The 67,373-nt window shown below is 39.2% G+C and overlaps 2 protein-coding genes across 5 annotated transcripts in view; one reads left to right on the forward strand and one right to left on the reverse strand.

Annotated features, from left to right (window-relative positions):
- Positions 1 to 274, reverse strand: part of AKT1 (AKT serine/threonine kinase 1) — a 114,432-nt gene extending 114,158 nt beyond the window's left edge. For both annotated transcript variants that reach the window (XM_034418586.3, XM_034418587.3), the window contains exon 1: positions 1 to 274. This exon is cut by the window's left edge. The gene's annotated coding sequence lies outside the window, so the exon portion shown is untranslated.
- Positions 275 to 37,231: 36,957 nt separating this feature from the next.
- Positions 37,232 to 45,755, forward strand: ZBTB42 (zinc finger and BTB domain containing 42). 3 transcript variants are annotated; one of them, XM_087871755.1, is made up of 3 exons: positions 37,469 to 37,680; positions 38,219 to 38,244; positions 39,469 to 45,755. In XM_087871755.1, the coding sequence occupies exon 3, from the start codon at positions 39,483 to 39,485 to the stop codon at positions 40,911 to 40,913; it is 1,431 nt and encodes a 476-aa protein (XP_087727881.1). In that variant the 5' UTR covers positions 37,469 to 37,680; positions 38,219 to 38,244; positions 39,469 to 39,482; the 3' UTR covers positions 40,914 to 45,755. The 3 variants fall into 3 exon arrangements, with proteins under 3 accessions (XP_034274476.1, XP_087727881.1, XP_087727877.1); XM_034418585.3 differs by lacking the exon at positions 38,219 to 38,244 and having other exon boundaries at positions 37,232 to 37,680; XM_087871751.1 differs by lacking the exons at positions 37,469 to 37,680; positions 38,219 to 38,244 and adding an exon at positions 38,401 to 38,815.
- Positions 45,756 to 67,373: the final 21,618 nt, after the last annotated feature.

Raw genomic sequence — 67,373 nt, forward strand, 5'->3', positions numbered from 1 at the left:
GCAATGAAAGCCGCTGGCCGGAGCCGAGGCCTAGGCGAGCTGTTGCAGGCGCCTCCGCCTTTTGCTGCTGGTACCGCTGGTCTCCCAGGGAATCAGCCCATGGAGCCCTCCGCCTGCATCGGTTATGAATGGAGGCCAGAAAGGTTGCCAGCGGCCGAGGGCGCCCGTGCTCGGGCTCCTGCTCTCTCTCTGTCCAGGCTCCCTTTGAAAGAGAGGAACGAGGCAGGCTGGGCGTTGTGGGTTTGGAGCGTAGCTGCTGCCGTTCCCAGTTCCTCCAGCTTCCCTTCCTTTCCCTTCTTTGACTCACTCGCGCACACACTCTCTCTCTCTCTGTCTCTTCCCCGGAACGCCCGCGGGGTCCTACCGCCCGGCATGCTCCTCTCCTTGTTTCCATTCAATTTTTTAAAATAAATAATAACAAACGGCGGCCTCCCGCGCCAACGTACAGACTCACAAAACATCCTTCAGGAAGCTCTCGCCCACTTTCCTCCCGCCTCCCAGTTTACCAACGCGCCCCCCTTTTTTTTCTTTCCTTCCTCGGTTCACCCGGCGCTGCTTTGGCGTTTGGAGGCTGCCGACCGACCTAGGTACGTTTACCTAGCCCTGAACTCCAAATGGGTCTTAACTCTGGAGGAGAGACACGGAGACTTGCCGTAATTACTGGGCTAGGTAGGCAGAGTGAGAGTAAATCGCAGATAATTCAATGTAAGGAGTTCCTCTATATTTTTAGATCGCTTCTCATTGTTAAAAACCTCAAAACGATTTGCATTAGATCAAAGGCAACATTTTTTTTTTTTAAAATAACATACAAAAAAAAAAAAAGACGGGAAAGGAGAAAAACAATTAATTCATTCAAAATTCATACACGATTTTAACATTAATAGGAATAAACTATTTTGCTAAGTTCATATAGTGTCTTAAACTTTTGTTTGGCTTGATTTTAGTGTGTTTTACAAACTCAGCCAAGTGCTATTTATCTGTATATCCTAGTTAAGCAAATTCATTTGGGATGTGTGAAACTAGTCAGTTTTTTAAAAAGAAATAAAAAATACAGTGTTGGAATAAAGTTTCACAGCCATGTTCAAAGTGACAGAAACATCAAAAGACCACACAGTATTGTAATATGTAATACCTGGAGGGCAGTCATACATAATGCTTAATATAGCAGTAATACTTAAAGGGGAAGGAACGAAAATATTATGAGATGAAATCTGGTAGCATCTTTTTTTAAAAAAATATTTTCATCTTAATCTTCCATTCTGTGACCAGCCACCATTTCCATTGAACACCAAAATTTGAAGCCAACTCTTAACTTCGTTTTTGTGCTTCGATTCATGCTAACCAGGCAGCCAGAGTGGCATCTTGATAAAAGCAGGGTTTTTCAAACTATGTTCCATGGAAGCTCAGGATTCTGCAACAATTAGATTCTGTGAGGAGTTCTGTGGGAGGCTAAGCCTAAGGGAAGAAAAAGTTGACTTGAACATAGCCAATTTTCTATCTTTAGAACTTGGCCTCATGCTTGGGGGGGGGGTTCGGCGATTTTTTTTAAAAAAATGGATTCCACAGAATTTGAAAACCCTTGTGTTATAGTGTTGGACAAAGAGTGGACAAATCTAGATTTAAATCAATTTCCAGCCATAGAATCTGGTTTCTTGAGGGACTGCCTATTTTCATAACATCTGCCCTGTGGATTCGATTTAGCAGGTTGGCACAGTCTGAGTTCCTCAGATTAAGTAATGCCAGCTATTGGAATCCCAGAAATGTGCCCTCTCTGTGACGGTACCTGTCTTCTGGAATGAGGTTTCCCCTATTCAAATGCCCCCCATCCTGCTGCTGTTTTGAAGGGTGCTGAAGACACTTTGCAAGCATGACTGAAACCCTGTTCTTTTTCTTTGTTCCCATCTGGGTTTATCTCTGCAGTCTTTTTTTGTTTGTTTGTTTTGTTTTGTTTTCTTGTTTTAATGTTTTTCCAACAATCTGCATGCCATCCAGAGTCACTGGGAGCTGGGTTGTATATACTGTGAATCAATTAATTATAAACATCTTACTAGGTGACTTTGCGCCAATTAATTTCTTTCTGCCTGATCTACTCTACAGGACTGTTGTGGGAAGTGTTTGAGGAGGGAGTGATAATTATGCTGCCTGCACTGGCTAGAAATATGTCAGAATGTAAATCTAATGAGTGAAAAGCATCTTTACATTGATATTTATTTATTTATTTATTTATTTATTTATTTATTTATTTATTTATTATTTAAATTTCTATACCGCCCTTCTCCTTTCGGACTCAGGGCGGTGAACAGCCAAAAATAAAACATTTGTACACAAAAGTTAAAATGATTTTAAAATAATTAAATAAAGTTTGGCCCATAATTTAAAACATTTCAATTAAAATCAGTATCAATTTTAAAAACCAATATAAAATCAGGCCAGCTGGGCTAACTGAAAGAAATAGGTTTTAAGGGCCCAGAGAAAAGGTGGAATACACATCTCAAATGTATATTTTATATTTTATTATTAAGCCTCACTTGACTTGCCTTAAGTTCAATTTTGATTTATTGAATAGGCCACAATGGGTTGGGCTTACATATATCACTAAGCAATGGTTTATAAATGGCACTGGCTGGATTTGCTTCATAATAAACCACAAACAGACAAACAACATTATGTTTTAGCATGATGTATGAACCCAGTGTTTCCAAATTCTTGCTTAAGCTAAAATACTTTATCACCTTTGAAACTTAAAAAAATTAATAACTTCTAATATAAGACTATATAATTGACCCTCCCCACACATAATTATATTTATGGTAAAAAAAAAAAACCAAATAGCAAAGTGTACATATAATCTAAATGTTTGACATTAGATCAAACAATTTAACAAATAATATAAATGGATAAATATTATATAAAATGTTTAAAATTTGAAATTACTAATATGTTACTAAAGACCTGGCTTTTATAGCCATAGTTAAAAATTTGGCTGTTGCCAATGTAATTTTAGGATTTTTATCTGTGGGTAGATTTTTAACCTGTAAATGGCTTTCACGATTAATTCCTGTACTGAGTTTCCCCATAATCTTTGTTTAATATAATAAAACGCTGATATTATATCCCTGGAAAACAAATAACTAGGATCACAACCTAATCAATCTTTAGAGTCACCTCTTTAAACTTTGCATCTCTGTTAAGAATCATTTGAATCAACTATAGCAGTCCTTCCTTGTTTTTGAGAACATGTATTTGCAACCAAAATGTTAACAGTACATAGCCAAGTTTTTGTTTTCAAAGGGCATTGCCCAGTTTCCAGGAGAATAACAGAATTTGGATCACAATCTGGAACATTGACAAGTGTTCTCAAAAATATAGCTGGCACTTGGATTATGTTATTGTCAATTATATTATATTGTATAACATTTGAGATGCAATGTTTGCATTAAAAACCTGTATTTTAATCTCTCCCCTTTTGAATAAAAGTATTGAAGCAAGTCTGTCTTAACTGGCACATTTAGTTCTATTCTGAGGACATTATAAAAATTCTCAGGATCTATTAAAGGAAGACAGGGGAGTCAAGATGACAATTATAACTGTATGCTTGAACCCTTGTCCCTTTGTATATGCATGCGACGTTGAGGGGTGGCACTTCAATTACGTGGTTGCATTGGGCATCTTCACTATTGTTATGGGTATCTGCAGGATCTTGCTCCTTTTGTCAAAATGACAAGCAGCATTATGTTGTTATGCCATAAGCATTCTCCCATTCATACATGTGTGTGGTATCACAGTACACATAGAAAAGAAGTAGGCCTCCTGCTCCCCAGCTCCTGTCAAAGTCCCCATAATTTTTAATGCATCATGTTAAATGCAGTTTATTTGGCTTTCCTTTTAACATGCAGTTTGAATGTTATTTGTGGTTTAGAATATTGCTAGACAATTGTAATTTCTTTTAATACCTCATGTTTGAAACCATCTTCACAATGAAAACTTCTGCAGGGAAACTACTGTAAGTAAACAAATGGGAAACTATATATTTTCATCACACGCAAAAAACCCTAGAAAAATTTGCCACATTTTATTTCCTTTTACTTGTCTTCAAGAGATGGCTTTCTATGTTTTATGGGAAAAAATTGATTTGTCAAAGTCTGTTTACTTAGCACCTTCGAGTGCATATTAAAGCTAAGGTGGAAATTTGTATTTGTAGCAAGGATTTTTGAGAATCCTGATTATACAATCTTCTCCTTGATACCTTGACAGTATCTTGGAAAACTATCTTTGTAGAGGAGGTTTCGCCATTATTACGTTCTAACTCCTTTTCTTTGTTGAAATAGACTTTCCAAATGTTCTTTTTTTATTTATTTATTCTGAGATGCGAAGTGCTCTTATGTGCAAATTCAGCTGAAACTGGCTGGCTTTTCTTTGTTTTAACAAGCACAGTCAAGAAATATTTGGTGCCCTTTGTCTTATTAAAATAAGCTCTCCTGTACTGAATCCAAGCTCTCCATAGCAAAACTGTGCATGATCTTTAGAGGTTTGTTTTGCACAATGTATTTTTAGGGCACTGTCTGCATTCACAGATTGGGCTAAACCATAAAATGGGTTATTGAATTTTGGCTTGTCATATTGTGCAAACTCAGCCATTTTGATTTATAAACCATGGTTTAGAGCAAATGTACAAACCAGGACTACGCAAATGAATATCTCCACAAACTATGCTAAACCACAGTCATTAGTTAATGGGAAAAATCCATTAATGGGTACCTACATCACCATATTAATACCACCTAAATAACTCCTTTTATATGGTGTCTGAGATACCCTCTGAGCTTGGTGATTTGCTTGCAGATGTTTCATTACCCAATTAGGTAACATCTTCAGTGCTCCATATATGAGCTACATATATTCTCTTTTATTGTAACTCCCTATCTGTCCCAGGTGATTGGCTCAGACAAAGATTAGCAATCCGTGTGACTATAATTTCTCTGAATACAAACTGGAATTCAAAACCAGCAACCAAATTTTATTTTCAAATTGCATGGCTTTACATATCATGCAAACCACACGTTGGCCAGTAAAACATAGAAGACAGGAGGAAATACGTCAGTGAGCTCTAGTAATAAGAATGATACACCAATTTAAAGGAAGAGTTTTATTAATCTTTTTTTAATAAAAAAATATTCAGGAACATATTGTTTGGAGGATTGTGTTCCCTGCCAGATTAATCTACTGCATTCATCTCTGAGAACCACATTTGGAATGGAGGAAGTCAAGCAAAAATAAACAATTGTTGGCTTGTTTTTGTAAAAAAAAAAAAGTGTTTATTTCAGTCTTCATTTAGTTTATTTATTTATTTATATTTATTTAAAACATTTATATAGCCACCTATCTTATAACCAACTCTGGGCCATTCCCTGTCAAAAGTTAAAACAGCTGCTGAATTTTAAAGTTGCATTTTACCTAAAATTTAGAAACTTTAAACATATGTTTCAGGATAGTTGGCCTAAAGTGAAATTGTTCTTCTAACTTAATAATTTGGATATTGTTAGTTTTACAAAGCCTTTGTGTCATATATGCTGCCTTTAGGAATATGAATGCTTTGAAAAGCAGCGCAGAAGTCCTTGAAATAATTAAATGTGTGCGTGTGTGTGTGTATGCATCTATATATCTATATATATTCATCTTGTAATTTTGCTCACGTAAGTTACATTATTAGAACCATAATCAGGCTTCCAATAAATTAACACTTTCATTTTTAATAAACAAAAAGAATAACAAGAAAAAGACATAAAACATAGCTAACACAGTTATCATATAACATAATAAACTATCTTCTTAAATGGAGTGTTCATTAGTCCAGGAAACAGCTATGTCACAAATAATATTTGTAGTTTATGAGTGTGATCCAAGACACATCCTATAACACATCTTATTTTTTTATGAAAACAAGTTTTATTTTAACTTCAATTTCTGCCATGCAAGCACTGGGACAAGATTTATTTACAACATGATAAGCCAATTATTTTTCCTTCACACTCCTACAAAGGCTTGCCTCTGGAAGTTGTGGGTGCTCATCACTGGAAGTTTTCAAGAAGTATCAGAATAATAGAGTTGGAAGGGACCTTGGAAGTTTTTTAGTCCAACAGCCTGCTCAAGCAGGAAACCCTATACCAGTGATAGCTAACCTTTTTGCCATCGTGTGCCAAAAGCAGGGGGGGGAGTGTGGTGGGGTCACATGCACACGTGCCCACATCCATAATTCTATGCACCCTGCCCCCCCATGCTCCCCCCGCTTTTGGCACGCGATGGCACAGCGGGCCTCATAGGCCTGTTTTTCGCTCTCCCCAACTTCCAGAGCCTTTCTAGGAGCCTGAGGGCGGCGAAAACGGCCTTCCCCCCCCCCACAGAGGCCCTCCGGAGGCCAGAAACAGTGTGTTTCCTGACTTCTGGTGGGCCCAGAAGGCCCGAAAATCAGCTGGCCGGCGCACACATGCATGTGCTAAGCTCGCGTGCCCACCGATATGGCTCCACGTGCTACCTGTGGCACCCGTGCCATAGGTTCGCCATCACGGCCCTATACCATTTCAGATAAATGGTTGTCCAATCTTAAAAACCTCCAGGCAAGACATTCCAGTGGTTAATTGTTCTGTAAGGGAAATTCTCCTTAGTTCTAGATTGGTTCTCTCCTTGATTATAGTTTCCATCCATTGTTCCTTGTTGTCCTGACTCCAGGTGCTTTGGAGAATAGTTTGACCCCCCTCTACTTTGTGGCAGCCCCTGTGATATTGGAAGACTGCTATCATATCCTCCCAGTCCTTCTTTTCATTAAACAGTCCTTCTTTTCCATAAACATTTCTTAGTCTAGACAGTCATGAATGATATAGATCAGGGGTGTCAAACTCAATTTCATTGAGGGCCGCATCAGGGTTGTGTTTGACCTCAGTGGGCCAGGTGGGTGTCGCTGGGGTGGGTCCAGCTCAACGTCACTCGTGCTGGGGGCACCTGTGGTGGCCCAGGCAGGGCGGGGGGGGGGATCCATTGTCTCCAGTGGAGGAAGGTGAGACTAGGGAGAGCACCAAACCCTTGTCCTCCAGAGGAGCCTCACTTCCATCTCAGACCACATGGAGGATCCCTGGAAGGCAGCACAGGCTGTCCTGAGCCCTAGGCAGTGGAGGGCAAGTGAGTTTGTTTTGCTAGCACTCTGCCAGCAAAAACAGAGCTTGGGTGGGGGGCATTCTGTTTTCGCCTGCAACAGCTGCCTGCAGCACTTTGCCAATGAAAATGGCCACCACCAGGTTGTAGATCAGTGCCCAGTTGGCCTGGGCCAGGCCAAGGCCCGGCGGCCAGTCCTTTGCTGTTTCCAGGGTGGCCCTGTGGGCCAGATTTAAGCACCCCATGGGCCAAATCCGGCCCCTGAGCCTTGAGTTTGACACCCCTGATATAGAGTCTCTTGCCTGAACAGGGGTTAGAGTCACTAGAAGACCTCCAAGGTCCCTTCTAACAGGGTGAAATCCAGCAGATGCTGACAGGTTCTGAAGAACCAGTAGTGGAAATTTTGAGCAGTTCTGAGAACCGGCAGTGGAAATTTTGAATAGTTCAGAGAACTGGCAAATACCACCTCTGGCTGGCCCCAGAGTGGGATGGAAATGGAGATTTTGCAGTATCCTTCTCCTGCCATGTCCACCAAGCCACACCACACCCACCAAGCTATGCCCACAGAACCAGTAGTAAAAAAAATTGGATTTCACCACTGCTTCCAACCCTATTATTCTATGTTCAATGTTCTTTTTCCTGTTCCCATAAAACTTTGTTTTTAAATATTCATCTAGCTCAATCTTACCCTTTCCCTAGCCTATGGGAAAGACTGTGAGAAAATTATGAGAACCTACCTATCCTCTCTCTCCTATCAGCTACAAAGAGCAACATAAACAAATTCTCTAACTGGATGTTAGACAGCCTTGAATGACTGCAGAAAGCCAGAAAGTTTCTACAAGAAATGTTCTTCATTTCGGCAAAGGTTTTGCATTTTTCATTGAATGTTTTCAGATAATGTATTTAAAGTTAGGCTTTGTTTAGCAACTACCTTGTTAACAACTATATGACAGCTAATAGCTACAGCTTAGCACTGTAGTTATGAAGTAATGAAATAAGCTACTTTATGACCAAGCCTCACATTTATGACCTATGCAGGTTTGTAAAGGAAAGCTGAAGTTGATAAGCACAGCCACAGTTTCACTTAGCGACCGATCTGCTTAATGACTGAGGGGCTGGTCCCAATTGTGGTCACTAAATGAGGACTACCTGTATTACATTCCTTTCAGCCAGGCATTTCACGAGTTGTAGATGGCCAAACGATTTTCCTGTCTTTCATTTATGTAATGTTCAGCAATTATTAAATGTCTGACTTTGACCTAAACTGTGACTTACTTATGTTGGGTTATACCAGGGGCATCTGCAAATTGAACAATCTCTATAATAATTCAAATAAGTTGTTGTTATAATTCTGAATGTGCCACTGTCCCACGTGAAAGAACATAGAGGGGTAGTTTTAAAGGATTACATTTCTGAAAAGGCACATAAAAACTATAATCCTGTTTTAAAGACTCTGTGAAACTTATTCCACAAAAATATCTTTTGAAATGCAGTCTAAACATCATTCTTTGTATTTTGTCATTATTGAAATGTATGATTGTAAAGAAAACCATCTTGGCCAGGTACAGTCTTTGCTTGTAATAAGCAAGATGAAGCTGTTTCTCATCAGTAGAGCCTCTCCCAGCCTAGTATGCTTCAGAGTCAGACAGTCTGGGCTTTGGCTCCCATAACATTTCCAGCCAGATGGGTGGGAAACAGGTGACCTTCCAGAAGTTTTCATCAACTTTCAGCATCTCCCACCTTGGTTATGTTGACTGAGGCTCTGAGGAACTTTAGTTCAGCATCATCGTGACCACCAGAGGCTGCCCATTATTGTGTTCCTTTACATTCATACGACCTGTTTGTCATCTTCATGAAGGGCTGCTGTTAAAGGCAAGTGGTACAGATTGTTTATTTTTTTTTAAAAAAAGGTCAGGCCCACCAGATGTTTGGACTGGAATTCCAAAATTCTTAGCCTAAAAGAAAAGGCTGACGTTTTGTTCTATTATTCCAATATGTCTTTGACTTGTAGTATGGGCAACCACAACTTATTTTATGTTTGTTTTAATGATGAGATCTTCACTGTGACAACTATGTGTAGAATATGATCATGAACTTATTTGGCATCATCAGGACTCCTGATCTGCTCTCATTTTAATTTTTTTTAAAACATTATATTTTAAAGGAAAGGGGGGTATGCTAAAGAGCAAAGCACAAATCTCCAGAATTATCTTTTATTTCAAACATTTCCTTTAAAGTCATATAGGACCAAAAGAGAATTTATAGAGTTCTCTATAGAGAAAATAGAAATATTACATAGCTGGCTTGGTTAATGACTATCTGTTCAAAAGATAAAGAAAACCTCAGGCCGATAGAAAAACCTTGAGAAGGTTTCTCAGAGCGCAAATTTACCAGTTTGCTTTCCAGTGAACAGGTATTGAGTGACTGGTCAACCTGCAAAGCCACAACCCTAAAGGCAGCCATTGTGTCCCCAAGTTGAATAACAAGGTTTCAGGTTTGTTATTGTGCCCTTGGCTCAAAAAGACTTTAGGGACTTCTGGATTAAGATGACAACTTTTTGGGAGTGATGTCAAGAACATCATGCTGAAGCAGATTGTCTTAGGCAACAACGTGGCAGGGAAATCATGCAGAACATGGCTGCTGGAATCTTCTCCAATACTTTTACCAGCAGGGGTCATAGGAGGCATTTGTAATTTCTTCTGTGTAATGAAGTTTGTGTGTGTGTATGTGTGTGTGTGTATCTATTATACATGGATATGCTATCTCTGTCATGTATTGTATCTGTCTGAGAATCTAATCAGGCTAGGGCATATAAGGCGCTTCTAGGTGTGTTTATGTGTGAAATTTTATTCAGAATTGATGCATTGCTTTGGGGAGGGGGGAGCTCATCTCTCTCCTTTTATTATGTTACTACATTTTTGTCTGTAAGTATATACTGGGATTCACAGGGCAGGCAGCATACTGTGAACTCTGGGCCACACAATCAAGAGAAAAGAAACTTACACTACAGCAGCTGACAATATTCTGAGTCACTGTCCAGCCTCTTCTCCCTGAGGGAAGGTAATTTTTTCTAAATGCTTTTCTTCAAAGCCGTGGCAACATCTAATCCATTTTCGAACTTGAACTTTTTTTTGCTGGCTTCTCCCCCCACTGGTTATTTCAGGGGGTTATCCGACTGATAGACAGATAAGAGTCCAAACTCCTGTACGCATGCAGTTTGTTTCCAAAATTCCAATAGATTGCAAAGAATACAAATGGCTAAGTTTGGTTACAAATATTGCTCCATAATCACTCTTAGTCATCCAGAAGAAAATACAAACAATGAGGTAGGAAAAGGCCAAGTTGCTTCATTTATGTTTCAAACAATGCAAGAACTGGTTTTCTAAGCCACCCTAAACTATGTGACTTGCTTCGTTTTAGCTTAGCCTGTTGTGAAAACTCAACTGTTATAGTTTATAAACAATGGTCTATGAGTTAGCATATGTCAATACACCCATTTATAGCTTGTTCCAATATACAATCCAGGTTCCACCTTAGCTACATGTCTCTGTGCCAGCTGCAGCTGGCAACATCCTTATACTACTGTTTTTCTCTAGCAAAAACATTAAAAGGCTACTACTAGCTAAGTAATACAAGGTTATTCTCTATTCCCTCAACTCATCTTACATGCCATCATTTTCCCTAATCAATATATTCCCCTTGAAAATAATAAAGGTGCTCTAGGAATGCAGCTGTTTTCAGCAAATTGCAAAGCCAAGCTGGATTAAGATTTTGGATCACTGCTCACCCATTTGGCCAAATCATGATGGATTTCTTTATAGGGATGGCAACTGTAGAATAGCGGATCAGAACAAGTCTGTACTAATAAAAGCAAAAATTGCAACCTCCAAACTATTCCAGACAGAAACAAAGTATCTTCTACAAGATTCCAAAAGTATCTCCTCCATCAGTTGATAAATTGTAACCCTGGGTTCTGCTGAATTTGTCCTCTTGAAATATATCATTCTAGGGAAATTTCTGCTACCCTTCTCATATTATCTTTGAAAGTGAAACAGCATTCTAGTCTTTTTTTTTCTCCCAAGTGTTGAGAAAACCAAACCTCCCAAAGTGGTAACTCCATAATAAGTGATTTGCCTATCAGTAACTAACTAAAGCAGACCTAGGAAATTGTTTTTTTGAAGTATGTAAAATTTTTTAAAACAAACCAATCAAACTTCCAGGACAGTTATGCTGAAACATTGACACTGAATAGCTGTTGACATGGAAGTGCTATTTATTTTTTCTGGCAGAGAGTCTCTGGGTTGTCAGTAGCTGTATAATTATTTGCAATGCAGTATTCAGATGAAAGGTGGAATAAAATAAATAAAACAGAACTTTTCTTCATCACAGTAATTAAAACTGAATCAGTTGGGTTTTTCTGTCTGCTTGATAGCTAAAGAAGAAATATGTCATTTTATACATCTTTTCTTTAAAGATAATTTTTTGGAATTTTTCTAAGGAAGTTTCTTCTCTTCTTCCAAGGTTTCTAAAAGAATACAGGTGGTCCTTATTTTTATATCTATTTACCCAACAACCATTTGAAGTTATAACATTGAAAAAGTGGTTTAAAACCAGTCCTTGCATTTACAATCTTTGCAGCATTCCAAGGTCATGTGATCACCATTTGCACCTTCCCAGCTGGCTTTCAATAAACAAAATAAATGAAGGAAGCCAGATTCGCTTAACAACTGAGCAATTCACTTAACAACTGCAGTGGATCACTGCAAAAAAGATCATAAAATCAGGTGCAACACAGTTACTGTTTGCTTAGAAATTTTGATCCCCATTGTAGTTGTAAATCAAGGGCTACTTGTATGTGCATTCTTAAAAGCATATTGGTTGAACTCACATAACTGCTAAGTCATAATGGGCTTGGTTTCGGTTTACCATTCTGCTTTATAAAGCATGATTTATGGCTTAATGTGATGTGCAAATTGGCTGGGTTCACACATCAACCAATTTTATTTAAAAGTTACTGAATCATAATAGGCTGGATTACAACTCACTAAGCCAAAATCAAAGCAACCAACTGAAGTATAGGATATTGTTTGAATTCAAGTATAATTGTCATGAAATAATACAGTTTCCAGTCTCACCATAAGATGACAAAGGATATGAGTTACACACCTTAAAACTAGCGCTTCTAACTAAAATTAAGGTGTAGACCAATTTAACAGTGTTAATCTATTCTGCCTATTGTTTTCTGATTATTCACTAAATTCACTAAGATAATAAAATAGAATAGTCTAAACCAGTGGCCCCCAATCTTTTGGGCACCAGGGACTGGTTCCATGGAGAGAAGTTTTTCCGAAGACTGGAGAGGGCATGCTGCCTGCATCCCACTGATGGGGTTTCCCTTGTTTGCACGGCCTGGTTTTTCGCATGCTGTGGACCGGTGCCAATTCATGGACTGGGAGTTGGGAACCCCTGGTCTAAACAGTTTTTCCCCACAGTCGTTAACCTAAAGTAAATTAGTTAAAAGGCATTCAGAAGTTATTTTATATTCTAGAAGTAAAAAATTGCATAGTCATTTGTTAAACAGTTAACATTTTTGTAAAATTTCTGTAACTTTTTTTGCATTTCATGTTCTAAAATTTTTCATTCACACCTATGTAATCTAATTCTAGTCCAATAACTCATGCATGCAGCCAAAGTCTTGGAAAATGTCTTGGCTGTACTTTTAATAGCAGTTTGATCTATTGTAATTGCTAATGAATGAAACTGTGCACATTCCTTGAAGAAGGATACTGGGATCTCAGACTCACATGTGACCTTTGGAAGCCTGGGGTGTGTTCTCCTTGATGCTATTCCAAATTTATTGCTGTTATTTTTTAAAGTGGTAGAAGAAGCAAGTTATTATTATATTGGTTGATTTATGATTGTGAGCTGTCCAGGACTACTCTGTAGTAAAATGAGTGGCCAATAAATTTTATAAATAAATAAATAATAAATAAATAAATTATATGCAATAGGAGAGAGCAGATTTACCGTGATTAATTTCTTACATTTAGTTGTCCTGACACTATTTACTTTAAAGAGGACAGAACATTCCTCAAAAATTAAATGAAATTCTTAGTTTAAAAAAAGTGCATCCAACCATTACTTAGAATCAGTTGCCAAGCTGCAGCCTTAAACTGGGCTACCAGCTTTTTAGTAAGTCTGCTTTCACTGTTGGGATGACAAGTACTGTGAAGTCTCTTTCCCTGGAGCAAATGGTATCCAATAGGAAGCCAGAATAAAAACAGAAAGAGGATTCAAGATGGTCATAAAAGGATGGAGAACTAGATGAAAACCAATAGCATGAATAACAAAATAAATATAAACTTACATAATTTTTAGAGAAAACTATTGTATTTATTTAAAATATTAAATCTCCCAGTAGCTGAAGCTCTCCTGCAGTATATAACAACAACAACAACAACAACAATAATAAAAATAAAAATTTCCAGTTAGGCTCTGCCTTGATGGGGTAGTAGGGAGGATGAGAGCTATGCCAGAGATAAGAACTTTATTGTCATTTTTTTTTACTGCAAGCACACCGGCCCATCAGTGGTGGCTTCTACTTACCTTTATTACTGGTTCACAATGGAATCGCACACGCTTACGAACACCTGGCTTCTGCGCATGTGCAGATTGCCGACGACAACATCCGGGGTGGTGGGTGGGGCCTCCCACCGGTTTTACTACCGGTTCTTGTGAACCGGTCCAAACCGGGGGCAACCCACCACTGCGGCCCATATTAAAAATGAAATTCTGTTGCCTGCTCTCAAGAGAAAGTGTGTATCTACCCAAACACATACATAACATGAAACCAGAGAGTTCACAAGTTTGATGCTATATGGAACAAAATCTGTGACTAAATCTGAATGTTCTGCTTCGGATACCACGAAACCTCCTCCCAGAAGGTAACAAGGAAAACAGGTGGTAAAGAGGATGTGTAGTGTCACAGACAATCCTGCAGACTCTGTTCAAGCATCACTCACGTGCTATGTCATGGATAGAAGGAAGTGAACTATCAATGGTCTTTTCTGCCATCCTCACCACTCTTTGAACCACCTTCCTTTGTGAAGCAGAGGCTCAATCATACTAGATAGGTCTTATCAGAGGAGCCAAAAAGAGTGTTTCTCCTATATGGTGAGATATAATTTACAGAAACATATACTAGTTTGGTTGTGATCTGAGTCAACAAGGACCATACTACTCCTTGTTGTTGGAGGTGTTGGAGTTCCTGTACCTCTGGTGACAAATGGGCTACAAGCTCTGGACTGTTGGCTGAGCAACCAGGGCCAATAGGTACAGGACTATGGAAGAAAAGTTGTTTACCTATTGCAAACATACAAAGATTGGAAACAAAGAAATAATGAACTGCTATTTACAAATGAAGTCCAACATGAAAGCAATCTGAAAAGAAAGTTCTGGAAAGAACATCTAGAATCAGAAATAACAGAACAGAGAGTAGCAGATCAATGTCAATTTATAATACGAAGTAAAGTATTTATAGGAACAAAATTGGAAGAACTGCGAAGTTCTATCCAGGGCAAAGAAATTGGACTTGCCAGGAGTAGCTCAGACTCTAGAGGCAAAACAACTATACAGCAAGCCAGCATAGCTATTGGATCATTTTTATTCCCAAACTAGTTACCCATTCCTCTGCCTTCTCAGAGCCCTCTAATTAACAAAATAAAAATAAAATAAAATAAAAATGAGGGGGTGAATTGAAACAAAGAATAACTGAGTTTCTGGAACAGCACAAAAACAACAGAATAAAGTTGCCTACATTGAAGTTTCTTCAGCTAGCACTAGTATTAAGAAGCAGATAGCACTAGTATTAAAAGATACCAATACTGTATCAATCAAATATAAGCACCAATTCACCGCAAGAAACCAACCAACCAATGTACAGCAAGCCTGGAGTTATAACTGAATATCTTGCATGCAAAATCAACAAAGAAGAAAAAAAGTCAAGCAGTGCATCACCAAAATTGAAGGACAGGTTGGAAAATGAGATGACCATGCTAAGATCAGATACAAGCATGCTAGAATAAATGAAAGAAAAGAAGCAGAATAACAAGAAGACCAAAGAATACCTGATCAAGAAATATCACCTAAAAGAAAGGAAAATCAAGGAAGCACTGGAAATAATAATACAGCAAAAAAAAAAAAAAAGCAATATAGCCAAGAATATCAGCAGATATGAAGTATGAATTGCACACTATAGTCAGAATCTCTAATTTTAGTGGAATCAGAAATTTTCTACCAATCCATCAACAGAGGGACTGCAATGAACTAGTCAATGTCTCCCAAAGAAGAAATAGTGCAGTTCTGCTAGGTAAATCACTCCAAAATACAAGCAAAATGCAGTCTGGGTAAAGGAGGTAGATAAGAATAAAAAAGAAACTGAAATGAAAGAATTTGTAATAACAGCAAAAATAGTGGGGAAAAGGGCAAGGAAGATCAAGAATTGGACAGCACTAAGTGAAGACGAACCACATGGTTTTGGGTTGAAATATCTGACTGGTCATGATTCACTTGCTGTCAAACAGCTTAACAACATACTGCAAGAAGGGGAAATTGAAGATTGGTTAACCTCTGGCAAAACTTACCTCATAAAAGGCTAAATTACCTGCTTACCAACAACTTTCAAATTGCTAACTGATGTGGTAGCTGATTCAATCAACCACATCTAGTTAAAAATGAGCTCTTTCCATTTGAGTAGATGCAAATCACTCAAACAACAGAGGGACAAAAGATAACTGCCTAATTGACAAGGTGATTTTAGAAAATCGTAAGAAAATAAAACCCAATTTGAAGGTAGCTTGCATTGATTACAAGAAGGTATTCAACTTCCTACCATACAACTGGATAATAATCAAGTGCCTAGAAATAACAGAAGTCAGTAGAAACTTAGTTCAAAGGCACAATAGAAGACCATTGCTGGTCAATGTTGATAGACTGGGAGAGGTTAACATCAAGAGAAGAATCTTTGAAGGAGACTCACTATTACTACTACTTTTTGTCACTGCATTGATTTGTCTGACAATAGTACTGAATAAGTCAGGCCATGGCTATCAAACATCAAAAACATCTGCCACCCTTCAGTATCTCATCCCCTTTAAATGGGCGATTTGATGGTGTATAAACACCATCTGAAATGGAATTGCTGCTCAACACTGTCCAAATATTGCCAAAATATTGCAATGGAGTTTGGACTGGACAAATGTGCTACCCGTAACAACAACAGGAGAAAAATAATAAGAACAGAAGGCATCAAAGTGCCCTATAGAAATAATATCAAAAGTCTGGACGAAGCAGATCACTACAAATACCTGGGCACCCTTCAGATTGACAACATCCAGTACACTGAAGTCAAGAACGTTGCAGAATAGAGAATAACAGAGTTGGAAAAGGCCTTGGAGGTCTTCTGGTCCAATCCCCTGCTTAGGTTCCCTATAGGGGAGCCTATACTATTCCAGACAAATGGCTGTCCAATTTGTTCTTAAAAGTCTCCAGTGTTGGAGCACTCACAGCTTCTGGAGACAAGCTGTTTCTCTAGTTAAATGTTCTAGCTGTCAGGAAATTTATCCTTATTTCTAGGTTAGAGCTCTCCTTGATAAGTTTCCATCCTTTACTTCTTTTCCCACTCTCAAGTGCTTTGGAGAATAGGTTGACCCCTTCTTCGCTATGACATCCCCTCAAATATTGGAAGACTGCTGCCACTAGTTGTTCTCTAAGAACTTAAAATCCAAATTCATGAAGGAAATACTATCAAGGCAATGAACACATGGACAATTTTAAGTTAGATACACAGCTGGAATAGTTAGTGGACTCAAGCTGAAATAGAAACCTTGGATAGGAAGACTAGAAAAATAATGACAATGAATCATGCCCTTCATCCATGCAGCAGTGTTGAAAGATACTATTCACCAAGGAGCATAGATGGGCATGGAATTTTGCAAATACACCAGACATTTGAAGAAGAAAATCAGAAGAATATCTGAAGGACAAGGAAGAAGTTGTACTGAAGGCTTACCGAATACTGGAGACAACTTGGTTTGCCAAACTCACTTATAAGAAAGACCAAATGAATAGAAAAGAGACATGGCAAGGCAAAGTATTACATGACCAGTATGTAAAAAATAGCAGGCAAAGCAGGTAATAAGATCTGGCAATGGCGAAGAGCAGGAAAGTTGAAGAAAGAGACAGAGGGCTAATTCTGGCTGCCTGAAACCAATGAACAATTGCATTTAAAGTAAAAATTAAGAGGTCAATAACAGACAGTAAATGCCGCATTTACAAAGAAGCTAAAGAAACAGTGGACCATCTAGTCAGTTGCTGCAGGAAGATCACATAGGCATAATAAAGTAGTAAAGACTTTGAAATACCTGCAAGAAGTACCACTCAGGTGAAGTTTTAGTGCTCTAAAGAAGAAGAAGAAGAAGCCTAACTGCTCTAGGACTTCAGAGTTCAAACAGACAAACATCTGTTGGGGACAACACCACAGACTTAACAATAGTTGTTAAGAGAAAAAAGTATAGATAGTAGACACAGCAGAACCTGAAGACCACAGAATAGAAGAGACAGAACTGGAGAAAATCACCAAATGTATAGATCTGCAAATAGAACAACTGTGGGGAAAAAAAAGAAAAGATAGTGCCAATAGTAATAGGCCCCTTGGGTGCAATTCCAAAACATCTGGAGCATCACTTGAACAGCATCAGCACTGACAAAATCACCATCAGTCAATTGCAAAAGGCAGCTTTACTTGGAATAGTTTATATCCTGCAATGATACTTTTTAACATCCTCAAACAACAACATCTGCCTATCCTAATTCCTTGGGAAGAATTCAACAGGTGAATAAAAATGCCAAATCCAGCCTAAATATCTGCATGAATGTATGATCAACAATAATAGTAATAATAATTAAAATGTATATGCTGTCTCACTCTCAGTGGCTCTGTGCAGCATATTTAGGATAACAAATACATTACACTTAATTATATTAAACATTCCTTTTACTTCTTTTTCCCCAAACAGATGTTTCAGCTCAGTTCCACTGGAACAGAAATCATGTTATCAGACATTCTGCCAGATGTCTGCAGGGTTTATCACATAAATGAAAACCACTTTGAGTATGATGAAACTTTCTCTAAGTTTTTGCAGATAGGATCAAAGGTTGTTTTCTTCTTTGCCATTAAAGAATCGGAAGAACTTTTTATGCCCCAAAGCTGTATGTCCAATATCATTAACAAAAAACACCAGTTTTTTAAAAAGTAGAGATGTGGCAATTGCCATGCCAAAATTTGCTGAAAGTCATGGAGTGACACCACAGCAGTTCCAGAATAGATGGAGTGCCATGTTCCCACAGGCAGAAACATAGGATTCTGTCCATCTGGCTGTTGCATTCTCTGGAATATTGCCTTGATTCTCCAACAAGGTCACAACATGTGTCCATTCTGAAGTTAATTTTAATGTCCAATAAATCATTCAGTGACCTAAAACTACCTCCCTGAAGGTATTTGAGGATTTCTCATGAGCAACTTACCTACTTGTCTGCTAATACCAGTGCAGATACTTTTGCCATCTTGATGCTAAGAGTTTTCCTCAAGTATATTTTCAAATGTCTCTGAAAACAATGAGACAAGAATAGAAATTTTATCATCCAGGATAAATTTACATAATGTATGAAAGCCTAGGAGATATCTGTAAAGAAGCCATACTTTTATGAAATTTGGATATGATTTCTTGCTATAGTTTTGTCATATGAATTCAGATCTGGGTATTTTTTCTAAAAAGCCATTAAGAACAAGCTGTTTACATGCTAGAACAATGCCATAAGTGAAATGCCATATAAATGCAGCCATTGCTGGAAATCATTTACCATTTTCTCTCAGTTCTGCAATATTTTGCTGCATATAATTTTTGATTATACATGGGGAATGGTACACAACATAAATCCTGAAGACAAGATCACAGTCTCTGGAGTGAGCCTTCTCAACCATAGCATTATACTAATTTATTATAATTTCCATATGTGAGATCAGGTGGATAAGTATCAGACAGGGTATTCCTAGCAGTAGGCACCAAGACTATGACATTTGCTTGTATTTCCTCTTTGTCTGCCTTTATATGGGTAGTAACAAGCTCTTCATTCTAATCTACCTCTTAATGTGGTGTCAGATGAATGCTGAACCTGCTGGCCCAATCATATTCTTTGTTAGGAAACAAAAGATTAATGGCTCAGCATTGGCAGTCAATTATCAGAATATGAAAGTTATCAGATCTGAGAAAGGAACTCCAGAGTAAAGAGAGGGGCTTAATACTTGTTTTGTTATATCTCATATTTCCTCCAGCTCAAAATGGCATACATTGCTCTTCCTGTTCCAATTCTTCCTCTCAACAACAAACCTAGAAAGCAGGTTTGTCTGAGAGCATATGACTGGGAATGGATAGCCCATTTACCATGGTTGCTGAATTTATCCATGGCACATTACAGTTAAGCAGCCCAAAACCCATTGTTGCTAGCAACCCACCCAAGATAAGTCAGAAAGAGTTCTAGATACTCAGGGAAAACAACAAAAACACCCTAATTTCAGAACTATCAAGGAAGAAACCCCACCTCCACTAAGATTGACAGAGCAAGCTTCTATGTATAGGCATTCAGCAAACTTCATTCTCTCATGTACTGATGATGTTAGGTAGTAAAATGTCTGCAGCAAAAGAGCCAAGTTCAGAGAACACCACGAAACTAACAATCCAACCCTAACCTCCATATATTCTCTACTATTGGAATCACATATGGATGTCAAATGCTTCAGAAGGCAGGGGAGGAATTTGTATGCGGACAAATCTCCACTAAGGTACACAATTTATTTGTTTGTTTGTTTGTTTGTTTGTTTGTTTGTTTGTTTATTTATTTATTTATTTATTTATTTGTTCAATTTATATGCCGCCCTTCTCCGGAGACTCAGGGCGGCTTACAATGCATTAAGCAATACATAGAGAAAGTTAAGTCTGGAAGAACAAAGAAATCTACAAATCCCTAAACACAAACCTTAAATATAAAGTGGACAACCAAAATAAGAGAATGCTAAACAATCCAGCCAAGGAAGGACAAACTAGAAAAAGGAGGGACGATAGACAAAATGCTATGGAACTGTTCTCCCAAGCTTCTCTGAATGCCATAAAATGCACAAACCAATGTGCCATTGTGTTACTGTGGCAGAGATTTTGTGATACTTTATAATACTATTTTGTACTGATTAAATTATAGTTTATCAGTAAATCAGTGAACTATGGTCTAGTTACTAATGCAGCACCTAATATAGAAGACAAGCAAGTTTCCCCCCCTCCTTGTTTTTCTTTTTGCTTGGGATTGGAATTTTAGTTTGTTTTGGTTACTATTATTATTTTTTCTTTAAACTGAAAGATTGTGTTAATTGTGGACGTGAAAACGTAAAATAATAAAATAAATTAAGAGTGGATGAAGATAAACAAGAAAGTGAAATGATGATTTCATCTGATGCTACAACACTCTTCACATCCATAGATCCAGAACTAACTAAAGACTTCAGTGCAACATTACTATACAACACACAGCCTAACATAAAAAAATTGAGATATTCGGATTCATGGTACTTATTGACCCTTGCAGACATCTCTGATCCAGGATTTTATCTGGATGCCTCTTTCTTCTCTTAACCTTTTGATTTTGTATCATCAGCTGTTCCACAGCTGATATGGTACCTATTTCTTCTATACCAGTGTTTCTCAACCTTGGAAGCTTGAAGATAGGTGGACTTCAACTCCCAGAATCTCCCAGCCAGCGCTACTGGCTGGGGGATTCTGGGAGTTGAAGTCCACCCATCTTCAAGCTACCCAGGTTAAGAAACACTGCTCTATACTATGCTAATGATTTCTATTTTCAACCTTTTTTAAAAAAAAATTCGCCTGCACTTAGTTGCTGCAACTGGTGCTTTGAGAGAGCTACCACACCTGCAGTGAGGATTTGAGTCCTGACAGCACCTCAGCTTTTATCCATGATATATTTTTCTCTACAGGGGTCAAAAAATGACTTGAGACCTTACATCTTTTCTCCTGGCAGGGGCATTAGCTTCAAAGAAGTCAAGATGGCAGTTTTGACAGTGTAATTGAAGCCCTAACCCTGTTTCACATGCATTGTGCTGGTGACACACGTAAAAAGCGGGGTGCAGTTTGATCATGCAGTCGCACTTGCCATCTAACAATCCCATGGTCTCCCACTTCTGGCACTCCCAACTCCATGACCTCTGCAGTGATGTCATGGGCTGAGAGTCTGAAGGAATGGGTGAGGTTGGTATACTGTAGGCAGGGCCATTTATGCTCATACAGTAAATGAGGTTTGGATCTTCTTGAGAGTGAAGTGAGTTTTTCTTCGTTTTGCTTCTTTTTAACTACATCATGCATATTTTAAAGCTGAAGCTGTAATGTGTACGTACCTCACACTTCAAAGTGCTGGAAGGTCATGCTGCAGTTTGGGGAGCAACATGATAGAGAGGCTGAAAAAAACAGATTGGGGGCTATGTCCATCTTGATATCACAGGTTGCTCTTCTTGCATTAAGCCATAATGTGGTTTGTTTGAATTTGGCCTAGTATGAAGTGTGAATTTGACCACACAAACTGTAATTATGATTTTGCTTTATTCATTAACCTGGTCATTTCTACTTTATTCAATAATTGGGGACTTACAGCAAATTTAGAATCACGAAGAGTTGGAGTTGACTGAATGGATCATCATTATCATCATCTATATTATTTTGGAAGTACATTAAGGCTGTGCTGACAAACTCACTAACTCGATTTTAGCCTAGCATGATGTGTGAATTTAGCCTCTGTGCTCGGTTTATTGGCTAGTGCAGCGATGGTGAACCTTTTAGACACTGAGTGCCCAAACTGTGCACTCGCACATGCCCAAACTGAAAGGTACGTGTGAACATGCATGCACAGCAGTAGTGGGTTCCTCCCGGTTTGGTCCGGTTTGACCGAGCCGGTAGCGGTGACGATATGATGTCACCGAACCGGTTCTCCTCCCACTCCCCCACGTTATTCTTACCTTTTATTTGGTCCCACCCCCAATCTATTGCTGCCTCCTGAGTCCCAGCTGATGACTAGAGGGAAAAAAACTGTTTAAACTCTTGCCGCGGGGCTTCAAAGGGCCGTCCTACAGCTGATCAGTGTTAAAAGCAAACAAATGAGTCGGGTCGTAAGTGCGAGGACTGGTCGTAAGTGTGAGGACCTTCCAGAAATGATTCTGACCAGCTAGCCACGCCCACCTAGTCACATGACCTCCAAGCCACACCCACAAAATAAGCCACGCCCACAGAACCGGTAGTAAAAAAAATTAGAACCCACCCCTGATGTACAGACATGTATACATGCGCAGCAGAGACTCAAAGACCAACTGGCCGGTGGGAGGCGGGGCATCCCAACACTGGCAAGCACGGCAAGAGGTAAGATCTTTTTCTTTCATGAGCTTCTGTTTTGTCATTTGCAGGGAAACAGAAGCTCATGAAAGAAACACCATGGATGACCATGGGGTGATGGTATGCATGCCAGCAGAGAGAACTCTGCGTGCCACCTCTGGCACGCGTGGCATAGGTTCGCCATCACGGGGCTAGTGTGTTATGTGAATACTGCATCTGGCTTATTTATTTTTTTAGCATATTTAGTACCAGCCATCTCATTCTCAAAGTGACTGAATTGTTGAAATTTTCAGTTTTGTTGGCCATTTCATTGTTTAGCATGTTTTAAATTGTATTATTATTATTATTATTATTATTATTATTATTATTATTATTATTATTTTGTTATGTTATACTAAGTATTTATGCTTTTTTAGCATAAATGGGTGGCTATGTAAATGCATAAATAAACAAAGAAATAAAATTGCAGATGAGTCATCCGAATACCAACTAACTGAGATTACTTTCCTGCAATGGCAATGGCAATGGCATTACAACTAATGTTGTAAGCCGCCCAGAATCGCCTGTAGTGACATGGGTGGCAAATAAATTTAATAAATAAATGATTTATTGCTTGCAGACTATTGTTTCTTTTTTTAATAAAATTTGTTACCCACTTTTCATTACGATTATGACTGTTCTAAAGGAAGGAGTAAATAAAATAAAAATTACATCACTGTCAAACCATAGCATTATAACATTTTAGAATCAAATATTAATCTTATTTAGAGGTAAAAGCAAAATACATATTACACTAAAATATGGTTTGTTTAATAATATATTACCAAATTCATTATTTCATACTGGGGTGTGTATTTGTGTCTGCTATAAACAGAGCCAGTGTTTATCATGATGCTGCAAACGGTTTCAGCTTTGGTTTTTTTCCTTCTACCGGAGACAAAAACAGAGGAACGTTTATACAGACCGCTTTATCTCCTCCCCCACTGAATAACTGTCAGGTTGTCTTTAAAAACACAGATGCAAAGCCAAACAAAAAAGAAAAAGAAAAAAAATGTGATTGGTTCCTTGTTGTCAAAAGTTTGACCTTGGAAAATCTGATCCCTGCCTTTCTAACTAGTATTTACTTCTCTAAAGGGGTTGTGCTTTTTTAATCTTTGAAACTGAACAACTAAATAACAAAAACAAAGGCAGGGCAGTAGAGAAGATACCGTAACACCCAGTGAAAAAGCTCAACAAAACAGAACTTCATCACCAGCATAGTGAAAAACAAGGAAGAGAAGTTCAGTTCCTGGCAGATGGTTCTCAAGAGGAGGAACATTGTGTGACCACTCCTCTGTTTTTAATACTTTGAATACTTTATCCACAAAGGGAAGGGCTCTTGCTCGGTAATAAAACAGAGGCTTTGCATTCAGAAAGTCCCAAGTCCAATCCTTCACATTCCAGTTCTATGATGATTTTTAAGCATCAGACTAAAAGACCAAGATGTGGAAACTGGAGAAAACAATATGAAGATACCATGGACAGAGGGCAGGAATTCAATTTGGCTTTAGCTTAGTCTAATGTACGAAGCCAGTCATTGTGCCTTATTCAACAAATCATCATTTAGCATCATGTACATACCAAGCCAGTTGTTGCGCAATGTGATTAACAAGTGGGGATGCCCTGCAATTTTTAGCATCAGTGAGGCAACAGTAATCTTTTCAACCAAAGGTGAAAAAAACAGGCCTAAAACTTTTAGCCATTTTTTTGCCTAATCACATTATATCAGTGATCCTTGGATATCATATATTTTCTAAAAATGGATCTCCCCAAGGCTGAATTTATTCTATGATAACTTATGTGTGACATCTTAGTGGTGATCAGTTGGGTCATTCTGTTGGTGCCACCCTATTGAATGCTATTATATGTGTTTGTCTGGTACTATGGACAAACTAGGCCAAACTGATGCGCTGTCCAGTATCTTGCCCAGAAGGTGCTCTTCTTTAGCTTTTGGGTCTTATTGTTAGATTCATGGAAGAGCCCCCTAAGCAGGACTTCAATTCCAAGTCTTATGGACTGGGTCATGTGCAGTTTAGATCTTCATAGCCTCCAGGCAAACATGTTGTCTCGATTCTACTCATGTTGGTGGTCACATGCCAGATCTAGATTTGAACTAGAAGGAAACAGCACATGTTCACATACACTGAACATGAGAACATTGCCAGCAGTCCTTTGCCATGAGCAGGTCACTGCCTGTCCAAGCCCCCTCCCTCAAATGTCTGTGTTGATATCATGTTGAAGGAACATGGAGTCACAGCTTCTGCTTAACAAGTCAGTAAAATCATGATGAAGGGGCTTTTGTCCAGCCAAGGCTGGTAAAGGAGCTGCTTGTAGATTACTATATTCTCTATAAAGGACTTACAGAACTACTTTCTGGCATATTCCTCTGTATTATATTGCCAAAGAAAGTATTTTCCCAACAAGGTGCCCTGCAGATGCATTGGGATGCAATTTTCATTATCCCCAGCCAGCATGACTAAGCCAACTGAATTCAGTGAAATAGACATCTGTCAATGACACTGTAAATCTACCAAGTCACCTTGAAAACTAAATGATAGAGAGGCAGAAGAGAAATGTTTAAAAATTGTGTGCACAAATAATTTTCTCACTTCAAAATTCTGATAGGAAGAAAGAAGCTGTATTGCAGAAAAATGGTTTGTGGAGAAGCTGCATCAACAGAGAGATAGTATCAAGATCATGTGAAGTGTTGTACCATCCATTTTGGTTTGCAGGCCGTTATGTCTCCTGCATGGTATAGCACATGACACAGGTAAAGAATAGGAAATACCTGACTCAACTGAGAGGGATCTAGGTGTCCTAGAAGACCACCACTTAACTATGAGCTAGCAGTGTGCTGCAGCTGTCACAAAAGCTAATACAGACCTAGGTTGCGTCAAGGGAAAGTTTCAAGATCATGTGAAGTGATAGTACCACTTTATACTGCATTGGTAAGACCACACTTGGAATATTACATCCAGTTCCGGTCACCATGAAACAAAAAAGCTATTGAGAATTTTGAGACTCTACAAAAAGTCTAGAGAAGAGCAATAAAGATGATTAGGGAATTGGAGACTAAAGCATATGATGAACAGTTATGGGAACCTGATATGTCTACTCTAACAAAGACAAATACTAGGGGTGACATGATAGCAGTCTTCCAATATTTGAGGGATTGTCAGAGAGAAAAAGGGTCAACCCATTCTCTAAAGCACCTGAGAGCAGGACAAGAAGTAACAGATGGAAGCTTATCAAAGAGAGATCCATTGTAGAATTAAGGAGAAATTTCCTGACAGTGAGAACAATTAATCAGTGGAATGGCTTACCTCCAGAAGTTGTGAATGGTCTATCACTGGAGGTTTTTAAGAAGAGATTACATGGCCATTTGTCTAAAATGGTATAGGGTCTCCTGCTTGTGTCAACTAGAAGACTGCCATGGTCACTTCCAACTCAGTCTATATTCTGTGTTCTATAAGATCAAACTAATGACAAATACAGCATTTAGCCTTATAACTGGCAATGAAGACACTGAAGTGGTGGATAACTTCTATGTTTTAGGATTTATAACAGTAAAGGAGTCCAGAAACATGCCACAGACTAACATTTGGTAGGGTAGCAATGAAGACTGGAAAAGATATTCAGATGCTGGGATGTATCTAGACTCTGTAGCTAGTAAGATCAGAATTGTGCAGGCAATATTTTTCCCTGTGTCACTCTATGGAAGGAAAAGTTTAAAGAAGACTTTAAAGAAGCAAATGGGAAACAGTATTGGTGATTTTGAAGTTTGGTGTTGGAGAAGATCCTGAAAATCCATGGATAACCAAGATAACAAATGGATCATAGAACAAATAAATCCTGAATTTTCACTTTATACACAACAAAAGAACAAATTCTTCTATTTTATATAAAGCCCCAGCTCCTTTGAAATGTCTATAATACTGGGAAATATAGAAGGAAAAGAAGATGACCAACAGCAAGGTGGATGGATATGATTACAGCAGTGATATGTCCATCGTTGGAAGACATGAAAAGCTAGCTAGACTAAGGACTGATTATCCTGAAGGAGATCCATCTATTTAGTTACTAAGATTTAATACGGAGTTGAAATCACTAATCAAAACTATGGTTTAATGTGTCACCCTAGCAGTTTAGACATAGTTAGTCAGTAAAGTTAAACAGTAGGTTAGTATAATGTGTTGAATAAGACACATATCAAAGATGTTGATAAAATTATGCTGCAGTTATTATTGAAACTAATTTTGAGGTAGTCAATTTTTGACTACTGAGCTCTCAGATTGGTTGGAGTCCAAATATGTTGCTGTTTTGGTTGGTTGGATGGATGGTTTATCATAGCTCTCACAACAGATGTGCATTATTCGTTCATTTATGTTCAAGTTATTATATTTTATTATCTACTCATTAGCATGTTCCCTGATGTTTAAATTACTTTTATTTCTTTTTTAACTGTTTCTTTTTTAACCTAAGTTCCATGATGAAGGGTAAATAAACAAAAAATCAATTTCCAACCCGGTGGAGCTTAAAAACTGTTAGATTAATGGTATGTTAATGAATTTATAGAATATCCATTCCATAATTTTCAATGGCAATTATTAAGCTAATCCTGCGTACAATAACAAAGGGAAAAAACTGTAGGGAAAACAAATCAATTAATATACAGTACTGTTGACAATGGCTAAGTTTCTGAGATGAGAAAAATCCAAGTTATTGTGTGTGAGAGAGGAAGGTTCTATAGTCGCTTAGTTCAAACTCTGAAACAGGGCAGTTTCTTTTACCCTAAACCTTCATACTACTATAAAGTTATATCCTACTTGTTGAGAGGATACAATGCAAGAAAGAGGAATAAATTCCACATGCCACTCTGAGATATCCTAGCTTGGATATTACGAGTTCAGACTGCATTTATGCATCTTATTAAGGGTTGGTGTCAGTGGTGGGTTGCTACCAATTCACCCCGGATCGGGTGAACTGGTAGCAGCAGCAGTGGGAGGCTCCGCCCACCCGCCTGGATGCTTCTGCGCATGCAGACACGCCCACAAGCGAACCAGTAGCAACGGGATTTGAAATCTACTACTGGTTGCTGTGTTTAAAAATGGGTTCATAAATAAACCTCAAATGGCTGGATTCACAAACATAACAAGCAATTGACAAACAAATAACTTGGCTGAGTTTATTGTGACTTTGCTGGATGAACCCAGAAGAACTTGTGCAATTTGTGTGAGGCTAAAATAGGGTTTGGTTGTTTGCAGCTCAGGCTGTAATGCAAAAGAACCATTTTGGCTTAATTTATATAAATGGGAATAGGCTCCATGTAGGAGCATCCTGTACAGGCCATTGATTATCAGCACTTTTTCATGAGGATTTTTATTTAAAAATCCTCATGAAACCTCAAGGCAAAATCCAGAGCCGGAGTCCCGGAAGCAGTTTGTGACTGTGTACAATCACGTTCTGGTAACTCCTGCGACGCGGCTGGAACTAATCATATCGGCTTTGCCGTTCCATTGGACTATTTTGCCGTTCCATTGGACTATATCAGCAACGTGGAGAGGGGGGATCTGCTGCTTGGGTATCAGTCTATCCTCCATATTAATCTACCCAGGCCTTGTGCTCTGGAGAGGACACTCCAGCTTTGCATACAGCATTGAAACAACATGAGAAGTGGCAGTTACCGGTTATAAGTCTTTGCTTGATTGGCGTAGAGCATGACGCCAGGGGCCACTTTCGTTGGTGGGAGAGGTCATTGTACCTCATTGGGCAGCTACCGCCTGCCTTAAGCTGGGCAACCCCCAGCCAGTAAGGTGCTGCCCCGCCATGGTCTGTTAACCTCACAGGATGCCTCACAGGGTTTAGGGTCAAAGCCGACAAGCAGATCGATAACTTTGCACTATGCAACAAGCATAAGAAAACTTTAGCTCTAAAGTTGGGCACCTGGAATGTTCGGACAATGACCCCCGGCCTTTCTGACAATTTACAAGAGATAAATGACGTACGTAAGACAGCTGCCATTGACATGGAGTTGAGCGGACTGCAGATGGACATCATTGCCCTTCAAGAGACAAGACTGTTAGACTTGGGGTCTATTAAGGAGAAAAACTTCTCGTTCTTCTGGCAGGGAAAACCATCAAACAAGTCTAGGGAATATGGGGTTGGCTTCGCGGTCAGAAACACCCTACTAGGATCCATTACTCCACCTGCTGCAGGAAGTGAAAGAATTCTGTCCTTGCAGCTCCACTCATCAGCAGGGCTGGTTACTCTTATTAGCGCATATGCTCCGACATTATCATCTTCAGTAGAATCCAAAGACAAATTCTACGATGATCTGGCTGCTACTATCAAGAAAAACCCTGAGAAAGAACCACTGTTTATCCTTGGCAATTTTAATGCCAGAGTTGGAGCTGATTATAGTTCTTGGCCCACTTGTTTAGGTCAGTTCGGCATCGGAAAGATGAACAAAAATGGCCAACAACTGCTGGAGTTTTGCTGATACTATGGTCTTTGCGTTAGCAATACATACTTTAAAACAAAGCCTCAACACAGAGTCTCTTGGAGACATCCAAGATCGAAGCATTGGCACCAGCTCGACTTTAAAAGCCCATGCACACCATTCATGGCCGGATCTCGCAAGATTGCAACAGTGAGATCAACGGCCCCAGGCCTACCGGAAAAGCCAGGTCTTCACTGCTTTCCGGAAGGCCAATAGGGTGGGGGTAGTCCGGATCTCAGGAGGTAACTGGTTCCAGAGAGCTGGGGTAGCCTCAGAGAAGGCCCTCCCCCGCGGGCCTGCCAGCCGGCATTGTTTAGTTGACGGGACCCAGAGGAGACCAACTCTGTGGGATCTTACCGGTCGCTGGAAGCTATGCGGTAGAAGGCGGTCTCGAAGATGGCCTGGCCCTGAGCCATGTAGGGCTTTAAAGGTAATAACCAACACCTTGAATTGTGCCCGGAGACCAATAGGAAACCAGTGCAGCTCACGGAGAAATTGGTGTAATGTGGGTGTATCTAGGTGCACCCATGACAGCTTGCGCAGCTGCATTCTGGACCAACTGTAGTCTCTGAACACTCTTCAAGGGTAGCCCCATGTAGAGCGTGTTGCAATAATCTAACCATGAGGTGACAAGGGCATGAGTGACTGTGAGGAGAGCCTCCTGATCCAAGTAGGGTCGCAATTGGTGCACCAGGCGAACCTGTGCAAAGGTCCCCCTAGCCACAGCTGCCAGATGTTGCACTAATATCTAATCCAATATTACAATCACACGCAGCCATCAGGGTGCTGATTGCGATACAGACCACTCCTTGGTGTACAGCAGAATAAAACTGCAAACAAAGAGATTGCATCACTCGAAGAAGGAAGGAAGACCACGAATTGACATCAACAAGACCCGCAATCAGGGCAAAGTGGACGAATTTGCACAAGCACTCAAGGAAACTCCCAGGCCCAGCTAAAGTAAATGCATCTGAACGATGGGAATATTTCAAGGATGCTGTTTATAACACCATTGTCAGTATTTGGTAAGGAGATCAGAAAGACAGCAGATTGGTTTGAAGCCCATTCGGAGGAGTTGACGCCAGCCATTGAGGAAAAAATTCTAATTGCATATAAAGCCAGTGAGCGCAACCTACAGGTTCTGCGAGCTGCTCGTAGCAAAGTCCAACAGACCGCCAGGAGATGTGCTAACGATTATTGGCTGCAGCTTTGCTCTCGGATCCAGATAGCGGCTAACATAGGCAACATCAAGGGGATGTATGATGGCATCAAGCAGGCCTTAGGTCCAACACAGAAGAAATCTGCCCCTCTGAAGTCTGCTACAGGTGAGGTTATCCAGGACCAAGCACAGCAGATGGCACGCTGGGTGCAGCACTACTCTGAGTTATATTCCAGAGAAAATGTGGTAACTGAAGAAGCATTAAATAACATTGAGTGCCTGCCTGGACAGGGGACAGAATGTATCTGCCCTCAGTGTGGAAGGGATTGCCATTCTCGAATTGGCCTTTTTAGTCACACTAGATGCTGTTTTAGGACCTCTTTCCAGAGCATGATACCATAGTCTCTTGAGAGGATGCCAATGATTTTATTTAAAACCCATCAAAACATTATTAGTCAGACTCAGGTGGTCTCTAGCTCTACAATCTAGAGCTAGAATCTCTTATGTAGTGTCCAGGTTTTCAAGGCAGAAACATAATATATCCTACACATTAAGTTAGACCAGGAGTAAAATTATGATTTGGATGAGCAGTTTAACAAATGTTATCCATGGCTCCTGCACTGTCCAAATAAGTCATAATTAGCCAGGGGTAAACCATACATTGAACACAACCAAACAGAATATTTTATTGTCTTAAAGTTTTAATTTTGACCAAAATATGTTTTCAGTGCTGTGGACCTCTTAGTCGTCCCTCAGAAACCAGGTCTGCAGAGATGCCTTATGACCCAGCCATTTCTCTCTGGAGAGCTGCCAAAACATGAGCCTAAGTAGTTACAGCAGGACAGTGAGATTTTTATTTTATATATTTAATCTAGGATGAGATTTGGTAGTTGGAATAAAGCCAGCAGGCAGAGTAGGGTTTTAGCATCTGTTATGTTTTAATTCAGATTTTAATTAGGTACTTTACATTTTTAAAGAAATTGCTATTCAAGCAGGACTTTATTTTCTAACATTGGAGTAACATCAGCTCGCCACCAAAAAGATATCTCCAGCATGGTAGTTGAGTAAACCTCAATTTAATTGATTAGCAGAGGAAATGCTACCCATTAAAGCAAAATGTTGAATGGGATTTTATATAGGCATAAAGGATATAATATACGATAGATTTTGTCTGTTGTGTTATCAGTCTGTTAAACAAAGATCTATTAAATTTGATTGTTTACTCTGTAGGGGAATCTATTCTCTCTTTCTGAGTTGCCCATCAATATGCTTTCTAATAGAAAATTAGAGAATATACTTTGTCCACATTATTTGGAGCATGAGTTTTCTTATGAAATAAAGGCATCTGATAGCCCTACACCATAATGAAAACTTCAGAATGCTCCAAGGTGGTTTTTGCCCACTGTACCTCCAAAATCAAGGGTCGTAAAAACAAGCCAAATTATAATTAAGGGGTTCTGATCACCTCACAGTCCTTAATTATCTCAAGCCAATAACTTCATGCATTCGGCTACAAATCTTGGTTTGATTAAGTACAGAACAATTAATAACTTAGAATGGGCTAGATTCACACATTTTGCTAAGCCATAAATTATACATATGGTTGGATTAATAGAAGAAGCTAGGACAGAATGAAACAATCCTTATTAGTGCATGATGTGATGACCTGGAGCAAGGCACGGAGGCAACACAGCCAGCTGATAGTTCAAACTCTCCTTTATTGCTCCAACTTTCCCCCAAATGCTCCCACATTTATGGCAAGTCCCTGAGCAAAGTGCTCACACACACCTCCAGCGGCCTCTGGCTGTGAGTAGTTCAGCAAAATGCTGTTAGCACGGTGGCTTGAAGGCAATGAGTCCAATAAGGCTAAGGAACAAGAAGGCAAGAAGTCCAGCGAATTCCAGACGTATGCAACAGCACACAAAACTCCACAAATTCAGCACTTGTTTCCGACAAGCACCCTTCCCCAAGGCGTCTCCTTAAGTCTCAGACCCCAGGTGTCTCTTGTGAAGAGGGGCAGGGTGCTCTCCTACCAAGTTGTCGGGTTGGCCTGCGCTACTCCAGCCTTCTCTCCATCTGCGTACTCGGGGATCAGGAGGGGGTGGTCCTTGCTCGTTGCCTGAGCTCCGTTGCTCCTCATCTCCATTGCCTGCCCTGTCTTCCCCCCCTCTTGTTCATCCTGCCCCCGTTCTTCCCTGCTGGCAAGCCATCCCAGGCCTGAGGGACCCGGGGCTGCCTTCTCCTGCTCCTTCCAGCATTCCTCCAGAGCCAACAAGGCCACCATTTCAACCTCTGTTGGCCCCAGCTGCCGCTCATCCTCCTCCGCAGACTCAGGCTCCGACAGGGCCATGACACATGAATTCATTCAATCTATTACAAACTGTTGGTCCCAATCCCTATATAATTGTAGCTAAAATGTAAATATTGCATAGTTTGACTCTAGTTAAATATTTGACATCATCAAGAGATGTGGTGGCTCAATGGCTAAGATGCTGAGCTTGTCGATCAAAAGGTTGGCAGTTCAGCTGTTCAAATCCCTAGTGCTGCGTAACGGGGTGAGCTCCCGTTACTTGTCGCAGCTTCTGTCAACCTAGCAGTTTGAAAGCACGTAAAAAATGCAAGTAGAAAAATAGGGACCACTTTGGTGGGAAGGTAACAGCGTTCCGTGCGCCTTTGGCATTTAGTCATGCCGACCACATGACCATGGAGACATCTTAGGACAGCGCTGGCTCTTTGGCTTTGAAATGGAGATGAGCACCGCCCCCTAGATTCTAGCACATATGTGCGAGGGGAACTCTACCTTTACTGCTTGATACCAGTAAGCTGCAATTACTCATAAACACTATACAATATGAGCCCAGAAATGTTGAATAAAATAAAATTTGCAATGAAACTACAAATGCTATAATATGCCCCAAGTTCAAAATCAACCTAAAGGAGTTTTAACCTACTTATAGCTTTATGCTTACATTTTGCCCTAGGCAGAAACTGGTGAGCAAATTCTGTATGTATATATTTTGTATGTACAAATTCTGAATATTGCTTATTTGTACCCTATGACTATCATTGTTATACCTTATGATTCTTAACAAATGTTATCTTTTCTTTTTATGTACACCGAGAGCATATGCACCAAAGACAAATTCCTTGTGTGTCCAATCACACTTGGTTAATAAATAAATAATTCTAAAAAATTCTAAAAATTCTAAATATAGTTAATACATGGATTAAGAACAGTACTGGCACATGGGAATCTAATATAAAGCTACTTAAGTGACCAGGGTCTTGTTTAAATTGGAAACATAGGTCAGTGGTATAGCATATATTTTCCACTTAAAATATTTATCACCACCACCCCAGTACCATGAAGACACATTTGAGAAAACATCAAATATCCTGAAAAGGTAGAAAAATACAAGTCTTTTTTTGCCAGGGAAGCAAACACTTGAGAAATTATTGGACAGATGTCAACCTAGCATTGTTGGACTTGGGTGGTGCAGCACTTCATATTTGAAGCCCCAAAGTTGGGAGTATGCAGAGATTTACACACAGTATTACATCTGACTTCTCAGATTTAGGTTTTGGATTGGTCTGGCAACTTTTGGATTGTGCCACCCCACATGTACCCAAATAACTATATATAATGCATTATCCTCTCCCTGAAGCATGATATGGTGTAGAACTCTTATAAAAGTATCCTTCCCAATCTGGTGCCCTCCTGATCTGTTGCGGATTGATGACTCCTATCTTGGAAGTTCTGCTAGACAAAAACAAGTTTGCTGCATTTGAAAGGAAGCTCCCATTTTTTATTTCTGGTAAGGCAACTGCAGCTTTAAAAGTTGCAGGGGAGCTAGAAATTCAACAAATGCTGCTTTCCCCTAATATGGAGAAGTAATACTAGAAAAAAGAACCAGTTTGGTTCTTTTAAGGTATCAGATTGGAAACTGGGTGACTGTAAATTCTAGTTCTACTTTGAGCACAAAGCCAGCTGGGTGACCTTGGGCCAGCCACATACTTTCAGCTGCAGGAAAAGGCAGCAATGGCAAACCACTTCTGAAAAATCTTGCCAAAAGAAAACCCTGCAGGGACTTGTCCAGGCAGTTGCTAGGAGTCAACACTGACAAGAAAGAAAAGAAAAAAAATAGAAAGCTGAGCTTCACATGGCAGATTTTTTATTTTTCTTATTTCTAATCTATGCAAAAAGAAAGAACATTCACATCCAGGTGGTCAAATGTAGAAAGAGAGAGAAGATAGAAAACAAATATCTGTTTTGTAGCCGCAACTTTGTTCTTTGTTATTTAAAGAGATCTGGCAAGTTGCAGCATCAGAATGCTTACATACAGCAAGGCAAGAGGACATTTTCATCACCTACCCAAACTTGGGTAGCAATTGTTTTTTGTATTTCTACTATGCTGCTACTTTATTACTATTCCAAAATGGTTTGACAATAGAACAATTAAAATGCAAATAATATAAGCAGTGCTAAAAGTAATGTAAAATAAACATAAGCATTTTGAAATCAGGGTGAAGAGAAATCCAATATTAACCCTGCAAGCACTGCAGGAAAAAGCGGAATAAATAGGTAAATAGATGTCACCAGGCCTGAAAACCACAAGGTGTGGCTGAGCGATACATATTGGCTATCCGTTTGCTTTTGCAGAACTTTGGTGCTGCTTTCATGTGTTTTCTGCTGTTTCTTATGGTTTGTTGCAGCATCAAAACATTTTAATATTGTCAGAGTTTTTAATATGAGATGGGCTGCCATATAAGTGGAAATAAATAAGTATGCAAACAAACCAACGATCATACCCCACCAACATTCCCCCAACCCACAACTCTTTGGCCAGTTAAGCCTACTCGATGACAGTCTCATGGCGTAATGCCAGCCACGTGGTCCGGCTTGCAATCTCACGTACGCGCGTCTTTCCGGCAGAGGCGCCCTCAGTTTCCTCTGCTATACAGGACTGCAACGAAGACCAACTACCAAGACATTTGTAAGCGAGCATTTTGAAAGGAGCCAATAGTAGCGGTCGTTCGCCACTGGCTCCACCCTCCCGGGCAAACTGACCAAATTGGGCACGTGTAAAAGTTGTTGAGGGCGGGGAAGTTCAGAATCCTTCCAGTTTATCCGGTGCGCTGCGATTAGCGGAGTTTTGGGATTTTTAGAAACCTAAAACATTCTGTATGGTGGTGGTGGGAAAAAAAACCTTTAGGATGGGAGTAAAGCAAGTTATCCTGCTTGCTTTAAAGTTAAGCTGCCGGGTTATTAACATGCTGTTTTAAGAATTAGTTTTAATTTAATGTTTTAAGAATGAATGTGAGCAAGCATACCGCTAAGCGTCAACTCCAGACCCAATGTGATCAAGTAAAGGTGCAAGCGAACCCCCGCATTTTTAGGGAAAAGTCTCATCAAATGCTTCAAAATTTGAGCTCGTTCCTTCCCAGGTAAATTGATGTAGCCCTTGGCCGCGTAGGGAGGATTGCGTATTTACGTTGGCTTTAAGACCAGTTGTCAAACCGTAGACAATGCGAAGGCACAGTTGGTTTGCTTGAAATTCCTGTGGCAACTGCGCACTAGGATAATTTTGAATTTGAAGAAATCTGCTATTTTTTAAAACAACCCAGAATAAAACATCAAGCTATCCTAAACAATGATATTCTATGTGCTCAATTGCAGTCCATCAATTCTATGCTTATCTACTCAAATGTTACCCCTGTCAATCTGTGATTGCACTCAATATCGTTCCTTAGTTCCAAGCGATTCCTTTGCAAGGTGGCATTTCTGCCTATTGTACATAAAACACAGGTTGCATCGATCATGTATGACATCTCATCCTTGCAGCCGATTTGCAGTACATTATTGCAAACTGGGCTTGCTTTTCGGTAATCTTACAACACTGCAGCGCAGTAGCTCAATAAACATACCGGTACTTGGAACTGTTATCCAGTGTTCCCATTGATGATGATTATTAGGATATAGGATTACAGCCTTCCTCTGATTTCAATTGGATAAATGTCGCCGCGCTGTGTAATATTTCTGATGTTTCAAAACCCGTATTGGGACCCATAGCAAATAACGTTGGGCAATAGCGTTAGTCCGCGCACTTGTGAAGATTCAGAAAAAAAAAAAAATCAGTCCGCTCGATTTTGCACGTGTGTCAGTCAATGGGCTCTTGTGTAAAAAGCGCTCAGAAGAATCCCGTGTTATTGAACCCCACTACCGAGGCGGGTTTCGAACAGAAACACTGCACCGATCGGGAGTTTCAACAACTGCCAAGGGGGCAACGAACCGCTGCCAGTTGTCGAGAAAAGTACAGGGAAGCACAAGCCTGAATTCAACACACAGACTCCTGGAATTAAATTCGCTATTTTGCTTCTCATGTTTAGCGGCGGATTTCCTTACTTTGGGAGGGAGGGAGGGATGGGGGGGGCGGGCGAGGAGGAGGAAGAATTCATCTCTTCATCCTACACTTTCCCGTCTGAAAACAAACACAGGCTATTTTTTTCCCCCGAGGTCTTGACTGTGAACCATTATTACTGCGTACAAATACTTGCATTCCCCCCCCGCCCCCCATACACAGCCGTTCCTTTCTTTTTGTTTCCTAGTTGCTCAAAGCGGGTCCTTTTTGCAAAAGCTACACCCCTGGCCACGAACACCTCCCTCCTTGTAACCTTTTAAGCTGCCAGCGAGTTGGGACTGGGACGGAGGGGGGTTGAGTTAAGAGAGAAAAAAAAAAAAACCGAGCAGGATTTACAAATGCAAAGAAGCAGCTGAGGACCCACAGCAGCTGCTGCTGCCGCCGCTGCCCAGAACAGAAGCCCTGGCAGGCAGGCTGGCGGCGGAAGGGAGGAGGGACTTTTGTGTGTGTGTGTTTTTTTTTTTTTTTTAAGCTTGGGGTTGCCAGCAGCAGCAGCAGCAGCAGCAGTCAGACGACAGTGCACACAACCGGCCGCAGGCGCGTCAGGAGCAGCGCCCCGCCAGCAGCGCCTGGAGCTCGGCTGGGATCGCTATTGTGTGAGGACCGAGAAGCGAAAAGAAAGCCCGCGCGCACTCTCTCTCTTTACCCCCCCCCCTCTCCACCCCGGGCCCGGAAAGTATCGCGAGAGCGCCCTGGCTAACAACCTGCTTCGCAACACACACAGGAGCGCTGCCGCTGGGTTACCAGCAACAAGGAGCAGCTACACGGAGCAGCCGAGGGAGGAGGGGGAAGCACATCTGGGGAAGGCGTAGAGTTTGAGGCAGGGAAGTGGAGGAGAGAAAAGAAAAGAAAAAAAAAAAAAGACTCGAGCACATGCCGTGCTCCAGCGGCACCTCTGAGCAGCGCCTGGCCAGGCGGGTGAGTAGCCGAGCAGCGTATTTCCAAGCTGCAGGTTTTCCCCATCCCTCACCCGAGCCTTCGCCGAGGGGTTGGGGGGGTGGGTGCGGAGAGGCCTTTCGGGTTCCCCGGCAGAGATCCCATTCGCTGCCTCCGGAGTGTTCGGCTTCTGCGCTATTTTGGGCCGTTTGCTGGATGCGTTTGGCTCCGCCGGGCACCGAGCACAAAGGGGGAAGCTGAACGGATTGCCTTACAAAGTTAGAAAGAACTGGTGGTGTGACTCTGTGTGTGTGTGTGTGTGTGTGTGTGTGTGTGCTGTTGCTACTTTAGAGTATAAGAGAGAGCGGTCGTGGGGTAGATCACCCAAAGGCATCTTAGCCCTTAGAGGGCGATGTGCTTTTTAAAATGGGGGGGGGGAGGGAGGGAGAGAAGAGAAGAAGGATCCTTAAAAGTTTGCAAACTGCAAATCCCGAACTTTGTTTTTTTTTTTCCTCTCTCTCTCTCTTCCCTCCCTCCCTCCCTTCCTTCTGCTGCTGCTCTTTCGCGCACCTCTCCAAAGGTCAAGCTGTGTGTCCTCCATTAAGGGTAACTAGTAATAAGATTGTTATTTAAGCAACTTTCCTGGGCTGGTGTGGAAGGGTGGGGTGGGGGTGGGGAGGCGGCGACAGGATTTAGAATGAGGGAAGGACTCGGTTTAAGTTTGAGATTTAATAGATGGCTATAAATGGGGGGGGGGGTGTTGTTGCTGGAACTTTAAAAGGCAGCAAGCTGTGGTTGGCTGGTAGCTAGATTTGAAGTAACATATGGCATTAAAAGGGGCACAGCTGGAGGTAGCATTTCCATCGCAGTGAAGTCAGAGCAGCTGACTCTCCAGCTTGCGGTGTAATTAGCAAACGGAGCACTCCTCCCATCCCTCTCCTCCCTCCCAGACGCTCTTTCCTTTCTTTTTTTTCCCCTCTCCCCCCCCTCTTTTTTCACACACACACAAGCATTCTTCCGTTACTGGCTAGCGAAAGCCTCTTCTCTTCCCAAACATTTGGGTGATGGGGGGAGGGGAGACCCGAAGCAAAAAGCTTAGGCTGTTCTAGAACTTTTGGGAGGGGGATTCGTTTTCCTTCCTGTGAACCCTTCAGTCTGTATTCCCCGGCTATTCAAGGTAAGGTCCCTGAGATATTATGTCCTCCTCAGAGGAGCCTTAATTACAGGTAGCTGAGGAGGAACTGCAAAATATTGGGAGGGTTTTTTGTGTGTGCGTTTTTTTGCTTTGAATAACTTTTCAGAGTTGCATCTTAGTTTTAACTATGCCTTCTTATATAACTCTGATTTCTGTTTTGAAGGGCAAGTGATGGTTTAAAGGAACAAAGCCAATGTGGTTATGCTTTTTCTTGGATTAATAATATTTTAAGGGGGGGTGGGTGCAAAATACATTTTTTAAAAATCAAACAGTTATGGTGATCCCTTGGAGTTAAGATTTCCAGGAATGCATAAAACTCTGAAGTCAATCTCCTCCTCTCTCTCCCCCCCCTCCGTTTTAAAGCCTTGAGTGGCAAAGGTTGGAGGCGTTACTTCCTTAGAAGCCTTGGTTTACTTAAGAGTCAAGTTTTTCCTGTTTTTCAAGCAGGTGCTCTGATGTGGGGAGGCATTTTTGAAAATAAAAAAAATTAAGTAAAATTTGCAATCAGTTAACAGGTGAACTGTTATCCCCAAGGTTCCAGTTATCCCCTCCCCAGCCAATCTGTTTGTTTATTAATAGCTGGTTTGAAGCCCTGTGGTTTAGAGTAGCATTCAAGTTTTTCCTGTTTTGAACAGGTTATGAAGGAAGAATGGAGTTCCCAGACCATAGCCGGCAGTTGCTGCAGTGTCTGAGTCAGCAGCGTCACCAGGGCTTCCTGTGTGACTGTACTGTTTTAGTTGGAGACGCTCAGTTCCGAGCCCACAGAGCTGTTCTCGCTTCTTGCAGCATGTACTTCCATCTTTTCTACAGGGACCAGCTAGACAAAAGGGACATTGTGCATCTGAACAGTGACATTGTGACAGCCCCAGCCTTTGGCTTGCTGCTTGAATTCATGTACGAAGGCAAGCTGGAGTTCAACAGCCTCCCGGTTGAAGATGTGCTGGCTGCAGCCAGCTACCTTCACATGTACGACATTGTGAAAGTCTGCAAGGGCAAGCTGAAAGATAAGGAGTTGTGCGGGGATGAAAAGATGAACGGCAGTGGGATCTCTTTGGAAAGAGACATGCGGGTCCTTGATGAAGGAGTGCCCTTGGGGCGTGAGCTCAGCCCCGGGAACAAACAAAAATTGATTGCTTCAGAATATGAAAGATCAGCTGGAAAAGAAAAAGACAGTAGCTATCTGGGCTGGTCCTCTGAATTTGTAAGTATCAACTCTGCATTAGCAGAAGCAGAATTGGACACCGTGGCAGCTGAGAAAACAAGAGCTAATGTCTGTAATTCAGTGGGACCTTTGTCCCAAAGATCTCTTAACCACTCCTTGGCTTCATCTGGCATAGAATGCGCTTTAGACCTGTCTTTCAAGTCTGTGGCCGGGAAGGATTCCTTCCACCCCTCCTATGTCTTTGGACAGCTGGCTTCCAATGGTCAGCAGCAGAGTAGCAAACCCCTGATTAAGGATGAGCCAGAATCTTTATCAGATGGAGAAGAGAGTGAGGCAAGGTGCCTAGAAAATCAGCATTTGGGGAATTCTGCCAAGAGCCTGATGACAGGATTGGGAAATGTGTTTGCAGGGAATGGCAATTCCCAAGAGCCAGAGGAAGACTTGGATCACGAGCGGGAGGTGAGTGAAGATGACATGGATTCCTCTGACATTCCGTCCTTGGGGGTCTTAGTACCTCCAGGTCACATCTGTATTTGCCCGCTCTGCAGCAAAGTCTTTCCCAGCCCGCATGTCCTCCAGCTGCATCTCAGCTCTCATTTCCGTGATAAGGATGTTTCAAGAACCAGGCTTTCCCCTGATGGTTCGGTGCCTACTTGTACACTTTGTGGCAAAACTTTCTCCTGTATGTACACTTTGAAAAGACACGAGAGGACTCACTCGGGTGAGAAACCGTACACCTGCGGTCAGTGTGGGAAGAGCTTCCAGTATTCTCACAACCTGAGCCGCCATGCAGTGGTGCACACGAGGGAGAAGCCCCATGGCTGCAAGTGGTGCGAGAGACGATTCACTCAGTCAGGCGATTTATACAGACACATCCGTAAATTTCACTGTGGCCTTGTAAAGTCACTGGTGGTTTGAGAGAAGTTGCCAAAAGGCACCATTTATTGGACTTCTTTACTCTGTTGATTCACTTCGGGCAAATTATATTTTGAGGGGTTGGGAGAATGTAATTCTACATTTCATAGAGGGAAGGCTTCAATTGGGCATTTTCCCTATCTTTAGGCCTACTGTAGGCCTGCAATTACCCTTAATATTCTGTTCGTTTTGGAGTAACAAGTTGAATCTCAATCTGAGTTCTTGGATAGAAGCTGATTTAATCTCTTTGGTTTACTGTAATTGGTATGCTTCTGTCTTGGTGGATGTGCTTCTGATAAGTTGGAAATATGGTGAGGAAAATAGAAACCTTGATCAAAAGTGCTCCTTGGGTGAGATATACTAGATTTGCCTGCATAACAGCTCCTCCCTTCCTTCCAGTTTAGCACTCGTATCTGCAGTGCAGATGCCTCAAGTAGGCAATTTCAGAGTTCTAATGGCCCCAGTTCCTTTCCTGCTTTGGATGTAGCTTTTTTTTTTAGTCAGTGTTTTTAATCTGTTCCAGACAAGCAAAAATTCAAAGGGGGGAGGGATAGACTTTTTATTTATGAAGTGTGTGAGAGAAAAGAAATCTGAGTTCATGTGCCTCATGGGGACTGTCTAGAATTCTTATGATAATTTTCACTATAATTTGAAGAGGCCTTGAAATCAATGTAAGGTGAGGCTGAAAATTCCCCCTTTATCAGCAGGTGATAGTTTTATTCTTTTGAAACTCTTCCTGCCAAATCATCAGCCTCACTGGTGCTGCTACTCTTTTGCCTTTGCCAATACTTTGGAATTTCTCTCTGAATTTACATTTCTTGTGAATTGTAGTGAAATACTTGTTCTCCACCTTTGTTAGTATTGTTGCAGCTCTGATTCAAAGGTGGCCCTGATTGTGTGTCCTCTGATTCCTTCTTAGCTATCATGTATAGAATTGTGAACTTTGGATGTGAACTTTGGCTTTTGTATATGGAAAGCCAGAGTGGTTCCTCCATCCCCTAATATGAATTACCTGCTGTGAAATGAATCGGGTGGAATGAAAGGAGTTTACCTGTGCATTCATACCTGGATTAATGCTGAAGGAAACGTAGGAGAGAACCTTTCAAGATGAATCTTGAAATAGTGTAGGAGAGAATCAAGATGCAGGCATTATAACTCAGTGCAACACATTCATACTTCCTAGTGTAGTCCTCTAGTTTTGCTTCTAACAAAAGCACTTTTTTCAGGTAAATGATGGGGGGGGGAATTGGAATTTTAAAATTTAAAATGTTCTTTGGCTATTGAGGTTGTTGAGAGTTCCTAATTCCCAAAAGATCCCTTCCTTCTTTAAATTACTTGACAGGCATGGTTTTTAGGATGGGGGAGGGGTGGGATTTCACAGTCAACAAGGTACTGCAGATTATTCAGTGGTGGAAACATACTGTAATAGTTTTACTTTGACAATGAAAATAAGTGGTGGTATTTGAAGGCCCATTGCCTTTTTAGTCCTTATTTTGCTACATGTGAAACATCCAGCCCTCACTTACCATCAACTATAAAGTTATTTTTGGTCTTAGATTGCCAACTGTGATTAATCTTCCCCATACTGTTGTTTGATTGCAGTCATTAGGAAATGGTGATGCCTAGGCTGACTTCTGTATGTCAGAATTCTGCTAAAAGTGCAAGATCAGACTACACTATTCTCCCTCCCGCACTGAATAATTCAAACTGAGTCTCACAGGCCTGTTTTTATTTGAACTAGGCCAGTGAAGACATTTCTCTATGAAGCATTCATAGTTGCTGTGCCCATCCATCTGTTCATACATAAACAGATAATTTGTGTATTAAGGATGAATGTTCTTCCTTACGCATTCACACATGCTTTACTCCCATTAGCACAGACTTAGACCTATCTCTAAAACATCTGGCTGCTGCAGGAAGTCAATTGATTGGGGGGGGAGGGGATGCTATTTCTTGGAAACTGAAGAATCAGCCTTTGACTGACCCTTAAAGCACATTCGGCTGGAACAGTTGATGGACATAGACTTGGGTTTGAAGAAGAAAAATGGATTCAAATGAATGGGGCCTTGAAAAGTTATGAGAGAATCAGATGAGATGGCAGTCACATTAATGCATAATTTCCTTCTGAGGGGAAAAAAACTTGGTAATAATACGCACATGCCTTTTTTTTTTTAATCTTCAAAAAAATAGGTTTTTGAAAAGATCTCTTCTGCATTTCAAATTATGGGGGAATCTGTTGGTCTCCGGAAAACACACAACCATTTTGTGGCACTGAACCTTGTTAAGGCTAAATTAGTGTGAGTTATTCCATAGGACTGCAAGGGAGCAGGAACTGTTCTCTTGGAAGCAGATCTGCCAGCAAAGACATTCAGTTTACCTCTGAAGTCTCCCCATAGCTGCCTCTGCTGTAGAATACTTTGTGTTCTTATTGAAATATCAGTTCATTTTCATAGATCAAATCTTGTAAAATGCTACTGATTCATAGATGGGGAAGGCTTGATATTGGTTTGCATAATGAACTTATAAGCAAAGCATGGCTTTAAGTTGTGTGGTATTTTGGAGAATTTAAAACAGATTGAAATGTTGTGATACCTTTGGAACAAATTTGGGATGTTCACTTATTTCTACCTAATTCCAGTATTCTGTTGCCTGCCATGTTATTAAACATGCCTTCAGATATCCACAAAATATATTTTTGCATATGTGAAATATTTATATTAAAAAAAAGTATAAGTGATTAGATTTCTGAGAAGATGACGTTCAATGAATGGGACTAGAGAAGGATTGCCAAAACAAATTTACTGTCATTTTGGATGCACTGAAATGATTTTTTTTTTGAAAAGGTGAGTAATATTAATGTTGCAGAAAATATTATCCAGCACTTCCCTTTAATTATTAGAATTCCCCAAAAGGGAGGTTGCATACGTTGCCGCAGGGGATTGTTATATTGCTCAGCCAAAATTCTGATTGTGGGTGGTTGTTAGAATCTTTTTTTACAATAATATATCCCACTGCTGAAAAGGCATGTAAACAATAACATCTCCAGAGTTAATGTAAAGCAGTGTCTCAGTTTTAATTTTTTTCCTTCCTGATTTTATGCATTTCCCTTTGAATTGTAGCCAAAATATTTAGGAAACAGTGCTATGAAAAAGCATAACTGCTACATTAACAGCAATATAGCTGTTTTGGAGAGGGAGATGTTAGGATAAGTGACTCCTTTTTATTCAGATGAAAACTTATGGTGCAAGCTTTTTTAACACCTATTTTAAATGATAGTGGCCATAGTGTGTGAAATTTGACATTTATGGAATGCTTGGTTGTAGGTAATTGGTGACTGTATAAACATTCTTACTAACAAGGCACATGGTAGAGCACCATATTCCTAAGACACGTGACAACAGTACTGTGTCCTTTCTTCATATCTTTACCCCACCCCTTGGCCCAGATTGGAAATAGCACTGAACAAAACCTTCAAGTTAAGTTATTTCTTTTCTTTTTAAAATTTAAGTTATATATCTATATATATTTTCCTCCTGATGATACTTGATATAGTATTTATTAGATTTTTTTTTTAAATTAAGGAATGCTTGCTGTGGAGCTTTTTCAGAATAACAAGTGTGAAATTGGTGATTTTAATTTTATTTCTGTACATGTTTTACAAAGTGAATGTGTGAACATGTGAACCAGTACACAGAATGTAGTGCTCTTTATATGCTGATCCTATGCTGGGTGGAATGGCGGAAGAATACCCATCTCAATATGGAGCCTTGATTGTTTGCAAAGAGCTCTCCTTTCCTGACTGCAGGGGAGAACGATGAAAAGATGCTTTATCCCAGGCGCAATACAAGGGACACTACAAGGAAGGATTTAAGTACCTGGGTCCCTGAACCCATTTGCCTCTTATCTTGGTACTTGTTGAAGGATTTAAAATTAAGTGCCATAGGATACCAGTGGGTTGGATTTAAGGTTTTTGTTTTTTTAGCTAAGTTTAATTTTTTGGAGATGCTCTCTGCTGCAGTTAAAAAAGAACAGGTGGCAGATGCATCCAGCTAAGGGATTTGTTGAAGTGTTGTCTTTTTATTATTCTTTCCCAAAATTTCTGGGTTAATCACTTCTTTTTTTTAAAAAAAAAGATTGCACTTTTATTTAAGTATCTTTTTCATTCTTTGGATTTTTTAAAAAATTGTTGCAATAGTTCTGAGCATGTTTTGTTTGTTTTTTTTATGTTTCTTTACTCCACGGAAAATTACTAAGCACTGTATACTTAGGTTTGTTCCTTAATATTCAGCAGCTGCTCTGGTTTGCAGAGAGCATAACTGGAAATTTGGGGGCTCTGTTCTGATTTTATTCATTGGAGTCCGAATTTTATCATAGTACAGCTTTACCTAAAACACTGAATTTGTCTTCTACTTCAAACCAATACTGTGAAGTTAATGTTTGAAAGAAAAAAATCTGCTATTTTAAATTGCTTTTAATCTTGGTGCAGTTCAGATTCAAATATGTATATTTAAAGACACTAATTTTTGTGGGAGAGTTTTTATAGTGTATAGTATGTAGAAAAGCTATTGGATTGAACTATATTTTATTAAAAAAAAGTTCTTTCACTGTTTTATAGTGAATTATTGCCCTCACCCTCTCATTGTTGGTTCTATGCTGTATTTTAGGCTAGGTTCGACAATCGCATAAAAATGACTTTGACAAACTTTAATGTCTAGTTTCTGTGTGGTTTTGTTCCTTTTTTTAAAAAAAAATTGTGTGTTGGTATGTGCTTTTTTAAAAAAGGAAAAAACTGTGACAATCGTGATTAGAACTGTCTTTACTGAATAAAACACACTAGAGTTATAAGTGAAGTCTTTTATTTATTTCAAAACATTTATATTGTTCAGAATGAAACCTTCAAAAAGTGATGTTTCAAGAGAAATGATATAGAAGATTCAATACAAGAGGCAAGCAGAGGAAAACAATTTTGAGTCATCCATACTAAATAACATGTGCAAGTAAAGAAATAAATGTTCAAGGTTATTCTGAAAAGGCTAAATGTAGGTCAAGCTTACAAAAAAAATCCAATTGACAAAGTGTGGGGTTGTCACTAAAAAGTCCTGCATCTCATGGTCATGAAGGTAATTAGTTTTACCTGTGGATATATTAGCTAGAACTGAGTAGGAGATGGAGATTGAAGCTGCTTTCTAAATTGGATTGATCTCAAGCCACTTAGGACTTGAAAAGTTTACCTCAACAAACCCTTAGCCTCAGGTAGATAGGAAAGATAAGCCTTTCACACTTACACAGAAAGAAATATGAATTTGTCCTGCAATACACTCTACATGCTTCAGAAATCTGCAGTCAGTCACAGATGCCTGCTTGTTTACATGTACATGCTTATGAACATTCGCTTGAAATATGCTAAGAAAGAAAAATATGCTTTTATTCAGTGCACAGATATCAACAATTTTGAACATTGCTACTACTTATTATATGAGAATACCATGCACCTAAACTTTCCTGCTTCATGAATATTCATAGAATGCTCGTGGGAAAATTCTCTGCAAATGTACATGAAAACTTGCATGAATGTTGTCCAATTAATAATAGGCTTTGGCCACAATTGCCAGAATTGATGCAACACTTTCAAGGTACGATCCATGCTTTATAAATTGCACAACTGAGTCACATACAGGACTAAGTCATCTCTATTACGATTCACTGTAATGTATGAAAGTGATCCCCCTGTGATATGAAATTGGATCACATCCATCACAGGCTCTTTGGCTCTTGAATACTATCTATGTGATAAAAAGTTTTAAGAAATATGCCCCGGAAAATGATTAAAAGTGGTTTGCAGGAGGAGAGAAAAATGGATATACACAAAGATGGGAGGGTTAAACTTTATTCACTGCTAATTGTCCTCTGTGCTACAGGATTTGCCTTAGGAGAAAAACACGGTGTTCTGTTTTCCATGTGACTTGTAATCCAGTCCTCCCAAGCATTCCTGAATTAACAAGGCTGGGTAGGTCTCCATAGAAAAAAGCCACAAGAGAACTAAATAAAATGAGCATCTCCAAGGACTGGAATTAAGCTGTCTACTACCACCACCACTACAATTTCCAAGGGGGCAAACAAGGGGCGAGGTAGACGCATGGAATCAAGGAAACCATCAGAAAGTGCCTGGCAGAGTCGCAGTTGATTGGTTGAAATGGTGAGTATCTGTCCAGTCACCAGGGGTTGGAGGCAATTTGATGATATCTTGCTGAAGCAAGGTGGAATTCCTTGTCATAAATCAGGGCTGAGGAAAAAAGTGATCTATAAAACAGCATTTCTCAACTTTGGCAACTTTAAAATGTGTGGACTTCCGACCCCCAGAATTCCCCAGCCCATATGCTGAGTGAGAATTGAAGTCCACACGTCTTGTTAAGGTGGTGAAACACTCTTGTACGCATTCAATGTGCCTTTTTTTTTTTTTTTTTTACTGCAATGGCATTTTATCAAAAGCGATCTATGCAGAGGTAGGTATGTAAATTCAGACCTAAATCTCAAAAGTGTTGCCTGAATTGATTCAAATTCTGGAACCATAAAAATTGTTTTTACAGCGCAGAATGGCAGGACAGTCTGGCATTGCCCCTCAAATCCTGAGAACTCTGCCATTCTTGACACTGCAGTCAGACAAAGGTGTCCTCATGGCAAGTTCCTTTCATCTCATTAATTTTCTTTTTTTACTTACCTTGTTTTAATTGAGCTAATTTGTTTATTGTAACTCTACCCTACCCCCCCAAATCTTTTGGTTTTATACCACTTCTTCAGCACAGCTGCACACTTCAGTATACACATCTGGCACTTGTGTCCTTTCAGAATGATTTACCCTAGAAAATTAAGACTTGCCAACCTGGTTTGAACAAAATAACAAAGAAGTCCATTAATATTCTTGGCCATTTATGAGCTTCAAAGTGACAGCTTCTGCAGTATCTCTGTAAGAAAAGGCTGGCACAAGTTATAGTGGGAGGAAAATCTGATGTAGCAGCAGATTCCTAGCCAAAAACAATTTATGCTGGCCAGAACTGACAGCATTTCCAAAGGCTAAGGGGTCATTGGCGGAAAGCTGGCATTTAAGCCACCTGCTTGTATTCACGCTAAGTCTCCTGCTGTTGCCCTCTGCTGGGTGCCTCCTCCAGTAGTTTCCTCCAGTTCATCAACTTCAGTTCATGACACTGAACTGAAGTGAGTTCCTTTCCTCCAAGTCTTTCTCCTATTGATTTTCTGTTCTTTGCAAATGGTTGTTAAGGCTGTCAGATGATGATTCAGCTGAATCTCACTGTGCTGCCAAAATGCAGCAAGGTCATAGGAGCCAAGGAGCTTGTTTGCATGATGTCCAGGTTCCTTTACATTATTTCAACTTTCCTACCACTCTTGCAGGTGTTTGAACATATGACAAGTTTCGCATGTTGCATCAAGCCATAGTGTTGTACATTCGATTCAGAGTAAGATGCATGCCATGGTTTATTTTATTTTTATTTAACATAATATGTTCAGTTCTGCGTTATACTAAATTTTGTTCTGGTTTGTTTTAGCATGTTCTCTGCACTTGGATAAAAACCCAGATTATAACAAAGGTATTTTGCCTTGGCTATAATCTGTAACTGTGGGTTGCTTAGTTCAATTTAACTGTGTCTTTGCATATCAAGTTAACCCAGACTTAGAGCTAACATATGGTTAGGGAGACATAAATCCTCCCCCAAAACACACAGAATGCACATGTGGCCACAACACTCATCTCCTCCTGCAGCAATAGCTCCACTTCTCCCAGTGCTCCCATCCCAGCAAAGATGCTGAGTCAGGAATATAGTGAGAGTGGGAGAAGACTCAGCCTACCCTCTTCCCACCCAGGTCCTCCAACTCAATTGGAAATGTAAGCTTTTCTGTGATTTACAAAGTGTCCCCTCTTGCACCAACTTGATCCCATCAAAATTCCTGAGATACCAAGGAAGGAGACGCGGGGCTGGGCAGCCCACAGTCTGACATATGTTCTCTGAGTATGTAGTTGGATAATGATTCATGTCAATTGAATAGCCAAGGTCACACAACATAAAAAAAGAGCCATAATGTGGTTTGTTTGGATGTGGCATAGCATGAACCCTGTTACTAAAGACCTGTTGGTTATACATACACACATACACACATTCACATTTCACTCCTGCTATTTTAGAATAAGAGTATTGCATGAAGTACAGGAAAGGAATAAGACATAGTAACTAAAGAACTGAAAGAGAGAAAAGAAGAAATAAATCTACTTGACTTTGACTTCATTCCATTTCTCTCTTGCCTTTCTGTCTCTAATAACTACTCTTAGCTATGTTTGTAATTGCTTTCAATGTTGCCTTAGGTTCTTTAAATTCTCACCTCTGTCTTTTTCAGGAATTCATTTATTCCATCCATCAGTTTCTTAGTCTTAGTTTTTATCTCAACCCAATCCTTCCTTCATGTATTGTTTTTTTCAGTTTGATCCTCTATCTCAATGGCCCCTGATCTTTTTGGCAACAGGAACCGGTTTCGTGGAAGACAATTTTTTCATGGATTGAGGGTTTCAATTTTGCTCGCTCATCCCACCACTCACTTCCAGCTATGTGGCCCGGTTCCCAACAAGCCATGGAATGGTACCAGTCTGAGGCCTGGGGGTTGGGGACCCCTACTCTATCTGCCCAAAGCAGCACTTCCACCTATTTCTTTTCTACTGGATTCATTCTTTTGTACCATACCTTCATGATCTGACTTCTTCTAATTTTACCACATGCACTTCTCAAATCACTTCATTTCCACATGAGGGAGGGGGCAAAAGGGCTCTTATAGACAACCATTTGTACTTATTTTGACCTACCTTCCTCCTAACAGATCATGTGCTACCCATTTTCTACCAGAATTTTCATGTTGTAACATTTCTGCCTCTATTATCTTTAGGAAATATTTTACCAATATTCACACATTTTATCAACTTTCTATAGTTTTCTGTCTTCTACATTAACTTGCAATAATGCTATTTATTGAGCCATGGTGGAGCAGTGGTTAGAATGCAATATTGCAGGCTAATTATGCCAACTGCCAGCAGTTTGATTCTCACTGGCTCAAGGCTGACTCTGCCTTCCATCCTTCTGAGGTCAGTAAAATGAGGACCCAGATTGTTGGGGGCAATAAATATTCTGATTCTGTAAACTGCTTAGTGGAGGTCTGTAAAGCACCGTGAAGCAGTATATAAGTCTAAGTGCTATTGCTATTTAATTTTTCCTCTCCAACATAATTATCTTTGGTTTTGGTGCATTCATTTTCAGGTTTACACTTTATAGAAACATATAATCTTTTTAAAATTTCTTGCAAATCATTCAACTACTTAGCAACAAGATATCTGCATATAGAGGCACACCCCACATTTACATTGTCAACCAATAAACTTCTAGTACTAGTACAGTCATTTTATGTTTATCCCAAAAACAACTAAAGGAATGCCACTTATCCTTGTCTTATTTCCTGCTCAGTGTGGTTGCTAAGCATTCAGTTTATTCTCTGACATGCTTTACTTTCATCCTACATCTCTTGCAAATTCAATAACTAAGTTCTTTATTTGATCAATTCGATAATTCAAGGCTGTTCATTTTATGCCATAAATTCTGGAAATCAGCACAGTGCAGTGAACTTTATTTCTCAATTAATACATTATTGCTAAACAGGAAAAATCTGGTCTGCACATTCCTTATTTGGCATAAAGGTACACTGCACTTTTCAAAATTTGTTCACTCTCCCCTTTCAATCAAAATTATGCTAAACAGCTATCCAGTCCCATTTACAAATTTAATCTCCCTTTGTTGTTTTGCATTTAATGCTTTGCTTAAGAGAACAAGACTGGGGAATCCTTGCAAGCAAATCATATTTATACCTTAACATTGCTTCACCTAACATCACCTAACTGAAGCTTTACTTTTTTAAAATGATTCTTATAGCATTTATGAGGTCCATCATTATTTCCCCTTGGGCACTTACAGCGTTTGTTTTATTATATTCATAAACATAACACTATATATATATATATATATCTTTTTTCCCCATTTCCATTCCAACTCATTTAACATTTTTGTTTTTAATCAGCTTTACTTTTCGGAAGGTGCCTTATTTAACCTTTGTCATTCAGTTCCAAAACTATTTGTTTTTGTTTCCTTCAAAATTGCTTTGCATTTTTTTCTGTCTCTGTTAATTGCCATCATTCTTGATACTACCAAAAAATGATCTATACTGTATTGAAACCTCTCATCATCTTAATATATTTCACTAATTCTACCGCGTTTTTATCATAAACAATTTTTTTTTCAGATTTATATTTGTTCTTTTGTTACAGGCACATATAAAAAGATTTATTAATCATTGTAACTTTGAAAAAAGATCCACTTCTAAGCAAAAATTCACCAACTAATCTTCATTCTCATTCATTCTTACATCACCAAATCTCTTCTATGTTGTCCCCCAGCTTTCAAATTTTTTTCAAAGCAAATGGCTCATTTTTCTTTAACCACCAATCATTGGTGGTTATGAGCCTTGGTGAGCCATATGAGTCTTGGTGGCACAGCAGACTAAAGCACTGTTAAGTAACACCAGCTGCCTGCAATTACTGCAAGTTCAAATCTCACCAGGCTCAAGATTGACTCAGCCTTTCCCTCCTTAAAATGAGGACCTGGTTTGTGGGGGCAATAAGCTGACTTTGTATAAAAAGAACACCGCTTGGGGGGGGGGGCGAAAGCCCTACTAACATACAATATACTAATGTACATATACAAAAGTATGAAGGCTATTGCTTAACGCATTGTAAGCCGCCCTGAGTCTCCGAAAAAGGGCAGCATATAAATCAAACCAATAAATAAACAATAAATAAATAAATTGGTGGATTATGTGTAACTGTTTATCCCTAAACTGTAGATTTCTGCTTTCATTCATATTCACAATAAGGTTTTTCAATGACCTACACCAAGTCTGACACATTTTTCTTTTCCTAATGTCCACAATTTCCCTACTGTACTTATTTTCTTATCACAATTGTCATATTGCTTTTTAATCCTTGTTTTAGTTTGAGTTCCAGGCATTTTGACCAAGTTACAGAAAATGACAAAAGAAAACTGAAGTGTATGAAAGAACAATGGGACTTAGGAACAACAGGAAGATGGGAACTGTATTCAGATCTGCAGCTAGACAAAAAATAAAAGTTTACTGTGTAATTTGGATCACATTATTTCTTTTCTATTTATCTTTCAAGTTTGTTTTGAGGATCAGTGTTGGGGGAGGAGGGTAAGGGGGTTAACCAACATTGTTCTGAGCTGCTTTACAGAAAAGTATGTATTTTAAAAATATTCTGTTCCTATGTTCCCTATTTAATTCTACTCTACAGCAATGTATTCACCGGAGATAAATTTCTGGTTTGATACTTCTTAAATCATAGCCCAAAGCCAAGATGTTTCAGGAGTTCAATAATTATGTAGCTGGAGCATCGTTTAAAAGGGAGGGATGAAAAAGCTGAATGCTTCTGACCTATTTTGAAAACGCTCAGTAAGCTAAGTTGATATAAAGTCAACTGCTTTTGTGGGAATGCTGAGCAACAATTCACAAGCTTTAATATCTTAGATTAGAAAGCAGAGTTCAGAATTCTCCCACTGGGGGAGAAGAGAGAGGAAAAAGATTGAGGTGAAATAATGGAGGGAGGTTCCTTTTTAAATAGAAATGAAAAGTAAATTTCTGAAATGCACTTCAATCACATATAAAACATTTAAACTGAGTTTTTAGGGAATGTTTTTTTCAGATGAGCTTTTTTTGGGATTAACCTTGTTAATGAGACTACAGTATATTGTTTATTGTGCATCTCTTGCTGACATTCAAGTTACAGTCCTAAATTCTTACACTAATGTAATGGATCCTACCTTCTACAAGATTGCTTATCTATTCAATTTTGGCCTAGTTCATATATTAAAGCATAATACCTGCTACTATATGCTGCATTTACCCACATATATCTATTGGGGGGGGCGCTAAGTACAGGTTCAGCCATCTTAAATTGGGGCAGTGAGAATTAGTGCAGGTCATTCTTCTTCAACTTAACACTCTCCAGATGAGTTAAGACAGCAGCTCCTAAAATTCCCAGCCAGCACTGCAAACCTAACACATCTGGAGCTATCAAGCTATCAAAGGTTTCAGAAAAATAGGATAGTTAGTAAAGGAGAGGGTAATTCAGTCTGTCTGTGTAATTGGTTGACTTATATCCTGTTTTTTGTTCATTTTTTGTACATGAAATACCCCAAATTCTCTTCCTAACATTTTCAATTAAAATGGACTAGGTATCTTGTGATAGGAACAAACTGTCTTAAAGCTCTGAAGATCATTGCAAATCAAAGAAGCCAATGGTATGTTTGATAGACAAAACAGCTTGATATTGTATAAGGTATTTTTCTAGTTTCACTACCCATATGATCCTGCTGACTACCAAGGCAGCCTTAAGGATCCCCTGTGTTTTCCTACTTCTTCCTAACTCTCTCTTTAATGAATAAGCTCTTTAAGCTGCCGTATTCCTGTTTCCTAAGAAGTGCTGGCATCTGGACAGATTGCATTCCTTTGGACCCTGTGATGGAAAGAATGAGCTCAAAAACAAAGAGTCAAATGCTTAGATTTGTACCCAGAAATCTGATATTCTAAAAGGTTTTATAGGTTAGCTGGGTGCTTGGCATTAAATAGGGTAGAAGCTAAATAGGAACACACCACTAACTCATTTGTTTAAGCATCTGTAGGATGACCAAAGGTTTTGGCCACATTTGTTATTTTGATTAATTTAGTTAAAAATAGAAATCTGGATATTTTCCAATTTTATTGTTTATAAAAAACGTTGACAGTTTTGCCCAGGTTTCTAAATTATCTACATAGATAATCCTATTTAATCAGGGGTCAGTTATTAAATACAGTGACATCAGACATGGCTCACCAACTTTTAACTGAGCTGTAATGTCAGGAAGAACTGGAATATGTAAACCACAGATGTGTAGCAAATCAAAGGACGAGTTTTACTTTTGTAACATCTGCTAGAAAACTGACAATTTTGAATAATGCTGGAAATTTTCTGAGAACAGCACGTAGTTGTGGTATTTTAAATGCATAGTTCCTACCATGAAGATCTGTTACTAACAAAACTATTTAAACGTCTGAATAATAGTTAAGAAGAAATATATGCAATGTTAGTGGGAGATTCCATAAATAAGTTTAATGAACATTAAGCCTGGCTTAAGGGTGTAGTTAAAAAAAAGTTACAATTGGATTCTGAGAGGGCTGCTTTGTTGTTTCTTGGGCAGAGAATTCTATAGGTAGGAGGCATCCATTAAGATCAACTTTCTAGGTGCAAACTTCTTATACAAGAGAAGCCCACATATTTCATTAAGCTACAACATGCCTTGTTCAGCTTTATTATGCATTTGCTACATTTACATTCCATTTCATAAACTGAAATAATTTGTGAACTCAACTTTACATTGTGTTTACTTGGCACGCTGAACTGCAAACTAGGCATATTTAACCTCAAGTGTTGTGTGAACACAGCACGTATAGTTATCATGACTTAGTGCCATATGGACTCAGAAACCTGGGCTGAATTAATGAATCCCGGTCCGGTTAATTATGGGTAAGCTTATCACAGCTACTGTGGCTTACTCACTTACTAAACCATATCTAAAATAATGGCTGAGCATGATTTGTCAATCCAGTTTTTATTGGCTCTTAATTATATAAGAGATACATAGGAACATATACATTTACCCTGCCCAGATCTATCCATTTGGTTTTATATGGTAGCAATAACGTGAAACATTTATGTACAATCATTACATTGTGAATTGGGCCATAGAAACTGCATTTCTCTTCAATCTCTATGAAGCAAGAGATAGAAGTAGCTTCCGAGCAAATGCAAGGATGACAAACATATCCTGTAATGCATTTACTCATTTAGATTGTCCTGCTATTGTCTTCCTGGTCATCCAGCCTTACAATTGCAGATTTGCACTTCAAAAGGTTAGCAAACCTGTTCTATCAGAACTACAGTGGCAAAATATGGTGCTATGCACCATGGTGACTCTACCCTATTCGGCCCCTTTCATAAACTCTGCAGATCTCAGATTGGCATTGCCCCAACCATACCTATGTCTCCACAATGGGCACAATAGGGAACCCAAGAACTAATTAATTGACACCTCAGCATCTGTTCAGATGACAAGCCTACTGAACATGTTTCCAGCAGAATTTGAGGGCAGGTGATTTCCTATTAACAGGAATTCTACCCATTATTTCCCAGGTACTTAAAAGGATGAGTTTGTCACTCTCCCCTACAGTGGCCATTCCCCCAGTTTTTCTTCTTGTGAAAAGCAAACCTGGTAAAGAGGAATGTTGATAGCAGATGGAGTGCCTACTGGCTGCTGCTCTTTCAGCCCTCTTTGGCCAGCTGGAAGGAATACTGGTGATCCTTGAGACAAGAGTACGGTAGAATGACTCTGCTGCCAAATAGGAAAGGAGTGAAAATAGTGGCTGTGTAAGTGCCCTTAATTCCAGCCCTTGGAATAAATAATTAAATGCTTCAGTCAATGCATTAATCAAGAAGTTACCAAAGTTACCAGCTGTGTGTATGATTCAATTTAAACCAAGGAGAAGAGTGAAGAACATAGTTAGCCTCACTCCTTTTGTGAGCTATTTAAAAAGAAATAAGATAAAACAGAAAAATCACATGCTCGTTCAGCAGCTATGATTAATTTATTTATTCACATTTGTAATAGCCATTCAACTCCACTAGGCTCTGGATTTATAATGGTGAATAATAATATTTTTCCAATGATACTCCAAAATTGAACTGGGAAAGGACAAAGTGCATCAGGGAGTAAAAGAAAGTAATCTACAGACTGAATTATAACAATTTCTCATTCAATTCAAATTCACCTTTGGCCACAGAAAACAGTCAACCTTCTTCACAAGGTTGCTGTTATGGGGATCAAATGAAGGACATCACCATTAAGTCATCATAAACTCCTGGAGGAAAGTCAAGATACGAATCTAATAAAGTCAGTCATTCTGTCACGTACACAAAAATACATTACAATATGAAGCACAATCATGACAAACACAAAAATTGCATATCTTCTTTGTCATTCAGGATTCTGCTGGCTGAGTCTACTAGCCAACAGCGGTGTGGACTTGTTTAGATGTATGATACATTTGGAATGCCTGATTTATTTGGTAATAAAGGTGAATCAAGAATCATGCAGACTTCCTCTCTCTTGCAATTAATTGCCTGCTCTTTGTTGCTCCATGAAGAATCTTGATGCTATAAAGAGGGAGCAAGCAAGAGACTTTATTATTTTTTATGGCATCAGTGGAACAGTCTGGCAACCCCAGTTTTACTCCCCAGCCCTTCATTTACACACCTTTATTCTCTATTAACAAACAGCCACAAAGAACATGAGACAATGCATCATTGTGCCAACAATTCTTTCTCTTGCTACTATAAGGATTGGATTCTTCTATAATTTTCTATTATGGAAATGATCCAAGAAGCAGCAGCAATGAGTGAAAAAATTGCAGCAGCTCTTTTAAAAAGGAAAATATGGCCTAGTGTTGAGCTCTGCTCCCAGTGACAGACTTGCAAAGTTTTTGGCAAGAATATGGAAGATGTTTACCATTGCATCCTTCCAGAATGTTTTGATTTGGTTTGTCCTTCCAGACCAGCCAACTGCCCTGAAATTAACTGGTGGCCTCCTGTCCAAGTACTAAACAGGCCCAACCCTGATTCATTTCCCAGCTCAGGCCAAGCCAGGCCAGGCAGCTGCTACTACCATCTGGCTTCAGAGGGAATAAAAAAAATTGCAGTATTTCAATTTACATCATTCCTCACCATGGATTTTGTCTGCTAGAATTCATGAATTGGAGGAGCTTTGATGCAACACACCCAGGTAACTGTAGTGCTAATCATTATTAAGAGACTTAATCATAGATGTTGTGCCAGATGACCTGGCAGAATATTACCGGCAATCTTGGTAGTACTGACTGCGAGGCATTTTTGTTAAAGAAGAAAAAATGCAGGTTATCCTAATTAGAATCATAACCGTTTCATGCGGGGTAGGAGAGGCTAAACCAGGGGTGTGAAACTCACGTGCCATGGGCTCGATGCATCATGTGCTGGCCACGCCCACCCCTGGTTTAGGGAAGGGGAGAAAAGTCCTGATACGTCACATGATGATGTGATAACGTGAGTTTGACACCCCTGGGCTAAATCTTTCCTCAGTTGCCTCCCGTACCCCCAGTACCTGTAGGAGATATACTCATATACCCCTTTCTAATATACCTGGGTGATCTAGAAAGTGAAGCAAATTAACATTTAATACACATACTCTCCTTTTCACTTGACACGAGAAGCCATGATTTGGACAAAAATCCATAAGGCAGATCCTGGATTTAGATTATAATTAAAATTCTTCTCTCGCCTCACCATAGAACCATTACTCAATTTGGTTTGTCATAACAGTGTATATGCAGTATTCATGAAGCTCTGGAATAACTGGAAGACCATATATTGCACATCATTGATACAAATACTTGATCAAAAACTGATGCATGAGATAACACAAGGGCAAGTTGCATAAAATCCAGTGGGCTGCACTTGCCTTCAGAAAGCATAAATTTCATTTCCTTATACATAAACTGAATTCTTTTTCTTTTCTGCAGGTGGAGACCAAAGAGACTTCTTGAAGACCTGTTTATCCTTAAACAAAGTGACATCTGGGAGTAACATTGCTCTTTGTTTTCTTTGTATGGTGACCCCCCACCCTTTTTTTTTTACCTAAACTGCCATTGCATGCTATTTGACATTTAGCACTTAAAGCTATTCTTACTAAGACTTCTATTTATTTTTGTGGCTTCAAACCTCATTAGAAAATCAGTCAAAGTGGGCTAAGCCAAATGGTGTTGAGATAACGACAATTTTGACTGTAATTTTGCAGCAAGTTATGAGTTAACCACTAAAGAGTGCATGAGTATTGGGTAGCAGAAAAGTAAACTACAATACCTATAGGCTCTATGCAAAGGAAGCCTTTCCTTTATTCATGTGAATATCCCCATATAAATAATAATTTTCTTCTATCTTTTAAGAAAATGCTATTAAACAGCAACTTTTGTGGCACTAGTTGCATGCAGCTTTGGGATGCAAGTCCTTTTATTTTCTAGCTAGTGAGTTCTTGAAAACAAATTACGTATTATAAAAATAAAACATTTTGAATGTATCTTCATCTGGAAATGAAAATCAGACAATACACTTTGTAAGGCTTTCTACAATAGCACCATGATGAAATGAAAGCTTTTTTTTTTTTTTTTTGGCCAGGAATGATCTGCAAATGGAATGGATGATGATGTGGCTGAAATAATTCAATCAGACCATTGGTTTCATTTTTCTCTGTTAAGTACACTAGAAATGTCCTCTCCTCAAAGCCATGGACCCCAGGATTTCCCAGGATTCCCTAAGGAAATGATTAAGTTGTACAGAATATAATATTAACTGCATTAAATGAATTTGTAGTCAACTTTCGAGAATGTGTTCCCTTCCCCCACCTAGCATATTATTTAAAGGGCAACTGTTGCACTGATTCCAAAAAATGTTGTGCATCTTTTTTCTACAATTAGTGATAGAATTTTTTCCAGACCTTTCTGAATATGCCTGCAATTAAATTAAATGTGGAACGTTCTGCAGATAAATGGCAGATGCTGTACCACTGAACTTAAAAATAGTCTTGACTCTTATGAGAACAGAGCATTTGTATTGTCTTAATCTGACATTAGGATATATTGCATTGTATGAATTCAGCCATGCCATCGTCCTGATCTTAATTGTCCTCCAATTGTTCCTTTTTAAAAGAAAGACATTGACCAATATTCAGCCACAAACCTTCAGCACAACTCTTTGATCTTCATCCTTATATTAGGTGGATCCTTCACTCACGTTGACATAAGAAAAAGTATGAAGTCATTTAACCTTGAGTTATAACTATCAGTTAAAGCAATTAAATCCAAAGGGTGAGTTAATGGGCAGCATCAAACATCCTGAGAAACATCTGGTATAATAAAAGTCTGCATTTTCACTTAATGAATAATTGATTCACATTCTTTGAAGCAAGGTTAGCTCACAAGTGGAGATAGGATATTGGCATCCCTCCGAATATTGAGCATTCTTTCTCTCTGTTCTTTCCTACCTTCATAGCCCTCTGAAGGGAGACAAATTTAGGTTAAGTATAAAGTCAGAAGCAGGAAAAAAAAGCTGCCTTATTGCATTGGAATAAAATCTAAAAGTAAGTTGCTGATAATTGGTCAGTTCAGTTCAGTACTGTCAACATGGAGTCTTACAAAGACTTACAATAGAGTCTTTCCTGACCTGATTTAAAGGTTTCTATGGAGATTTTCAGGCATACAGGTCATGATTGTCCCAAAGATGCTTTTTTTCAAGAGGCAACTGGACTGTCTTTGTTTTTCCTTGAAGACATTTCGCTTCTTACCCAAGAAGCCTCAGAACTGAAGAAGCTTCTTGGATGATAAGTGAAACATCTTCAAGGAAAAACAAAGAAAGCCCAGTTGCCGCTTGAAAAAAGCACCTTTGGATTTAAAGGTGGTGAAAATTTGGACTAGAATTGTCTACACATATAGTCTATGCAGCAATGCTGAGCTACAGTCTTTACAAGAGCAAGTGCTGCCACTTCCATCTTTGTGTTTTAAAATACAGTCACCTACATGCATACTTGAAAGGCAAAACAACACGCCTGACTTTATTGAATGAGACTAGGTTCTGGTTTGATCCTAAATTTTTGAGGGTGTTTCAAGGTGGGAAGAAGACAATGACTATAGGTGAGATGCATACACAGTGGGAATATGTTTCTTCTACTTAGTTGGCAGTTAATTTGGACTGTGCACAAGGAATTTCTTTGTCCCACAATGCATAATCAACTCAAGAAAATCATAAATGTAGAATCAGCAGCATATGGCTTTAAAGAAAGGGTTTTAAAAAATTAAAAGCCATAGCATCCTATATGACTGATTAATGACTATATGGAACTGTCTTTTTCAAAGCAGATTTTTAGTCCATAACATTCACTGGATGGGTTTCTCAGGAGCATCTGTATGGCTAGGAGAGAGGATGCTACACTAGGTGCATCTCTGGTCCAGTAGAGTTTTCTCTGGTCCATGTTACTATACAGATTTCAGGGAGGAATGTGGATTGGTTGGCTTTGAAATCAGCAGAGGCAAAAGCCTCTGAACAGTGCTAGAAATGGCTACAATTTTATTTTAAGTAGAGTTGTTGATGCACTCTGGCTACTGAATGCCAGATCACGCTCATGACTCAAATCACGGAGCATAATGAACTGGGCAGAATCTTTGGCTGCCAGCCGTTGATGTGAATGAGGAGATTCTGTAATGCACTGAAAGGAAACTAGTAAATATTGACAGGAAGTGACTCAGGGATTCACTGAGACAATAAAGAAATAATTTGTCCAAGGTCTGGAAAAGCTGACAGCGAAGGCTAAGCTTAAACCGTTTGCTTTGTTTTAAAACAAATCTGTCCCATTATATCAGATGAGGCACTAACCTTGTCATCCCTAGGATGCCATGGGACTTGATAATCTGAGAGGCATACATGAGCATTCACACATGAGATTCTGATTTACTGTGATATAATTAGGCAGCATCCACACTGACTCGCTCTGCCCATTGAGAAAAATACAAAAACTAGATATGTTTCTAAGTTATCTTTACAGAAATCTTCATTTGCCAGAACGGTCTGTATGATTGTGACTAGAACAAGAATGAGCTCTCCCCCTTTACTTGACCAACTAAGATAGTTCTAAGAATGATGTACTGTATGTTCCCCAAAACATACTGGAAAAACTCTGAAGTGATGCATATTTTATCAATGGTCAGAATTGCCTCTCCCTCCTGTATTCTAAAGAGAGTGGTATAAATTATGCGACAAAAACAGCTACATTCATGCAAAGTACAAAGCTGGGAAAACCCTGGGTTTTGCAAAAATACAGATAGAATTAAGAAAATAAAAGTCTGGAGGGGGTGTAAGGTGTTTCCTAAAACTAATCTAACTGGATGTTAGCTATATATTATACGAGATCAAACAGAATGGTGTTGCATGTAATAGGACAGTTCCACACAGCAATATTTTGTTGCATGTTCCAACTGTGCTTTATAAGGTTCCTACATAGAGGTGGACAATGTGAAGCCCTCCATCCCAAAATCTTTATGACTCTTGGAGAATATTTTTGATCATGGCTGCTAAAGAATGAAAGAACCAATTTCTGCTCTTCTGAGGTAACAAACAAGTGAAAACTCTAGGATAAGCCTTGAAATTGATGTATCATAATAAAAACAAAAAACAGCTTTTCTACCAATCCAATTGCACCCATATTGTATGCCCATTTTGTGTCTCTTGGCTGCCTCAGAAATGTTGCTATTTGAAGGTTGAGCACTCCATTATCTCCTCAGTGAAGGCTTGTGTATAAGAAGTGTTTTTCATGATCAATCTACTATGTAGATAAGGAGAGAAATTACTTCCTTCACACTGTAAGTGTGGTGGAAAAGAAGGCACTTCTGCAGTTTGGACACCTTTTAAAGCAGTAATCAGTGTGTTTATTTGGGATTAGTGGTAGAAACGATCACTGTGGCAAAGATATGGTCTTCATTTTGAATTTCAGCAATTTAATATGACCTATTGCCTTTGCCTATCTGGCAAAGTGCCAGATCGGATGGATTAGCAATACCTTAGCAGCAATACTGGATTTCAGGCCCAGGTTTCAGAACATGAGTTGATCAGACTTTTGATCAATGCAGGGACTTCCAATGGTCAAGAGCCAAGTTTCAAGGAAAGTAAGAAAAAGGAGGAAAAGTACCAGACTCCAGATTAAGGGACTTTAAATATAATTTTTTAAAAATGTAAATTTTTCTACTCCATCATAAACATTATTAGACCAAGGTACTTAGTTACAGCTTTCTAAAGTATTGCCTAGTGCTATCATATCTGAACTGCACAATTCCAGATGAGCATTGCAACACAGAAAAAGAGTTACAGTTTTCTCTCTCTTGTTGCTGCCATTTGTGATAGCCTGGAATTTTAAGGCTAGATACACTAATTCTAGTCCTGTCATTCTGGTCTTAAGCAATGTCTATTATGCTGTAGGGACTTCTTGATAAGAAGACAACAGAGGATTCATATTGCTGATCTGGAAATCTATTGCTTTATCAGCAACTTTGCTGACTGCTGTAAAAACCAATTTGCTTGTACTCTTTCAAAGAAATTTTAAAAATGCAAAGATATCTGGTGCTCTCTCATTCAAAGGAAATTGAAGGCCACCACACATTTGAAAGTCGGCAATACTATGTCAGAACATCAAATATCACATTCACAAAGCCAAAAAAAGAGTCAGGGATACTAAATCCTCTATATGCACATCACTTATTCCACTAACTCTTCCTCAAATGTTGATAGTTCATTTCTGCCTACAAGCATGGCTTGAAGTCAGAAGGATCTAGAGTCAACTGATCCTCCGTCTTTTATGTGTTACATAAAAGTACAACATACTAAGGTAACAAGTGGATTGTTAGGGTTTAATGTGCTTTGTGAACTCAACTTCTGCCATTTGTAACCTATGGCGTATCATTTAGCATGATTTATACTGGAGTCAAATTTAATTAGTAAACCATGTTTTAATGTATTGTGCAAAAACAGCTTTAAAATATTTTATTTATGAGTGTGTGCCTCACCCATTTTAATCAAATATCATCAGTTTATATTTATTATTTATTCAATCTAAAAGTGTTTTTTCAACCTTCATTATGGTGGATTACAGAGTGGAAAGTACGTAAATAAACATACAAGTCAATATAACAACCATCAGTAACAACGAGGCTGAAAATAGCAAAACCATACAATTATAGGGAAGAACAGAATGAAGAAAGTGAATTTAAAATGTTGAAGCAGATCTTGACTTGTCACCCTAAAAATTTTAGTGTTAAATCTACTTTAGCTTTAGTGGAACACCAAAGAAAAGGTTCTTTCCTTTGATATGCATAATTTTAGACCTGTAGCTAATGCAACTTAAAAGGGGATTCATCTGAAGAATCTGTTTTCAGAAGGAAGGTACGGCCAAGGAATTACTTGAAGTATTTATTGATTTATAATGTTTAAAAATGAGCAACAGCACCTTGAGCTGGGCTGGCAGCCAAAATAATTCATGCAAGATCGGTGCAATGTGTTTCGATCTAATAAACACAGCTAAAAATCAATTGCCCAATTTTTACACTAGTTGAAATTTCTGTATCACTTACAAAAGCAGCTCCATGTGGACCCTATTACAATATTTCAACCAGCAGTTTACCAGCTCATGAATCTCTGCAGTGAAAAATCACTTTCAGAAACCATGGTCCAAATTCTAGCTAGTTCTTTTCTATAATTGGCAACAGGAGCAGCCGCTTCAGCAAGAGCTCATATCCATGTACACAAATTGTGCTTTTAATTGTTAAAGGACAAAATAGGTCACTTAAACACACACAAACACAAACTGAATTTTATGAAAGTCACAGAAATATACATATGAATATGCATATTCATTCTCCTTCTCCAATCTGACGCCCTCCAGATAAATTCCCAGACCAGGGAAGCTTAGTCTGCTGGGAATAATGGGAAGCTAATGAAAGTCAAGCAAGGAAAGAAACCTATTGAGGCCTACTTCTGAGGTGGTAGTGGTGATTCTCCAGAACGGTCCTCAGCATTCTGTCTGGAAATAACTTTTTTTCTTTTTAGGCTTTGAAGTTTTTTCTGTTACACATTTGACTATCCTTATAAGAACATGCTACAACACTAAGACTTTCCGGGTACAGAACTTTAAAAATGACTAAATTTAACACCACAGCTATAACACAGAGGAGCAGCAGCTGAGAGGCGAGATGGATTATCTCACATATTTATTTTTTATTTTATTTTATTTAGTTTGTCAAACATGTACAAGATAACAGGTATAAGTATAAACATAGACATGAGCACATGAAATGAGTACAAATAAATGAGGACAGTAGGACAGGGACAGTAGGCACACTAGTGTACTTATGCATGCCCCCTTACAAACCTCTTAGGAATGAGGTGAGGTCCACGGTAGACAGTTTAAAGTTAAAGCTATGGGGGGTTGAGGAACCCCCATAGCTTTGTCTTGTCACTAGATCAGTATCACCTGTCACTAGATCAGAATTATTTGCTACTACAGCTATATTTTTGCCTTTATTTATTTAATAAAACAGGTAAAATTGCAACAAAAATAACAAAAGTGTATGTATAAAAAGGCTTCCCTTATACACATATTATGACATTTTATACTACAATTTCAACAAAGTTTCATGAATACCCAAAATCCACATCTACAAGCAGCCTGTTTGTAAGTCACAAGTTACATCAGGTCTTCAATCCACTAAATAATTGGAGCATACAGTTATCTTTCCTCATTTGAAGAGTAAGAGGGGCACAGTAAGAGGGGCACAGATAATCTATTTTTATTGTAGTTATCAATTTCTATGCAATAAAGAATTAAGTTCAAAAGAATAAGGACTTTGAAAAAATATTAAACCTGCAGTTGCATTAGTATATATCTGAAGGAGAAAGTTTGATTGCATATTTTAAACCTTTATCTGATTTCACGCCTGTCACTTCCATTGTCTTTAGAGAATCAGTATGGTTTTGTTTTGTGGTAAAACACCAGACTAGAAACTGCTGGAACTCTGTGGCGTCTAGTCCCGCTGTAGGGACAACTGGGTGAACTTGGCCCAGTCACTTTCCCTCAGCCCTAGGTAATGGCAAATCACTTCCAAAATCTTGTCAAGAAAACTACAGGGACATTTCCATGTAGTCACCAAGAGTCAACACTGATTTGGAGGCACAGATAAACTTTCATTGTCCTTGGTCCCTTGTATTTCTCTTGGTCTGTTTTTTGGTTGTTTATTTGTTGGTTCTTTCCCTGTCTTATTGTTATTTTTCCCCACTGGGAAATCTACATTATAGATTCAGTATTCTTACCTACTTACAGCTTTTTTCAAACTCCTCTTTCATATGTCATGTTCCCTTTTCACTCTAGCTCAGAATTAAAGTAGCCATAGATTTTCCTGCCTCGTATCTAAAATGTTATCCCTACCAAATCCCTTTGTACAAATGTTCCTGTAAGGCATGCTTGAGCCAAACAAAAAACCCCAATCTGTTTGGGGCCAGGATACAATATAATTGACATTATTCTTATAGCATATATTTAGTTTTTGCACTAGTGTCATTTTAGAATTACAATTGGGTAACAGTTTTGGAGGTCTCTACTGGGCTGCTTCCAAGTTTTGTTTGTTTTTTTTTTTTTTTAAATTTGATTTATATGCCACCCTTCTCCAGAGACTCAGGGCGGCTTACAATGCGTTAAGCAATAGCCTTCATACTTTTGTATATTTATACAAAGTCAGCTTATTGCCCCCACAAACTGGGTCCTCATTTAACCTACCTTAGAAAGGATGGAAGGCTGAGTCAACCTTGAGCCTGGTAAGATTCGAACCTGCAGTAATTACAGGCAGCTGTGTTAATAACAGGGTGCATTAAACCACTGTACTACCAAGGCTCCTACCAAGTCTTTCGAAAGGTGACCTTGAGACTACAAGTTGAGCACATTTGATTTAAAACCTATTAGAATGTATTTAATTTCCATTAAATCTACCTCTAAGCACTGCTAACTGCTATTTTTCACCTAACCATACAAATCAATCAGTTAATCGGTGTTCAGGTTTCCTTCAAGCCAGACAGAAAGTATTGTTCTAGAAAGTATGCCCTCTTTAAGCAAATCCTAGGTTAGAATGTGTGGTAGACCCCACTCAGTGGGATGACCCAATTTAATAGATAGTTTTTTCTCCATATTTTCTTTGTGAATTATATATTCTGTGGCATTCATTCATTCATTCATTCTTTCATTAATTCATTCATTCATTCACTGTTGCATCCTGTAAACCACCTAGGATTCTACTGACTGAGGCAACCTATTAATCAATAAAATAAAATGAATACATGATACATCCAAGAAACAAACCATGATATCCTGGCAAACAATCCTTGCCTCAGGTTGAAGAGAAATTAATGGATCAAATTGATTCAGTGTGATTAAGGGAGTGGAGATTTGAACCTGTATCTACCAGTCCTAATCTACAGCTCTTAATCACTAAACTGCAGTGACATTGACTCCTAATTAGAGAATGGCACTTCCTTGGTACAATGGCTAAGAAAAATGGCATGACTTCTATGTGTCAATTTCAAAATGGAAGATGTTTTCACTGGTCTTGGTTCATACAGGAAGAGGTACTGTATATTTATCAAGACTCTGGACTCTTGGCCATTCATGTATTTAAAATGTTAGTATCAGCACTTTGAATTGAATTGATCCTTTATTTGTATCAGTGTGATATATATTGTAAAATTAGGGCAGGATGCGCCAAGCAGTTAACTATGTAACTTCCTGTTACATAGTTCCAATAACTTTCTGAAGATATTATAAATAGTTTACAATAGGAACTCCTTTATGATAATAAAATGTATCAGAAATCCAGTTCTGCATTGTAACTCCCACATGTATGACTTGTGATGCCAATAAGATAGCTGCTCCTTGGAGCTAGTTCTGTTTTGCTTGTGGTGGAGCAGGTTCTATTGTTCTTATAGATCTTTCCTTATGCATGTCTAAATAGTACAACATTTCAAATTGTAGTTTTAAAAATGTGGCTTGGCAGGATATGGAAACTTATCCATTGTAGAGCCTCTGGCATTGCAGGTTTCTTGTCTTTTTTAAAAACCTCTTTTTGGGCCATTGGCAGTGCAGGATCAGGATCCTAAGTTGTGCAACAATATATACAAAGGACTCTAATTACAAGACAAGTCATAGCAGGATTAAGATGCTCAGGCATCCATGGAGACAACAGGTCTCTCTCTCTTTACATGGTGATTGGTCTAATCCGCATCAAACTAAGGCAGGTTACAACATGCCATCATGAGCTCCTGCCCACTTTAAGAGTGTAGAAATGATGGAGAATTCCTCATTCCCTTGAAGACATATGGAGAATTCATTCACAAATTGGAAAATTTCAAAAGGCTATTGATATTTACTGTAACTGCAAGGTTTGTTAAGATGAGAGGAAGATTGAACGATGCTATACTTAAGAGATGCAATATCGGGAGTTGCCCAACCTAGAATAAAGAACTTGCTGCCTAATTTATTTAGCTAAACATCTGTAACCTCCTTTAATCACCTAGGCAGCTCTAGGTGACGTACAACTATACAGTATAGACCCGTGATGGCGAACCAATGGCACCCGTGCCAC

Source organism: Pantherophis guttatus, chromosome 1 (genome assembly GCF_059756535.1).
Source record: "Pantherophis guttatus breed Tessera chromosome 1, ASM5975653v1, whole genome shotgun sequence".
Lineage (NCBI taxonomy): Eukaryota > Metazoa > Chordata > Lepidosauria > Squamata > Colubridae > Pantherophis > Pantherophis guttatus.

Excerpts from the sequence above, each read along its gene's own strand:
- ZBTB42 (XM_034418585.3), top strand. The coding sequence starts at position 39,483 with ATGGAGTTCCCAGACCATAGCCGGCAGTTGCTGCAGTGTCTGAGTCAG.